This window comes from Lactuca saligna, chromosome 9, assembly GCF_052625555.1.
Source record: "Lactuca saligna cultivar CGN05327 chromosome 9, ASM5262555v1, whole genome shotgun sequence".
In the NCBI taxonomy this organism is placed as follows: domain Eukaryota; kingdom Viridiplantae; phylum Streptophyta; class Magnoliopsida; order Asterales; family Asteraceae; genus Lactuca; species Lactuca saligna.
In genome coordinates this window covers 32242523-32313817 of record NC_136425.1, presented here as the reverse complement: position 1 = coordinate 32313817, position 71295 = coordinate 32242523, and the positions used below count along the sequence as shown (strand labels likewise).

Here is a 71295-nt window from a genome sequence, read left to right as displayed (position 1 = left end):
CATAATGTTATAAGTTAAAAAAATATTTAGATAAAAATAACTTATAATGGTAACAAACCACTAATAAATCATTTTTTTATAAGTTAACTAGGTGTAAGACCCGTGTACTACACGAGTTTATTAAAAATAAAATTTTAATATCAATATTTAAACATTAAATTTAATATCAATATCAATTTTAGAGCTCTCATTAATTATGTCATTTATTACATTATAAATATATCATTTTTTTTTCAAGGAAACATTTATTTCTCTCAATTGTAACCGAAATAAGTTATGATATGTGAACAAATCAGAAAATTCCATGTGGAAATAAATAAATTCTAAAAATCTATTAAAATACCATGTGTCCAAATTAGTGAGGACATGACATGTGGCAGAAAATGGTTTTATTTATTAGTATAGATTCTTTATAACTGATTAACTTATAAGTTAATAAGTAATAAGTTTTTTTTTGCCAAACACCTCCCAAATTATCATCATTCCCTCTAATCTTTATTGACTGAAATACTTTGAATGCCATATTTCGTCTTGTATGGTGAGATTCTCATCTCCTTGAACATAAACCAATTCCTTTCCTTCTATAAAAGCCACTTAGAAGTGTAAATTAAATAACACCTTAACAAACTGTGTGTTTTTCTTTGTTGTGGAGAATCCAACATCTCGATGAGATCAAAAGTACAAGTGGGAGAGAAGGGAAAAAAAAAAACCAAGACACCAACCAATTCCAAACAATTTTCACATACTAATGTGTAAAAACTACATGTTCAACCATGTCTTCCTTACCACCACAAAAACAACAAAAGTATGTATCAACTTTTTATTCCTCGCCACCACAAAACCCTCTTTTTATATATGTAAAAAAGCATGTAGTATACTTTTTATTCTTGATATCTCTATTTTGATTGTTGAATCATTTTCTTGTTCTAAAATAACATATAAAAATATCAAATGTATTTCTATGTGTCCATATACATAATAAAAGTTTTTTTTTTTTTTTTTTTTGTACTAACCCATCTTAAGTATGTTTATAAAAATATCAAATGTATTTCTATGTGTCCAATCAACTGGCTTGATTGGTGTACTAACCCATCTCGGATATGCTTGTAATTTTCTTCTAGCCACTCGCTAGCTTAAATTCTCTAATAAAACATTCTTTTGCTGTTAATTTTTTTTTTTTTTTTGAAGTTCATAAAAAAATCCATCATCTTATATCCACCATTTCTCAATAGTTATTACTATCCCTATGCATGATATAATATTGTTTTCTATTGTAAATATTTTAGTATTTTATATACCCGACTTATGTTAGAAATACACACCAAATTCATGTCAAACCAAGCATCCTATATGTATTTGGAGCAAAGGGCCACATTGTCAAATAGGAGAAGAAAGTAAGTTTACACTTGGAACTAAAGCATATATCACATTCATAAAAGTTATGATACTATGGCTTCATAGTTCATACACTTTTAGATGGTACACTATTTATTATATATGTAAGATGGTATATTTGAAAATCTTGCATCTAAAACGGAGATAAGAAAAAGTCATGTTATAAATTAAGTTTTGACTGTGTGTTTTTACTTTATACATAATTATTGGTTTTCCATATTGAACATAGGTTTGTTATAAGTAAGTAATAGCCCTGAATTCATTAAAATAGTTTTTATTTTTGTTAATCTTCCACAAAAATTATGATTTTGGGGAGTTAGTGTGTGAATAACTGATAATAGGAGGACTTATTTTGGAAATAAGATATAATTTAGAGGCATAAAACCTCATTTGGTTGAAGTTTTCAAGCTTTTAGCTGGCCGGGGTTTGGACTTTTGTATTATGTCCTCTTCATAATATGTTATTGTTTTTCTCGTTAACATGTTGTTCATTTATGTAAATTTCATACAAAATAGTAAATTTGTTAAATCAGTTATTAATAAGGAATATGATATCATCAATTTATAAGATTATAAAGTATTTTGAATTTATCTTTTTTTTGTTAACTCTAACGCTAATAACATATAGAAAAGTAGTAATACGTGTTTTTATATTTGGAGTCCAGCCTAGAAATGGTGGGTGCCGCATATGAACACTTTGGCATGTGCCATCGTATGTCGTTGTGTCTTTTTTAGTTGCATTACCGGCTATCAATCTCACTATTTATTCATATTGATACCTAAACTATTCATGTATAATGAGATTAATTAAACATTTATATAATCCCGTTAAGGTTTTTTCAAAAATTAAGCTAAGTTATGGACATTCTGAAAATAGTTTCGAATTATACAGGTTTCCTCCATAAAATTGGATTATCCAGCTGCGAAATGACCTTTTTTTTTCTTTCTAAAAATCTATTTTCTCTGACCCAATCTCATTCTCCCACATAGCAGAAGAACAAAAATGTATTATCTTTCTTGTTCAATTCATTTAAGTTATAAAAAACTAGAAGAACAAAAAGAAAAAAGTGATTTCGATAACTTGATGTGGTGATTCAACAAACAAGAAAAAGAACACCGATGGCCAACAAAGTTAATAGCAAACAGTTTAAAGCCCGTTTATATATGGTCACACTTCAATGTCTCATTATCTTTACTTTTAAAAACACCAAAAATTAATTACTTTGATTAAATAATAAAAATACCATAATGTTGAAACATTAATAAGAAAACAGTGGAAACGTCGGTGATATGTAACTAGTAATCTAAACATTATTTTATTAAACAATAAACATATCACAATGTCGGAATTTTATATAAAATTCATTGAATTATTGCATTATATAAAAATTTAAAAATACATGCATTTCGGATTTTCGGATATCCGAATTTTACAAAATTGTTATCCAAATCTGAATACAAAAAATTGGATATCCGTTTTTTTTTTTTTTGGATATTTTCAAATCGGATTTTAGATTTTTGGATTTGGATATTTAAACATCCTAAGCTCCACAACTCAATGACTTTCACGTTATTTACTTATTTCAAGATGATCTACAACATATTTCAACATTACTCAATAATACCGAAGCCACCACATAATTTTTCCTGCTCAATGTGTCGGGATATATCTAATCTAATTAGTTATAATTTAAATGATTTCACGGAAATTGTTATATCTTTAAATTTTATAAAAAATACATTAAGTCAATGCTTGAAATTGTGATCACTACTATTTTCTCCTAAACAGTGACATTGTAAAATCTATCATAAAAATAACCAAATAATATTAGTTTTGAAATCACTCGCTTATTCTTTCTGTAAACTTGTTTTCTAAATATGGAAAGTGATCATCAACTATAAATAACGATCTTGAATTGGCTTATTGCAAGATCCCAATCTCTCGCACGATATTTTTGCATCTAAAGGAAAACAAAGAATAAGAACATAACCAAAAGCCTCCATATTTTTTCTAAGTCTTTCAAGCCAGGTTATATTTCCAATCATTATTCTTGAAAAAAAGAACCCCATCAAATCTATTTCCTATAACACCTACAACTGCAATTTCATCTTCAATTTTGGCCCTAACATGATCTCGATCTGTGGATTCTTTTAGGTTTCATCATCTACTACAATATCTCAGTTGAATTGATTATGGCTGAACAAACTTCATCTGAATCCAAAGATGATATTGGAGAAGTAAGACGAAACTGTTCATATTTATACATAACTTTTTTGCAATGAAACTTGCATGCTTTAATGAGCTATTTTTGCAGATTGCCCCCTTTGATCCCACAAAGAAAAAGAAGAAGAAAAAGGTTGTAATCCAAGATATTGCAGAGGATGATCGCTTATCTGAGAAGATAGATAACCTATCTCGTTAGTCTATTTCTATTACTTACCATCAAACGAACTTTCATTTTTCATGTTTAACACATGGTATTTGGTTTCTTGCAGTTGCTGATGGATTAGAAAATGCATTTGTGGGTTTGAAAAAGAAGAAGAAAAAACCAGTAAGTATAAACCATTTAAAAAAAAAAAAAGTTGCCCCGAAATTATTGATTCTTGTTTTCTTAGGTGGGAAGCGATTTGGCAAACGATGGAAGTGCCCTTACAGGTGCACAATTTCTCTTAAACATTTTTTTTAATGTTTGGATAAATGATGTTTAAAAATATAGAAAAACGTAAAGATAAAAACAAATGGAAGCAAATTTGTAAAAAATTAAAGCTCACTTTCTTAACATTCTCTATTAGTTTGTTCTTTCTGTATTAAATGAAATAGAAACATCACCCTTGAATGTTGTACATAGGGCATGGTGGTGAGGATGAAGAAGATGCAAACAACTCGCGACAAAAATATCCATGGGAAGGAACCGACCGAGATTATTTATATGAGGAGGTGTGTGTAACGGTACATTAACATTTATTTATTTATTTATTTATCTGTTTATTTATTTATTTATTTTGTCACGATTTGTTATTAAAATACACTAATATATTTGTTAAACTATATATATATACAGCTTTTAAGTAGGGTTTTTCATATTTTGCGAGAGAACAACCCTGAACTCGCTGGAGATAGACGAAGGACAGTGATAAGACCCCCACAAGTTCTTCGAGAAGGCACAAAAAAGACCGTTTTTGTTAACTTTATGGATTTATGCCGAACGTATGCATGTCTTCTTTTTAGTATATTTTCCTTACATTTACTATTATAGAACACCCTACAGTATAAGAGAGGATTGGAAAAACTTTGAAAGACTATTTTTTAGGCATGGCAATGGAGCAAGTTTTGACCCTGGTCCGATCCAAACCCTTAAGAATTATATGGGTTTCGAGCATAGTTTTTGATTCGTTTACCCGTTAACGACCCATACCCGTTAACCCTTTTATTAAAAGGGTTGGGTATCGATCATCACTGATCCGCTCCGATTATAACCCACCCCGTATAATTTTTGAATTATTGGTTTATATTTTATATTGCTTAAAGTTTAATTTTAATTTCAATCAAAAGTCCAAAGGAAAAATGCTAAAGTCCAAACTGTTTATACATAAGAACCAAGCAGTCAACTTCTAGACTTCCAGTCTTCTACTAAGAATTATGATCTCATTTCATTTATATTTCATCAAGCAATCATCATATTTCATTCATAAATCAATAAATTCATTCACCAACTGAAAGATAGTTTGTCATTGCTATTCTTTATCACTACAAGTGACAGTAAAAAATAAATCAAAAGTTACTACACTAGTAATTTTTAATTCCAATCGAAAGTCCTCGAGTACGTAATGTGTTTTCTAAATCAACATTTGTTTTATTTAAGAAATATTATTTTATGAATTAAGTAAAATGTGTTTGACAATTCAAAAGGCCTATGGATTATGGGGCGGGTTTGGATACCCGTTGATTCAGTGGATAAGGATATGGATTTTATTATTCAAAACTCTGCAGGTTACGGAGCGGGTTTGGATCGGATTTTGAAATTTGTTAAAAGGGTTTGGATCAAGGTCGATTCGCTCCAAACCCGCCCATTGCCAAGTCTACTATTTTTCAATAATTACTGTGACAAGTACATTCTCACCTAACTTCACCTTTTGTTTGGTGGTACAGTTGTTATCAGTTCCAATCTCAGTCCAATGCATGCCAAAACTCAATGTTATATTTTATGTTCAGTTCAATTTTGTACAGTCATATGTAACAAACAGGGTCTTACTATTCATTTTATTTATTTTCTAGAATGCATAGACAGCCGGATCATGTGATGACTTTCCTTCTAGCTGAAATGGGAACAAGTGGTTCCCTTGATGGTCAACAAAGATTGGTAGTCAAGGGTCGATTTGCTCCCAAGAATTTCGAAGGAATCCTTCGAAGATACATAAGTAACTCTTGCTCTTTGTTGTTATAAATTCTTTCCATTCCAAACATATTATCAGTGTCATTATAAATTTATAAAAAATGTTATAATGGTTGTGATTGCAGACGAATATGTGATATGCAATGGTTGCAGAAGTCCAGATACAATTCTTTCAAAAGAGAATCGTCTCTTCTTCCTTAGATGTGAACAGGTAATTAATTAAATAAGTAAATAACAACTAAAAAACATTAGAAAAACACATTTTGTAATTTTATTTGTTAATTGATAATTATAATGTTTGAATTTGGTTTACAGTGTGGTTCTGGGAGGTCGGTGGCCCCCATCAAGACTGGTTTTGTTGCACGAGTCGGCCGTAGGAAAGCTGGCTCTTAGTTCAAGTAAACAACTCCACAATAAAAATGTAACAAATAAAGGATTTATAAAATGTCCTATTATCTTTTTTGAAGTATTATTTCATTTCATTAATTTGACAATGGATCTTTGGGAGTGATTTGACTTATACATGTATCATAAAATAGTGAAAGAAGCCTACAGATTCGTTCATCTTGCTTCTTGCTATGAATTATACTCATGAAAGCTTTACACAAGCAAAGAAATTTACCAGAAAATCAATGTGTAAGAGAAGAATCTCTCTCTCTTTTTGAGTTTTCTACTTTGATAAACTGAGCTTGGAAAGCACAGAAGCAGCTTGATCACCACCCAATAAGAAATAGGGATGCCTGAGTGCATGAGAAGCTGATAAACGACCTCTACGCAATGACCCTCTTTCAGAGATAAGCTTCGTAACCAAATCCCACCCTCTTCCAGAATCAAGATCGAGAACACTTATATCAGGTCTAGTTCGTGTCTTTTCCCTCCACAATTTCAAATCATAATTCACAACTTTCAATTCAAGGTTAAAGTTCTTCAATCCTACACTAGACCTCAAACTTGGTATCGCCATTTGCATCAACACAATCCCCGCAGAGTACATATCAAACAAATCCGGACTGTTTAGCTGCAACACAACGAACCCTAAATTTCATTCATAAAAGCTTCAGAAAGATAAAATGTTTGAATTGATAATCACAGACCTGCCATAGAATTGGGAAAAGAAGAGCTGCTACTGGTTCTGGAGGTGGCGATGGTGTTTCTTCTGGTAAAATGTAGAGCTCTGGTGGGCAGTAATCTGGATGTAGAAGACCTCGATTGGGTACATAGTTTTTCCCGATTCTTAAATCTGTTGCTGCGCCAAAATCTATAAGTTTGATTTGTCCCTTTTTGGTTACGACTAAATTTGTTGGTTTTACATCGCGATGAACAATCCCAGTGTCTTGTATTTTCTTCAATGATGAAATTATCTGTTTGATTATTAATGCATTTCGTTCTATGGATTCAAGTCCTTGTAAAACGCGACCAAACATGAGCGATTCCAGATTTAGAGGGAAAATTCGATCTTTCATCTAATCAACAAGGTCTCGATCTCCCTGTGTCGTTAATTTGACTCCAATGAACTTAATATTGATAAACCCAATTATCTAATTCGACAATTTGGAGTAGACTATTTTGTTCGGATTTTTGGATTGGTTTTTTAACAAAACTGAATTATTATATTGGATTTCGGATTGGTTTTGGTTTATAAAATAAGAACCAAATAGTATAAAAAAACCGAATAAACATTTATTATTTATCTATTTGTAATATATATCCATAGTTATTTATTAATTTGGTAATTTATTTTTTCAAATAGGTTCAAAACGTTTCACCCGATAAAAAAAACATTAATATGCATTTTCTTTAAAAAGTTTTCTATCTATAAAATATTTAACTATAATATATCTTCTTAGTAGTTGTTTATAAATTTCAAAACACAAGTAAATAATTTGTTTTTGGTTCTTGTGTAAAGTTGGGTAATATTATAATTATATATCGTTTTAAAATATTTCGTTTTTTGAAAACTGAATTATAAAAAACCGATCCAATTGAATTGTAATTGGATCGGATCGGATCGGATTTGAATTTGGATTGGACTATTCGGATCCATATTTTGAAAACCCAAATCAATTTGGATTCACTTGATTGGATCGGAACCCAAATCAATTTGGATTCACTTGATTGGATCGGATCAAACTGATTCATCCAAATGAACACCCCTAGTCGTATGAATTGAACTACTTGAATTCGTAAACGGGATTTTAGATTTTACTCTATTGGCTTGTATGTGTTCGTGAATCCTTCTTCTCCTGCAGGAATTGCAAGGGCAATTAGTTGTTGCAATCTGGTTTATCATTAATCGGATGCTAATTTCAAAATTAGGAACTTCTAGTAGGTTTTTGAAGTGTTCACAAGACAAGTTTCAAACGCGAAGATAATGTGTATGGAAATGAAGTTTCCAAATTTCTAGTTTCTCGTTTGTTCGTTAAACCGATTAGTAGGTTTAATCTGGTTGGCGAAATTTTTTTATCTTCATCAGATTGTGTGATTGTTGTTTGTTCTTATGATTTCCTATTAATTGATGTAAATTTCTCTAACTATATAGTAAGGGGATATGTAAAATTCCGATCTTATATGTGAAACCAAGCATAAGCGGAATCATTTCTTACTTAAATCTAAGTTTGATTCAGTGTTCTCTTTGGTACTGAATTAAGTTCTAGTCTCAAAGGCAGAATTGCCTAGAAGATTTAAGCAATGGTGGAATTATAACACCTGTCCTTTTCTATTAAAGTGTTGAAAGATACTTATCCAATAATGTCTTTTATAAATCATTTGAGAATCCTCGGGGTCAAGATTATAGCCATGGTGATCTTGAAATGGGAACACAAAATAACTCGAATTCTACAGAGTTAGGGTTGGATGATTTTTTCAAGAAGGTGTGTTATATACTTATATCCTTTTATTTCTACATGTCTAATTTCCTTGTGTAAATCATAAAACTTATTGTATACTTCTTTTTTCTAGGTTCAATCCATCGAAAACAATATGAAAAGTTGAATAAATTACTCAAAAAACTACAAGATGCTCATGAGGAATCCAAGGTTGTAACCAAGGTTACTGCTGTGAAAGGTCGTTCCTATTTCGATATGAATCAGGAGTTCATAGCCATTTGCTAATGTAAACAAGATATCAATATTTTCAATTATTGATATAAATTTTAATTAAATGTTTGTTATTTTACAACAATCAAGCAACGTATGGAGAAAGATGTGGATGAACTTGGAAAGATTGACACGTTTATTAAATCAAAAATTGAGGAACTTGACAAAGAGGTTAGTTTAATTTTTACAAACAACTTTTTGTTATTATTTATTTGATAATTCTTACTTTTTGTTAATATATAATTCAATAATTCATCCTTTTTATTATTTACTAGAACTTGGCCAACAGACAAACGCCTGGATGTGGAAAAGGAACTGGAGTTGACCGGTCAAGAACAACAACTACTCTGTAAGTTCTTAGTTCTTACTGTCCACCCTAATTTTAATAAATAAAAAAAATTACATATTGAGGTTTACAATGATATTTGTTTGCAGTTCTTTGAAGAAAAAGTTTAAAGACAATATGTCTGAATTTCAGGTATTGCATCCATTTTCCATGGATTTCATTCTTTTATATCATTATATGGTTAATGGTTTTACTCAAATGATTTAATGTTTTTACATTTTAGGCTCTAAGGGAAAGTATTCATCAAGAACATCGTGAGGTGGTTAAGAGGCGTGTGTATATAGGTTCTACATTTAACTTAAACATCGTATACTTGGAAACTTAATGCGTTTTAAGTTAATTTATCCAACTTTTTTTTTTTGTGACTATTTTCAGTAACAAGAACCAGGGTAGATGAAGAGGTGACACTTTTTTTATATATAATTTTCAAGCCAATATTTTTTATAACTTTTATAGTCACGTGTTCATTTTATCCCTTACTTTCTACAAACAATCGATCAACTTATAGAGACAGGAGATAGTGAAGAGATTTTTTTTAGAAAGCAGTTCGGGAACAAGGGCGAGGACAGGTTAGAAATATTTATTATAATTATAATTATAAAAAACATAAATGATAAATTTTTTGTGTATTTGATGGATTATGTTTTATTTGTATTTTGTAGGTACTTGACACCCTTGCAGAGATCCAAGAACGCCATGATGCAGTAAGAGAAGTAGAAAAGAAGCTTCTTGACTAGCAACATGTGACATCCTCATTTTTCGTGGCAAGAAAAGACTGATTTCTTTTATGCTTTTATAATAAAGTCAGAGTAATCTTTCAAAAGAAAAGTGTTCCGGAATTTGTTCCCAGGAAAACATGATAAATATACTTTCAAATCATTTTCGAGGAAATGTATTTTATTCATTTCAAAACTTTGGGATGTCAACGTCAATACATAAACATAAGCATAAACAGAACATACATTCATTACACTAGTGATCTACATTTTGTAGTCTCTCGGTGTAGTGCAACTTTATATTGACACCTATGATACAAATAAACTAAGTGGGTCAGGTTGGGAAACCTAGTGAGTACACAGGGTTTTCAACCCACAATAATAAAGCTATTATGTTCCATCATCAAACAATTAACCCAATTACCCATCCCCATTATCTTCTTTATTTCTTAAGGATCTACCCTAAGAATCATCTATCCCTCATCCCTAAGGATTTTTCTTAGGAATAGGCACGCAGTCCGTCGTCGTCAGGGTTTCTACAACAGACACTAAATCCATAGTTGCCAGGGTTCATCCAACGGGAGCTAAGTCCACAACTCTCATTTATCGACAATATTATTTGTGGGAGTCCACCTGCAATACATGCCAATGGGTTTTTAGATCTAGTACATCGACTGAACATATCGTTCACAACACCTACAGGTAGTGAGCCTGCTAGTGTTCCACGGGCCGTCTAGAATAGTCCATGGTTGTCATTCATACTCTGATAGATGACGAGGCCATCATTCGAGTAAAGGTTTCTCTCATTTTTCACCCCTCACCCTCATCTCATTGTCTATATCACTTTTTCATATCATCCTCCAACTCATTTTTCATCACGCATAAACTTATTTCATCTACCCATGTCCTACCCAACATATTCGTACATATAAAGTACATATATCGTTCAGATCTGAAGAAAAGGTTTAGATCTATAAAGAAAATTCATATACGTTTCAGATCTGAAGAAAAAGTTTATATCTGTAAAGAAAATACATATACGGTTCAGATCCGAAGAAAAAGGTCTAGATCTGAAAAACAAAGTTTAAATCTTTCATCCAGTATAACTTTCAAAGCCTAAAATACTTATACAGTCTAGATCTGAAGAAAAAGTTCAAATCTGAAAAGAAAGAAGTTTAGATCTTTCATCCAGTACAGATCTCAAGTACTATATATATATATATATATATATATATATATATATATATATATATAGTTTAGATCTAAAAAGTTTAGATTTGAAGGGAAAAGTTTCAGATCCAAGAGAAAAAGTTCAGATCTGAAATGAAAGAAGTATAGATCTTCATCCAGCATACATCTCAGGTAAACAGGTAATATATATATATATATATATATATATATATATATATATATATATACACACACACACACACACACATAGCACGTAATTTATATAAAATACTTCATATCTATGTGTAATATGAAAGTGACCATGCGCTCACCTGATAAGAAGGTGATTTTGACAGCACTTTGCTTCTTAAAATGATCTTCTTTGATGAAACCGGGAAGTTTGCTTTAAAACTGGGCTCTGCGCGGGCAGAGTTTCAAACCGAAGAACTCTTTTTCTCGGAGACTTCGGGCTCTTCGGGGCTTTCTTCTAGTGCGAGGAGGGTACCCTATGCTTTGAAGGGTGGGATGGTCTAGAAAGAGAGTAGAGAGAGAATGTGTTGGCAAAAAGTGTGAAAATGAAGGTTGTTTTCGGTCTTTATTTACAACCGGAGGTCATGGGATACGCGGGGCGTTCCTGCGAGGTACGTTGGGCGTTCCTCGGTACACAGGGTGTACCCTCGTACACAGCGTGTAGGTGTGAGGTTCGTATAATACGTGTCGTTCATCGAATGGGGTAATGTGGCCAAACTAAGGCCTAGTCTTTGCATACACTGCACTTTCCTTCCTTCTACTGGGGCGTAGCCTTGCATCCAACTTCGCAATTTACACCTCCAACTTCTAAAATTCATAAATTTCGCATACGAGCTTCGTTTTCAACGTTCCTTATATCCACGCGTAGGTAAAGACGTACTCTACAACTTTCGTTAAGACTTCCTCGGCTAATTTTGACTTTATTTTTAATGTTATATTTTTAACAAGCCGGGACATGAAAGTCCGTTAAAAAAATTCATAACTTCTCTATCCGACGTCCGTTTTCGTCTGTCTTTTTACCGTTGAACTACTATTAACAAGACCTTCGATTCTCGTTTAGGTTGTGTCGGCCAAAAATTGATTGATTTAACATTCGAACTCCGGGTCGTGTACTGTTGATCCGAAACTTAGAAAAATCATTACTTCCTCATACGAAGTCAGTTTTGGGTGTTGTTTTTATGCACGCTCTCGGTTGAATGAACACTACGAATTTTGTTTAGATCGCTAAGGCTATAAAGTCTTATATATTTTAAGATTAACAGTGTGTTTGGAATTTCATGTTAAAAAACCAAGGTTCTAAATATCGTAAGGCATGACTTGGCGGCAATATCAAAGTTAAGTCATGATGTTTTTCAAAGCGTGACTATTTTATATACACAATAAGAGATAAATCATATAGTTATTAAATTTTATCAAATATAAAAAGTTTTTAGAAGTATTATATTAATATTTAATATAAAAAACTTAACATCAACTCAATTATTTTAGGCCCGACAAAAAAAACAAAGAAAAAATCGAAAAAAATTTGCGCCTTGATACGTTATTTGGGCGTCACGCTTAACAAACCGTCTTGGACGTTTTGGTAATGGCCACACTGCCCTTTGCGTCATGGCACATCTTGAGGCACGCCATAGCGCACTTTTTAGACCCATGTGAAAAAACAAAAAGGACTTTTAGGCATAATGACTTATGGTGTTGAGAACATGAGTTTTTTTTTAAAAAAAAAAAGTGTTTTGGATTAAGTTTTATGGTGGAAAAAGTCAATACGTCAATAACTTGTTTTTTAAAAAGTGTTTGTATTAACTTATACATGTTTTAAGGGTATTTAACTTTTACAACCCAAAAAATTATAAAGAATTTTGAAAACTTATAAATCCGAACTTAATGAAATGTCATTTTTTTAAACACCCTCTTAATTATAATCTATTTTTTTTATTGAAACAACCATCACAATTTGTTTGATTTTTAATATATGATAATATATAAATACAATTTTTAAGTATAGCGTTATTTAATAAAATATAAAAACCGATTAAAATGTTATTATGAGATATATCTGTCACTTTTTGATGATGAAACTAAACCAAATTTTGATACGAAATATAAATCCACATACAAAGTATTTGGTTGAAAACAATGCATTAGTGTAACACCCAGAGTCAGAAAGACCAAGAAAAGAAAGAAAAGGCTCTAAGTCAAGACTCAACTCGTCGAGTCCAGGGAGGAACTCGACGAGTCGGAGCGGGATCCGGGGCATAGAGTAAGTGACTGACTCGGCTAGTGGACTCGGCGAGTTTCGTCTGGACGAGAAAAACCCTAATCCTGGGGGTTGTGCCCTATTTAAAGAACATTACATCCCTTCCCCAGCCTCTTTTCTTCCCTTTTAAGATCCAGAGACCCTAAATCGTGAGTGAGAGTCCTTGGGAGCAATTTGGAGCTTAGATAAGGGAGTTTTGTGAAGAGATATTGAAGATCAAGAAGCTTGGAGCAAGGGGTTTGTAGAGAGTTGGATTATTCTTTAGTGGGAGGTCATCCTTGAGGTAATAAGTTGTTGCTTTGGCTTTATTGCAATTAGATCTATTCTTGAATGAGATTTTGGGGCTATTTTGGTAAGATTAGATCTATTTCGGGTTTGGTACTTAGATCTGAGGTTGCTACTTCAGATCTAGGGTTGTGATGGTCCAGAATGTCTTAAAACTGAAGTCAATGGGTCATTGGTGAAGCCCCTTTGTCTTAAACCCTAACCCTAGAGTGTTTTGGGCCTATATCTCCTTGGTTTCATGTAAAGTTTGCAACTTTATGTGGGGGTTAGACTGTAGAAGAGTGGATCTATGGATTGGAGCCTCTGCATGGCTCGAAGAGCCACTGTATGGATTGAGAACTAGAGAGATTCGGCGAGTCACATGGGTGTACTCGACGAGTTGTATGAATATGTGCATGGACTCGGCGAGTTGTAAGAACAACTCCACGAGTCTATTGAAGATTGCCTAGGACTCGACGAGTCTGTTCTTGGACTCGACGAGTTAGATCGCAGAACCCCCCAACCTCTTCTAGTTAAGATGCAGATCAGTGAGTTGAGTGGTGACTCAGTGAGTTGGATAGGATGGGACTCAGAGACCGTTGAACTCGACGAGTCTTGGGGTGACTCGGCGAGCTGGGTCGTATTTTGAGAGCTTATGAGTTTAAGGACTCTGAGAGTCTATGGGTTGACTCGGCGAGTCGAGTCAACTGGAAGGTTGACTTTGACCAAAGTTGATTTAGTTTGATTTTTAAACTTCAGTTTGGAACTAAGTGCTATGTTGATACTAGTAGCTAGTGGAGCTAGTGGAGCAGCGATTCAGAGAGTTGTCGGTCAGCAGCCAAAGGATTATCAGCAAAGTTCAGCAGTGCGAGGTGAGTCTCCTCACTGTTTATATGGGTTTACGGCCACAATGTCGGCCCATGTAGTTATGTATGATAGGAAGACCCGGGGTTAGCCCTAGGCATTATGCATGAAAGACTAGGAGGCGGCTCCTGGCACACAGTATGTTATAATGTATGATAGGAAGACCTGGAGGTTAGCCCTAGGTAATATGTAAGAAAGACCAGGAGGTGGCTCCTGGCGCACTGTATGCTATTATGTATGGAAGACCAGGAGGTGGCTCCTAACACACTATATGCGGAGTAGCCTAGTAGAGTAGTATGTATAGTTGTCTTCGTGATACTTGCATGGAAGACCAGGGTGTAGCCCTTGGCACTTGTCTGTAAGACCCAGGGAGTGGCCCCATGCTTGACCAGGAAGACCATGTGTGGCCCGTGGAATAACCGCAAGACTATGTTTGGCACATAGCACCTTAGCAAAACTATGTTTGGCACATAGCACCTTAGCAAGACTATGTTTGGCACATAACACCTTACTTGATTATGGATATGTTGGTTATGTATGGTTCTTGGCTATGTGTGGCATGTATAGATTAGTTGGTTTGTATGGTATGTGGTCTTTGGGGAACTCACTAACCTTCGTGCTTACAGTTTTCAGTTTTGGTTTCAGGTACTTTGTTTTCAAGGAAAGGAGCCGGCTCGATCGCAGCGCATCACACTATGTTTTCCGCACATGAGATCTTTGGGATTACACTCTGATATGGTTTTATGATAATATGTTTTGATTACTGACACTTTGGTTTGTCATGAGATATTATAATGAATGTTTTTATACTGATGGTTTTATGTAATAACTTATTTAAAAATGAAAATTTTAGCCTCGAATTTTGGGATGTAACAATTAGCTAATTCATAAATAGATAAAGAGTATGCAAAACGGTCTTGTTCGCATGACATATAAGCTCTATTTTTACGATAACTCAGCAATAAATATACTTAATTTATATAGAATATAGATTACAATATGCTACGTTGATACCAATATACTCGAACACTATGCCTATATCGTGTTTATATTTATCATACCATGTCTAACAGTGTAAGAACGTGTTTGATTCGTGAGGATTTTGACCTCTAATATGTTTGATTTAGAGTCATTATGCATAGCAAATTCCCAAAATTGTTGTTTATGTACGAAAGATCTTAATCATTCTTCTCTTCATTTGGTTTTTAGAAACTGCACCATGATCTACCTGTGCAACTTCTCGAATATGACATTTGGTTTCAGCAATACGGAAATGAATTCACCTTTTATGACTACAATCAACCATTAGAGCTCCCATCAACAATGAAACATTCATTCTGCATCATCATTGCAGATCCTCGTTACCTAGTAATATTTTACTTATATCAGATTACTACATACAATTTAGTCATTTACGCATCTCAATTTCTTGGTGATGTTTGATGTGAATTGTGATGAATAGAGCAAGGAGTGCTTGGAAAAGGTTTCTAAAACGATTGGATTTCTTAACCAACCTGGAGAATCATTCTTGCTTTTACTCACAGGTCCAGACTATATCTTGATTATTTGATTGCTTCTTGTTGATGTTGATGACAAGATGACTGTTATTTGTGTACACGTGCAGTGCAACATGAAAGAGCAGGTGAACTCTTAGGGTTACGACCATGTGGCTTTAGGCCACAACATTCCAGCAAGCTTGGGAATGAATTCTGACTCTTCACAAACTATGATCCTGGGTTGAGATTAGGAGGATGGGAGCATGAGCAGTAGTAACATTTCAATTTTACATGTTTCATTAGGATGTTAAATATCTTGTTTGTGATCAAAAAATAAAGTTTTGCATAAATACTTTATGTTGTCTTACAAGATATTAGTAACATTTTGCTGTGATACACATGTTTTCTCAGTTTTGTATGAGTGTTGTATGATCATTGTAGTTATTGGCTCAAAAGGAGTATGTTTTGTGTATTTAGGTTATGAAACATTCAGACTTTCAGATACATTAATGTGTGTTTATCTTTGAGATTTAGGGAGTGAATCGACGAGTCGTGAGTCCAACTCGACGAGTAGTTTCAGATTGGCCACATGGAATTAATGAGTGGACTCGACGAGTCAGAGAGATGACTCGCCGAGCAGGTGTTGGGCAGAGAAACCCTAATTTCCTGGGGTTGGGGCCTATATAAGGGAACTTATAGCCTCATTTGCGGCTCACCTTCACCGAGAGTAAACCATAACATCCTTTTGAGCTAGAGAGTGTGAAAGGAACTGATTTTGGGGTCTTTTGGTACATTTCTTTTGAAGAGGAGGGAAGGATTCATCAAGGAACAAGAAAGGGGCCAGCGGATCAGTGTTATTTCGTCCAAGAGCTTTTGGAGAAGGTAAAAAGTTCTCACCTTTCTCCTTGTGGTGATTAGATCTCATGTTTTGATTATTAGGGCTTTCTATCACCTTTTTGTTGAGATATGAGTACATGGAGTTCCTTTCTAGGCCTAGACTTCATATCTGGACCTTGTGAGGTCCTGAGGGTCCAAAGGCTCAAGCTTTATTTAGTCACTTAAAGAGTTATTGTGTTGGTTCCCTTGTTGGAGCATGTATTGGCATTATGAGTCTTATATGCCATGTTTGAACGTAAAACTTGCAGATTTACATAACAAACGACCCTTAGGATGGTAGATCTAGTGTTTGGAGTGATAGATCTGCCTTAAATCGTCCGAATGAGGAATCTCATCGAAGGGACTCGGCGAGTCCATGGCCTGACTCGACGAGTTGGTGAGGGTTTGTCCCGATGGGTTTGATTGTGCGATAACCTGACGAGTTGCAGGGCTAACTCGACGAGTTAAGCTGGACTTTCTTGAGACTTCTGAGGAAACGAGGGGACTCGATGAGTCGGGTCAAACATGTATTGTTGACTCGAGTTTGACTTTAGGGTTTGGTCAACATGAATAATGGAGACCATGAAGGGGTAAAATGGTCTTCTACCTAATTCAAGAGTTAGGGAGAGAAAGAATAGCCTTTAGTTATTAGATTCGTGAAAAAGAGTATTAATTAGAGATATTCATCCTTGTGATAAGCGGAGGCTAGTTCGAGATTCGGGTGCGAGGTTATTTGCTTGCTGCTCGCAAGTTGAGTTTTCTCACTATACTTTACCTTGAGTGGTATTTATGTGTGACCAGAGAGTCTTATGTGCTTACTTGAGTTATGCATTTTGTCTGTGTGATATATATGCTATGTTATGTGTTACTGAGACCGGACCGGAGGGTCCAACGAGTTGTGAGACCGGAGGGTCCTCACTGAGACCAGACTAGAGGGTCCCACCGAGATACATAGACCGAAGGGTCTTACAGAGTTATAGCCTCGAGTGGCTAATGTGTTGTATGTGGTACTTTGGGGAACTCACTAAACTTCGTGCTTATCATGTTATGTGTTTTTGGTTTTTCTCAGGATCACAGGAATGCACCGGCTTGATTGTACACACCAGTGAAAGAGTTATGTTTTGAAGATCCTGGATTTTATTTAAACAATTATGGAGTTGAGAATTGTCAATTAAATAAATGAGATTTTGTAAAAAGTGTTGTGAGAATTATGTGATTATAAATGAAAATTTTGTTTTGAAAATTTACGGTGTTAGAGTTTATTTCACAATGATATTGAGTTTTTTTAGTACCATAAGCCTATTTAAAAGGATAAATTTCAGTTAGACAAGTTGATGCGACTAGAGAGCATAAATGAATTCATAGATTCCAGTTGATTACAAGCTTAGACACCAACATTCGTCACCGACAAATATGAAACTGGAAACAAGATCTAAAAATTAATCTAAGACTTAAAGAAGGTACTGAGAATCTCTATAGTTGTGAACAATGCAGCTTTTGTCGCTCAAAAGTTCGAATTTCCCATCACTAAGAAATAAAAAAGGATAGAATTTCTAGAGAGAAACTTACAAATAAAAGATCGTTCATGGTGAGTCGAAGCTAAATCTTCTTCTTAAGACGAGGGATTTTTTGCTGTATCTTTAACCTTTTGGGGGATTTAAATTGGGTTCAGGTTTTAGGTTTGGGTTTATTCAAAGAAGAGAGAAAAGCAACAATGAGAGAGAAAGTGTGTGTGTCGAAACAACAGGATGGAGAGAGGGAGAGAAATTCGATGACAGATCGTGAAGAAAGACTTTTGTTATCGGATTATGCTCGTTTTTATCTTATTTTTTATCTTATTTTATTGACTTTGAAATCCAAAGTCATACCTTAAAAAAATGGGTTATGTGTGGCCCGGAAATGTTGATGTGTTTCGGTCATACGGGTACGACATGCTGATATGATTCAATAAACACTAGCCTGAGTGTCCGACATACCGAGCTTTTGTGTTTTGCTCAACATGTTTTTGTTGTTTATCTTTTCTCAACTAAGACAAGTAAAGCTTAACATGGGGGTGAGGTGAAGCTTAACAAATTCGACGAAGCTAGATCTTCTTCTCAAGACGAGAGATTTTTTGCTATATCTTTAACCTTTTTTGGGGATTCAATTGGGTTTAGGTTTTATTCAAAGAAGAGAGAAAAGCAACAACGAGAGAGAAAGTGTGTGTGTCGAAACAGCAGGATAGATTTTAAATCCCAAGTGATACCTTCAAAAAATGGGTTATGTGTGGGCCGGACATGCTGATGTGTTTCAATCATACGGGTACGACATGCTGATATGGCTCGACAAACATTAGTCTAAGTGCCCGACATACCGAGCTTTTGTGTTTTGCTCAACATGTTTTTACCGTTTATCTTTCCTCAGTAAAGACGAGTAATGGTTTTTTCCGTTTATAATTTTCACAAATGAGAGTACAAATATTAACATTGACAAAATGATCTTGATTCTTTTGGGTTAAATTACAAATAAAACATATTTAACTACTTTATCAAGATATTAATATATTTTTAAATCAAAAAATAAGTATTTAATTGTTCCGATTCAACAAGTTTTATCATTTTATATAACACTAGATTATGACCCACGTTAAACGCGGTGAACGCATAAATAAAATATAAATGTATATAGATATTGCAGAAAAATAATAAAAAAAATCAGGGTTATTGGTATTATTGAAATATGTAGAAAATACATTGAAATCGGTAAATATATATAGTCGTTGAAGGACCTCTTTGTGAACAATTTTTTTGTTTGATTGGTTGAACGACATTTCTCGTCACAAAGTATCTTTAAACTTTTTTACTTGTGATACGGAAAACAACTACATATAGCTGAGCATGCGCGAAAACAGATCTACGCAAGTATAATCCAACATTTGACAATGTACTTTCAAAATACATTGTTATTTCATGGTTATATTGCAAAATAGAATTGTTTATTTCAAAAAATAGAAACGTATTTATGTTTATTCGAAATGAACTACATAAACCCCCCACAAAATTAAATATAAAGAAACTCTAACAAATAAATATAATAACAGTTATGTTTGCTCGATTTAGATTTTGCTCATGGCTTATTGAAAATGTCAAAAATACATAATTGGCACACAAATTACTTGTTATTATGAGACGAATTCAACAATAAACACATGATGATGTTGTTTTCTATAATTTTTTTTATGATAATGATAAAATAATGGAAAAATGAATACTTACTTCAAGACATTTGCAGACGTTTGTGTAAGGTGTATGGTCTTAACTGTTGAGTATTCATATCTTTTACATATAACTATTAAATGGTTATTTAAAGATGAATTAAAATTTCATTCCAATTTCTTGCCGATTTAGAAGTATGTTTCGACTATTTTTATATCAGATAAAAAACATATAGGTTTTCTTAGTATTACTGCAATCCTACTTTCATATAAAATTACTTTTTTCGCATCAAACCAAACTCAGTGTTTTTCAGCATTATTATCATCCTATATAATACATTCTTGATGGTTTTGAAAAATTCACTTCAATTTCTCATTTCTTTTTAAAAGTTTATTGTTATTTCGTGTTGCTTTTAGAAATAAGTTTTACACTATTTTTTTGTATCAGACCAAATTTGAAGGTTATTTTTGTATTATTACCAACGTATATGTTCCAGTTCATTTTTATTATTTGAATAAAGTTTTTGTAGTTCAAAACCGATACAAATATAAGAATACTGACTATATATTAACTAATTATCTATAATGTATAATAAAAAATGAAGACAATATAATCATAATTTATTGATGTTAGTTAAAATGTAATTTATTTGGCGATGAGGTTAGTTTTTGGTTATTTATTTGGAAAGTATAATATGTATTCTGCATTACAAATGCCTATCTTTCGAATTTAGCATTTGCTACTTTAGAATTTTATTTTGGTTTGGTATAGGCATGATCATCACATATTTAATACTTTTGCTCTTCTTGCACCTTTACTACCTGTTGACTTGCATTCATTGAATCAAGATTTAACATTTTTTTTAATATATATATATATATATATATATATATATATATAGAGAGAGAGAGAGAGAGAGATAGAGAGAGAGAGAGACAAGAAACTATTAAACTCAATGGATACGCTAAAAGGGATATGAGACTTGCCTTTTGTGACATAAATAATACAAAATTGGACCGTTTTCTTCAAAATAATTTTAGAACCGATGAAAATCTGGTTGCCAAAATATCTAATATCATTATTTAAGTCATAACCTGTTGTATGCCGACAAAATTGAAAATTTCAGCCAAAACTCTGTTATATGCCATCAAAGTTGAAAAAAGATCCTTTAAAGTTAGATGAGAGTATTAATATAAAAATCGTCTTTCACTTTTTGTTGGATGTATTTTTTGATGACAGAAACAATTATCAGTCCAAACATAATCTGTAAAAACCATCATAGCCAAATCATAGATTGCTTAATCAACAAATTAAAATACCACAGTCGTAGATGGTAATCTAGTTAGAACATCTTTTTCTAAAAGACCAAGAAATGGATAATTTATTAGAATCTTATAACGCTGATAAAAGTCATAACAAAGGGTAATAGATTGAATCGATAATTTACAATAAATATAAAAAATGAAACCCTATCAGAGATAGAAAAACTTGAGGACGAGACAAAAAAAAATACGTAACACTACAAAGTTGCAAACATCAAAAACACATGATGCTAAAAATATAGAAAAAAAATAAAAGCAAAATTTATACCTGTTGTGAGATGAGCATAGAGAACGTGTGTAAAATTATTTGAAACATTTTGTCAAACACCTAAGGTGCCTGTTCTAATAACCCATCCTTTGAATGTAATATGATAAAAAAATCCAATTTTACAGGAAAGTATAGGAAATTAACTAAAGTAACATGTATTTAGATTATGCAAATTATTTTGAACAATTTTCGTTCAAAAATATACTTATTGTTGTTTCGTACTTACATACAAAGTTTAATAAAAAATGTTAATTGTAATTATGCAATTTAATTCTACCATATAAATACAACCACATAGAAAATTTAAGAATCAAATAAAAACTTTGTCTATAATACCGTAAATCTGATATTCAAGAAAATAAGATCATTTCTAATTTAGATTCTAACTTCTTTGCTTACTTTTGATACGGTTTATGTACTAATATTTATAGAAACCGGTAGACAATGATGTTGATATTAAGTGTGGTATATTGTTGTTACCGATAAAAAAAAACTAAGTTGTAGTTTACATTAAAAGTTCTTTTTTCATGGTAAGTATGTTGCTATAATTTGTAAAAAAAATCACATAACTATTTCAATTTATAGTGGTTGTTGAGGATCAAGTCCAAGTTAATAGGTTAAACATTTAATATGAAAAGTTGTACATTGTTGTTTTGTTTGACTTAATCTAGATTAAATGATGTAATATGTTAAGCCAAAAAAACCTTATGTAATGTTTTATGGGATTTCAAAAATAGAAACATAATTTTGTTAGTCATAGAAAACAATCTTTGAAAGAATATATTTACTGTACAGAAACATATACAAATTAAAATAGTTATAGTTTAACCCTTTATAGATTAAATTGTTTATAAAATTCATCCCATTAATAATGAATAAAAGATAAATTAAAAGACATTTACAACACGAAAAAATCACGACATGTTACTTTTAAAAATGGTATAACAATGTACTTTAAACATACATTACTAAAAATAGTATAATATAAAGTTATAATTGACAATAAATTCAGAAACCATAGCCAAATTGAGATAATCAAACAAACATAAATAGTAGCAACAACCAATTTGATCCATTTTTAAATTAAACTACCAATTTACCCTTCTGATGAACACAGTCCATACTAAATTAATGATTTAGCCTTCAGATAAAAAATGAAAGTATCATGCTAAAAGAATCATTTTAGTATATATGTCATCTCAATATCTATTGTTGAGTTGCCTTTCCATCCCAATGCTCTTCTAGTTTCCTAAGTTGAATTACCCTTTTGCCCTTACGTTTCCTTACTCAAAGGTTTCCTGCATCTAATTTGCTATCAAATTAAAATAAATCACATAAATTTAGGAGTTTATTGATACCTTCAATAGGTAAATTCGCATCTTCCTTCTTTATTCTATCACAAATAAAATTACCTTTCTGCACCTAAACCTTCAATCATACTTAACATTTAAAAAAAATCATCCAACAATATCAATAACCTCTAGTTATGATTTCAATTTAAAGTTAAAAATGTTGTAATTCAACCATCATATTAGGATATTAATTTACATTCAAACACTAAAAAAATATCTTTATTAATTAAACGAAAGAAGGTACTGACCTTCGAATGCACAACAACGAAGGTTTGAAGCAGGGAATAATGATGGATGTTATAAACAATAAGAATGATGTTGTAGGAGAAGGTTTGAAGTAAAGCAACAATTGAAAATAAGTTTGAGCCGCAGATTCAATGATGAATCGTATATGTATGTCATAATTTGAATCTGATTTTTGGTATCAATGGTTTCCTAATAAAAATGGATTTTATATTAATGTTTACTAATATAAACAAATTTATATTAATGGTTGCTATTTAATGTCTTAATTGAAATGTTTTTTGTAATATGTTTTTAATGTTGACCATTTTAAAACCTTTATAACCAGAAATTCAAGATTTAAAATATGGGAAACTTTTATTAGAATTAAATACATTCCATTTCAATGGATTTAAGTTAATTTTGTCTGACAATTAGAAAAATTTTATTGGAATTAAATGCATTTCATTTGGAGAAGATGATATCATCAATTTAATCTAAGGGTGGAAAACATAGGAGTGAAAGACAATCAATGAACCAGATTGTTTTAATATATATTAAAGATAACAAAATTATTGATATGTTTATTTAATGAGTTTTTTAAAAAAGAAAAAACTAAACGGGTTTGAATTTTGAAGCCAAAAACTATAAATAAATGAGTTAAATTATGAACAATATTAATTAGGGTAAATGATGACATAGATCGTCTAAAGATGGAGATGCTTGCTTCAGTTTGTAGAGATTTGTGTGAAGCCAAAACAAAGGTGTGATAATTGGAGATGCAAGGAAGAGACAATACACAAATTCTAAGAATACATGAGCAAAAAGGAACCAATTTATGGTGCTACATTCTATTATGAACACACAAAACATCAATTGAAGCATAACCATTGACATGAGGACGAAGAGGATTAGAAAATTATGGTTTAAGAGAAAAAAAAATAGAGGAGAAAGATAGGGGTGACTATTCATGTTTTTGACAAGATTTATGGAGAAACTGATACCTAATATATAAATAGAATGATATGCTTCAATTGATAACATAATTGTTGATTTTAAAGATTCTATAATTAGATGTAATTGTGCTCGAATTGTGAAATATATTTTAAAAGTACGATAGATTTTATAATTAAATGTAATTGTGATTGAAATGTAATTGCTAAATATAAAGATTGTATAGTTAAATGTTTGAATTTTATTTGGAGAAGATGATGCCATCAATTTGATCTAAGGTTGGAAATCATATGATTGAAATACAATCAAGGGGACCATGATTATTTAATTGGTAAATTAAGAATTCTTTTTTAATAATATTAATTTTTTTTTCAGTATTTTATATTATATTACATAAAGTGGCAAAAAAAAAAAAAAAAAAAAAACTAAGAGATACACTAAAGGAAGTTTTTGAACTAATTACTTACGTTTTTTATTTTTAGTATTTTATCTGATAAAGGTACGTATTTTAAAATTGGCTATAACTTGGAGGATTGTTTTTGCAATTTTACACAATCTGCCACCGTATGCTCTGCTATTACATCAACCACGTTCTGATGAACACACATTCGTCTCTCTTACTTCAAGAATCAATTGATGTTTCTTCAATCTATGGCTTGAGCGCTACTGCATTGACTTCAACATCTCTTCGCAACTTCAAATCCACATCTTTTTCAGGTAATCATTTTCCTAATGACTTGTTCTTCACTGCTAATTGAACTCTAAATTTTTTCCCCTTTATTTCAGCTAACTTTTCCCCCCTTTTGGTTAAACTTCATAGATCTGATTGTTTCATGCACTTTTTTTTAACTTTATTTCTTTGGTTGAGTCAAATCTGTTTCAAAAAGAGTCGAAACTTGAAACCCTAGTATCTGTTCGAAGTTAGATCCTTTTTATGTGTTTGGATTTGCTTGATACCGTTATGTTTATGTGTTTCCTGTTTAAAAATTGCTCAATTGTGTGTCGTATTTCTGCTGATTTGATTGTTATGTTTATGTGTTTCCTGTCTAAAAATTGCTCAATCTGTTTCAAAAGGAGTCGAAACTTGAAACCCTAGTATCTGTTCGAAGGTGATTGATTTATGCGAAAAATCCCTCGTCTTGAGAAGAAGATCTAGCTGCGACTCACCATGAACGATCTTTTATCTGTAAGTTTCTCTTCAGAAATTCTATCCTTTTTTATTTCTTGGTGATGGGAAATTCGATTTTTCGAGCGACAAAAGCTGCATTGTTCAAAGCTATCGAGATTCTCAGTACCTTCTTCAAGTCTTAGATCAATTTTTAGATCTTGTTTCCAGTTTCATATTTATCGGTGACGAATGTTGGTGTTTAAGCTTGTAATCAACTGGAATCTATGAATTCATCTGTAATCAAATTGTCTGATTGAAAATTTGAACCTATACCTCTGATTCTAAACAAAAAGGACAAAAAAAAAGGTATTTTTCAAATTTGTATCAGCTACTTTTAGGTAATATTAGGCATATGAACTACAAATGGATCTTTGAGCTTATTTTCTTCGTTTTCTTTCACCTGCGATCCTTTGACTTTGGATGTCAAACCTTTATTACCTAATCTTCATTTTGTATATATCAATTTATACTTATAACACCTGTCATTTTCTATTAAAGTGTTGAAACATAATGTCTTTTAGGAATCATTTGAGAATCCTCGGGGTCAAGATTATGGCCATGGTGATCTTGAAATGGGAACACAAAATAACTCGAATTCTGCAGAGTTAGGGTTGGATGATTTTTTCAAGAAGGTGTGTTATATACTTATATCCTCTTATTTCTACATGTCTAATTTCCTTGTGTAAATCATAAAACTTATCATATACTTGTTTTTTCTAGGTTCAATCCATCGAAAAACAATATGAAAAGCTGAATAAATTACTCAAAAAACTACAAGATGCTCATGAGGAATCCAAGGCTGTAACCAAGGCTGCTGCTATGAAAGGTTGTTCCTATTTCTATATGAATCATGAGTTCATAGCCATTTGCTAATGTAAACAAGATATCAATCTTTTCAATTATTGATATAAATTTCAATTAAATGCTTGTTATTTTACAGCAATCAAGCAACGTATGGAGAAAGATGTGGATGAAGTTGGAAAGATTGGCAGGTTTATTAAATCAAAAATCGAGGAACTTGACAAAGAGGTTACTTTTTGTTATTATTTATTTGATAATTCTTACTTTTTGTTAATATATAATTCAATAATTCATCCTTTTTGTTATTTACTAGAACTTAGCCAACAGACAAAAGCCTGGATGTGGAAAAGGAACTGGAGTTGACCGGTCAAGAACAGCAACTACACTGTAAGTTCTTAATTCTTACTCTCCACCCTACTTTTAATAAATAAAAAAAAGATTACATATTTATGCTTACAATGATCTTTATTTGCAGTTCTTTGAAGAAAAAGTTTAAAGACAAAATGTCTGAATTTCAGGTATTGCATCCATTCATTCTTTTATATCATTATATGGTTAATAGTTTTACTCAAATGACTTAATGTTTTTACATTTTAGGCTCTAAGGGAAAATATTCATCAAGAACATCGTGAGGTGGTTGAGAGGCGTGTGTATACAGGTTCTACATTTAAACTAAAACATCATATACTTGGAAACTTAATTAATGTGTTTTAAGTTAATTATCCAACTTATTATTATTATTATTTTTTTATGACTATTTTCAGTAACGGGAACCAGGGCAGATGAAGAGGTGACACTTTTTTTTTATATATATAATTTTCAAGCCAATATTTTTTTTTTTATAACTTTTATAGGCACATGTTCATTTTATCCCTTACTTTCTTCAGACAATCGATCAACTCATTGAGACAGGAGACAGTGAACAAATTTTTCAGAAAGCAATTCGCGAACAAGGGCGAGGACAGGTTACAAATAATAATTATAATTATAAAAACATAAATGATAATTTTTTTTTTTTTTTTTTTTTTTTTGTGTATTTGATGGATTATGTTTTATTTGTATTTTGTAGGTACTTGACACCCTTGCAGAGATCCAAGAACGCCATGATGCAGTAAGAGAATTAGAAAAAAAGCTTCTTGACTTGCAACAGGTGAAGATTTATATTTTATATATAAATATACATACAGCTAATTTGTTAAATCAAATATGAGGCAATTGTTAATCAAACATGTTGTTGAAGTGTTCCATGATTTTACAATCATTGTACAGCTGTCTACGAAGCACAAATGACCTCACTACCCCCGAACAACTGACATGCTTAAAATTATGATTATAACAATAAAAACTTACATAAACAAATGTTGACTTTGATGCACAGATATTTATGGATATGGCTGTATTGGTGGATGCTCAAGGGGAAATGCTAGACAATATAGAGACACAGGTAATTGACCATTTTGCCCTTACAACAAACATATGATAGATAATAATAGTACACATGAAAAGTCAGACACCGTTGATTATTGTTGTTCAACTTCAACTTGAATGCTATAGAACTTTGGGGAGGAGGTGAAAAGACTATTTTGACCTTTAGTGTTTTGTTTGTAATATTTGATGGTAAATAGGTGTCGAGTGCAGTAGACCATGTGCAAGATGGGAACAAAGCCCTTTACAAAGCAAAGAGTCTACAAAAGAATTCAAGGAAGTGGATGTGCATTGCTATTTTGATTTTACTCGTTATTATTGCAGTAGTTGTTGTTGGTGTGCTCAAGCCATGGAAAAGTGGCAATGGTGCTTAGTTACTTACATACCACCCATTAAGAGTTTGAGTGTGAGGTTTTATTATTATTATTATTATATTATTATTTTTACCCTATTCTTGTGTAAATTGAGAGCGTTTTTTATTTTTATTGTTCAAGTTATTGACTTGATGTTGTCTCGGAATGTGTTTGGCTGTACTTGGAATTCACAGTTTTTTTAATTCATATTCTATTTGTTCATTTATATATTTTGTTTGTTTCATCAAAGTTGTTTATATGGTGAGAAGAAATGGAAAATATGATTATGTATCCATTTGAATAGAATTACGAATATAAATTACTAATTTCGTCCCAAAAGAATTGTCCACTGATTAAAAAAAACATACAGATTAAGAAAATATTAATTACCATTAAATTTATTAAATGAAAAGACAATCTTATTTTTTTTGTTGTATTTAATTTCATGGTAATTTAACTAATAATGAAGGGTATTATGGTAAGTGATGTATTTATTATTAGTAGGGTATTATGGTAAGTGATGTATTTACTTTGAACCGGAAGACAAGTATATTGATAACGTTTTAAATACGTTTTGTGTGTATTTATTAAGGGAAAATATGAAAATATAATCACTTTTTTGTGTTTTCTTGCAAGATTTGCATCTTTTATTCTTCAAATGAATTTATCTGAACATTTTTCAATTTATATTTCTTGTTTTTTATGTATTTTTTTTTACGTGTCATTCATGTTAGATTGTCTATAAATAATATTAATTAGAAGTTAATTCAATAATTCCCTGCTCGTCAAGGTTAGGATATCTGGCTTTTACCTAGGGACCCGGGTTTGATTCCCGGCAATGGAACTTTTTTTTCTTGCTTCGTTTTTTGGAAACAAAAGTGGGTCAATCAATTCGGATCCGAATCTAGATCCAAAGATATCCACTCGCTCAATCTCTGATGAAGTTGTTCAGCAACACTTGGAATCTTTAATCCTTGTTTTTGGCAATTTGATTCGAATTCATTCAACTAAGCTTCACTTTCATCACGAAGACGATCTTACTCAATTGTTGGGTTCCTCATATCAGGTAAAAAATTATGTTGTTTTGGTAGTTGTAAGTTCTTAATCCGACTCTTCTTTTCGATTTTTAGTTGTTACTATCTTAGTTTTCGATCGTTGGTTTCCTTGCATTCTGCAGCTCTGTTTACGGTTTTGCTGAGTTTAGGTTATGTTGGCGTGTGTTCTACGACTCCATTTACTTTCGTAGTCCTTTTTCTCGTTTCACTTCTTCTTCTAGTAACCTAGGGCACATCAAATTCTCGCCTGTATCTATTAGATCATGTCCTGAAGAATTTCTTGATATATACATTTTTATTTGAATAAACTAAATATGTAAAACAATACTATTAGTTTCTGTTTGTTTATACTTATTAAAGCCTGTGTATCTACTCAACATGCAGGCAGGCATAGACATTCTATCATGGGTTCATCACAGATAAAGAAGAAGTGTAAAAAAGACACCCAACAAACACAAATCGAAAGTGAAGACGAATCTTTTGAGATTAAGGTACTGTTCTTTGCTCGAGCTGGAGATCTAACTGGAATGACTGATATGAAAATGGAAGTGACATCAGGTACTGATGTTGGTGATTGCTTAGATAAACGTATTGCAAAATTTCCTGGCTTGAAAGAGCTTCGTAGATGCATGGTTCTGGCTTTAAATGAGGAATACACGACTGATTGACTGAATCTGCACTTGTTAAATCATCGTGGATGCATGGTTCTGGCTTAAAATGATGATTTATTCTTCAGAAGATGATTTCTTGATTTTAAATGAGGAATATCATGTGGTCACTCGATTTTTATGTATATTTTATGTTTTAATTCCTATCGTTACCGGTTTCACATGATAAATTAAATAACAAACATGTTTATCATGCTTGGTATATGTATAAGGCCAGTAGAGTGGCGTTGAATTTGTTAAGCTCCACCTCATCCCCATGTCATGCCCAACTTAACCAAACCTTTACTCGTCTTTAATATAAAAATACCACAAGTTGATATAATCAATTTATTGTTTAAACATGAAATTCACAACTTAATGCAGTAAATTTACAGTTTAAATACAAAAATCACAACTTACTAGATATCATTATATTTTAACACAAAATCCATATACGATTCACATCTTAATTTAATCGATTTACACCTTAATATTGTTCATTCAAAGTTTAATCACAAAAGTCGTTATAGTTGAAATTTAAGATCCAAAAGATATCCACATCAGATATGGTTGTTTATCGTTTTCGTTTATTGAGGATAACCCATTTGGAATCATAATTATCAAAAAATTTACCCAAACGTATCGACATTGGCAAAAATGGCCCTTCTTTTTATAAGTTGACAAATAAGACCCATATTTGTCAACAGGTGTCATAAGTGGTTCAAAACTAGGTGAATTGTCGAAAATGGCCATTGTTTATCCAAAATTTCATTTTGGTCCTTTAAGATGTTCAATAATTCTTCAATTTTATTCCATTTTCCAAGATGGTCCTTATATATATATGTGATCGGAAATGGTTCCCAAAATATTATTATTTCCATATTTTACCCACTTTCAAAACATTGTTTTCAACAACTTGTTTAAGCACATTTTTGAAGCAATCCTTAAACATAACAATTTATGATCAATAATCCATAAAATACTAGTTTTTGTGTTCTAACATATAATTGGTGATATATAGTTCAAAACCTTGAGACTTGCTAAAAATCTCGAGTTCTTGAATCATTAGATGGAGTTCATAACTTTAAGCATATAAATCATAGCATACATGCATAAACAAGCAAATATACTAAGATTTCACAAGACCCTTGACTTGTATCCTCTCCCAAAAACCATGAAAAACATCAAAGATAGGGGTATGAAGCTCACCTTAAGTTGGTTTTGTGTAGGGATGTCAAAAAACTCTGTGGGGAACCCGTCTCGTTTAGGGGAAATTTTTTAAAAAATCGGGGGCGGGGACGGGGGCGGCGACAAAGTTAACCTTCGTTTTAATTTCGGGGGCGGGGGCGGGGGCGGGGGCGGGGGTAGGCAATCCCGTCCCGAGACCCCCATGAGGACCCGGTTAATAAATTACACTAATATTTACATATATTGATTATATAAATATAATAAAATATAACATGATTTTGAGCTTCCAAAATTCATCAAAAAAACATGTTTTTAAATTGTTAGTATATATTATTTTTAACATGTAAAATTCTACTATAAATAATTATTTGTTACCTAAAAAATACTTTCTTTTAGCGTAAATAACAACTTGTTTTAGCCAAAAAAAGGCAGCCGAAAATCAATCGGGGGCGGGGGCGGGGATAGGAAGGCTGAACATTTCAGGGCGGGGGCTGAAACGGGGGAACATGGAAATTTTGGGGGCAGGGGCGGGGGATGCACTCCCCATCCAGTTTCCCCCCGTTGACATCCCTAATTTTGTGGGGTTTTTGAAGTGTAGAGAAGAGATCTTGGTCCTAAGTAGGGATGAGATTTAGAACCGGAAACCCGGAACCGGAACCGGAACCGTTAGAACCGGAATATATAAAACCGGTTCCGGTTTCGGGTTTAAAAATTGGCTTTATCCGGGTTCCGGGTAATCCGGGTTTGGGTCCATCGGGTCCGGGTAAAACGGATCTAAAAACCGGAACCGGTGTTTGGAACCAGAACCACTTTTAGGGCCGGAACCGGTTTTTGTGAAACGTTTAAAAGATGCATATCTCATTCGTTTCAACTCCGATTGACATGTGGTTTTTTCCAACATGTAGTTTAGAGTTTGTACATGTTTTTAGACTATAAATTTGCCATTTTTAGTTTAATATTCATTGACTTACAGTCCCCCAAAGTCGATATATCAAAGCTGGAAGTTTTTTGTTTTTTTGTATTCGGTGAAAGTTTTAAAACATGCATATCTAATTCGTTTGAAGTCGGATTGATATGTGGTTTTTTGCAACTTGTATTTTAGAGTTTGTACATGATTTTAGACTATAATTTTGTTAATTTTAGTTTCTTATTCACTGAGTTACAGTCCCCCAAAGTCGGGATATCAATATGAAAATTTTCAAAGTTTAATCCGCTAAGTAGTAAGTAATTACCAAAAAATTCCGGTTTTTCCGGTTCTAAACCCACTTTATCCGGTTCCAACCTACCCACTTTATTGTTTCCGGGTTTTCCAGTTCTAGACCCACTTTACCCGGAACTGGTTCCTATATACCGGTCCGGTTTCCGGTTCTACAAAATCCCATTAACCGGTTCCGGGTTTTCCGGATCCGGGTCCATCCGGTCCGGGTTTGGACCCACTTTCATCCCTAGTCCTAAGCACTAGAATGCCCTTATTGAACTCCTTGAAGCCTAGATTATCCTAAGGAGTTTAAAATAGGACCTTGTGTGTAAATGAAATAATTTTAACAAAATAATATGTAGGAATACTAGAATAATTCGAAATAGCTCACCAAATTTCCAAGAACCACCTTGATGATAAATTTTTTTGGAAGGACCCACTTATTCTTAAGAGGAGTTTGGTTTAGTTGTTAAATGGAGTGAGGAGGGGATTTGTGAGGAAATATAAAATCTATAGAGAGTGAAATGAGGTGAGAATGTGGATTAGCAAAAGGAGTTCTTCCTTCAAATAAAGGAAATGAAGTTGATTTGAAGTGTGCTTGGAGGACTGCTAGTTAATCATGTTTGCTTGTTGGATAATTTGTGAGCATCCGTGAATGCATGGGGAATGGGAGATTACATCAAATCATAAAGTCAAACCCTCTTTCTCTCTCTCTCTCTCTTATTACTTTATGATTTAAAATAATACTTTTATGAATATTAATTGTTATTTTATGAAAATACGTTTTTAATATTCAAATTTGACATCAAATAAGGGTTTAATGGGTCTAAGTTATGAAAAATACGAGTTTAGTGGGATTCCCGACGTCAAAATACCTCAAAACGGTGAAATGGTCCGAAGTGGTCGAAAATCTGAAGCCAAATGGTGAATTCCGGAGTCAAACAGTGAATTTCGGAGTCAAACTAATTGTTTCGAAGCTCTTCTCAAGTTTCAGAGTGGAGTTTCGGGGTCAATTCTCAAGTTCCGGAGTCAAGACATGAGTTCCGAACTCGATTTTGCGAAGTTAGCTCATCCGGAGTCATTTCCTTCCGAGGCTACGAGGGGTTCCAGTTCGTAGTGCGAGATCTTTCGGAATGATGCGAGACCTTCCGAAGTCAGCAGTTCCGGATCAGCAGGTTGTCCGAAGTGAGATTTTCCGGGTGAAAGGATTCTGGAGCCAAATCCGAAGGTTCCGAAGTACAATAGTTCTAGAGCGAGATTGCTCGGCTCTTGAGGAGGTCCGAAGTGCAAAGCTGTCCGGTGTGGTTAGGAGGTTCCGAACTGGACGTGCTCCTTAAAGTTTTCTCCTTTCATTTTGAGTTGGTTTTAACTAAGGAAACTACCTTGGGGGATTCGGGAGAGATTTGAGGTACATAGAGAGATTTGGGAGAGATTCGGGATACATATATGTTTTGCATTATAACAATACACGCCTCATTAGGAAGAATAATGTAAACTTTAACGTTTCAACACAAGTCTCATGAGAAAAAAATTTCCTAGCTAAAAATGCTGGTTGTGACAATATGATACATGCATACATTACGTGCTGCAACCTTTTCACTTCATATGACATTGCCCCGATTGCTAGTACTTGCCAATGTCTCTTAATTACACCAAATGTTCGCTCCACATCCTTCCTAGCTGACTCTTGCGCCTCTTTAAACATTTTCCTTTTCTGGTCGTTAGAACATGTAAACGATTTCACAAAAATAGACAAGGAATGATATATACCATCAGTAAGATAGTATCTATGCTTATATGCTACCCCATTTGCTTGAAAAGGTACATCGTGCGACTTTCCAAGGTAGATATCATTGAATATCGACGATTGATCTAGCACATTGATGTCATTGTTTGAACCAGCTGGACCAAAGAATGCATGCCATATCCAAAGATCATGTGATGCGATAGCCTCTAGAACGATCGTCGGCTCTTTGTGGTCGTCTCTCATGTACTGACCACGCCATGCGTTGGGGCATAATGACCAACCCCACTGCAAGCAATCGATACTACCAAGCATTCCAGAGAATCCATGCTTGCCTTCATGCACCGTGTACAATTGGTAGATATCGTTAATAGTTGGTTTGCGCAAATATCGTTGCCCATAAACCAAACAGATCGCTTTGCAAAACTTGTACACACACTCCCGCACGGTACGCTCTGACATCCTAAAATACTCGTCCCATTTGTCTGCGCCCATACTATATGCTAACTGATGAACTGCAGCCGTACATTTTTGAATGGGAGCGAAATCTTTTATCCACCTCACATCCATTTTCCATTGGAAATATGGAAAACGGTCTTCCAAATCGCCAACAATACGTAAGGATAGTTTCTTCCTCATCCGAAACCGATGTCGAAACTTCACAGCGTAGATGGCATCATCTACAAAGTAATCTTCTATAAGACGATCGTGTCCGACTTCGTGATTTCTACGCAACTGTGGATTTCTTGGTTTAGATCGTGCACGTGATGTTTCGCTTAGTCGGTTTTGATAGTATCAATCGTTTTCGTTATAACGAAATCGATAAACTTAGCCTCCTCTAGAGCAGCCAAATCGGATGAGGAAGATGATGGCATTTTGATTAATAATTTTTGGAGAGAGTATAATGTATGGGTTAAAAAATAGTTGGATGGTGTGGTATTTATAGTTTAAAAAAAGGAAAAAAACAAATATATATATATATATATATATATATATATATATATATATATATATATATATATATATATATATATATATATAGAATTAATCAATGGACATGATTTGATAGTGTATGAAACTACAATGAGATAGCATGTACCATATAATCACACAAATTTTAGCAAAAGAGTATTTTGGATAATTAACTACAATTATAAAAGGAAATTTTTAGATTTTTAGGGATAATTAATTCTCCTAATTTAAAAAATCTGATTTTTTTTAATTAATTCAATTTTAATTCTAAATTAATTTATAAACATAACCGATTTTATTCTATCAGAATATTTTTTTTTGTTAGAATGATACTCTTTAAGAATTTTATTCAGTTAGAATATTATTGAAGAATAACAAAAATCTTGAATCCGAGGTTGAAAAATAACAACATTCTAATATATTCTTATACATCCGAACTTAAATACAAATTCATACATATTCTTACAGACTAAAAGTCTTATACATTTCAATATAATTATAGATATTCTAAAACACTATCAACAAAAATGAATAAAATTGTTAAAAAATAACAACATTATTAAAATGTGAGTCTGATTAAACTTTATTTATTCTTCAAGTTATTCCTATTATGTCTTCAACACATTATTTCAGCCATTCCTATAACAAATACAACAAAAATTAACAATGGTTAAAAACATGTTAATTGCAATTAACTATCACTTTATGTATTTTGGTAGAATACATAGAATATGAGAGAATACATAGAATACATTCTGATAAAATACACATAATTATTTTGTAGCATTCTTTTGAAACCCCATCAGTATATGCACAATATGATATGAATTAGTGATGTAAACAGATCTATGTTATGAGAACAATGAAATTTGAAACCCTAGATTTACCTGAACTCGCTGGCGAAAATCTTAGCATTCTTTTGTAGATTATTCTACTAGAATATAACATTCTTTGTTGAATATACTAACATAATAATATAGTTGTTGCATAATATTCTTAAGGAATGAATCACGTATTGGAAAGATTATAAATGTTTGATGATATATCAACAAATATAATTTAAGCTGTAATCAAGATACCGAAAAAAAAAACAATTATGTGTCATATCATGAAGTTTAATCCTTAATAAAAAAAATTCACAAATAACAACCAAAACCATCCAACATAAAATATTCTTAAAGAATAATTAAACTAAAAACATAATTACAATGTAAAATTCTAACAGAATGTGTATATGATATAGAATGTATGTATTCTTGCACACTTTTCCACATATTGCTTATTTAATCGGACGATTATAAATGATTTTGAGAATAGTTTTTTCATTCATACAATGTTTATGTTTTTAACTGTCTCATATTTGTGAAAATCTCTTACTGTGAATCAAATCATGATCGTAAATTGATTAAAAAACAAATTCTAATAGCAAAGATTGATGCTACTCATGTAATTAACAAATAAGGAGTTAACATCCACAATAATAATAATAATAAAATAAAAACATATCAAAAGGTTTAATGAAGAAAATAAAAGAAATACTTACTTTTTCACCTTTTAAATCAAACTTATTTAACGGGAATACACTATAATTACATCAATAAGAAAGAGAACATATAAAAGAAAAAAAAATAACTTGAATGACAGTAATAAACATTGCTAATTAACCTCTCATCGCATTGTATAACCCTTAAGGTCTTGCTATATTTCACCCACTTCAATTTTAATTTATATAATCAAATGTTCGACAATTAAAATTGATAAAAGAGATTGTATGCAACACATATTGAAAACATATATATGACACATATAACTTACACCTATAAAAACAAACTATCAAAACAAAAATTGAATTCATCAATTCCAAATTAGTGGGGCCATATAATAATTTACAATTGTCAATTGAATTTGATTTACAAAGTTTACACAATCGAAGAAAAAAATAATTTATCAAACAAGAATTGCTAAAGTAATTTTGCATAGGAAATTGAGCAAAAATACATCATACGTAATCAAATAAAAATCCAAACTTTAAATACACAAATCAATAACCTTCAAATACTAAACTAAAAACAAAAGATAATTGAGAAAGTCACCTGAGTCGGCTTCCGTGATAATAGACGGCATCAATGAAAATGGAAGATGGCATCGGTGATAGTTGAGAGGTGGACTGGAGGTGGGCGACGGTATTGGGCAAACTAATTAGCAGCGGGATAGAGAGGAGGAAGATCGTCTACTGATCGAATAAAGAAAAAAAGAAGAGGGGTTAGGGTTATTGAGATGAAAAAGACGTGTAAGATGATTTTAAAACTGACTTACCTATTTTTAGGAGATATTAAATGTTTTAAAATGTCTATTATAATTAAATAGTGTTAGATTACTATCATACCCTTTTATTATTTATTAACTATTAAATTATTCTTAAATTTTGATTGGTCCTTAAATGCACACAATACTTATTGGAAACATTTGAACCTAACTCTATCTCTCTCTCTCTCTCTATCTCTCTCTCTCTCTCTCTATATATATATATATATATATATATATATATATATATATATATATATATATATATATATATATATATATATATATATATATAGCCGTTTGAATAAAAAAAAAACAACGGACCAATGAGGCGAGGAGTGAGAACGCGATTCTGTCCAGCCTTACCATAAAGCAAACTTTTATTTTTCATGTTTAACAGATGGTATTTGGTTTCTTATAGTTGCTGATGGAATAGAAAATGCATTTGTGGGTATGAAAAAGAACGAAGAAAAAACCATTAAGTTTTGAACTCATATTTTTTTATGTTAGCCACTTAGTATACATTTGTATACGTGATTTACATATCAAATTATGTCTTTAAAAGGGACAATATAACCCAAATGCAAAAAAAAAAAAAAAAATGTTGCCCCTAAATTGTTGATTCCTGTTTTCTTAGGTGGGAAGCGATTTGACAAACGATGGAAATGCGCTTACAGGTGCACAATTTCTCTCAAGCATTTTTTTATGTTGTATAAATGATGTTGAAAAATATAGAAAAATGTAAAGATAAAAACAAATGGAAGCAAATTCGTAAAAAGTTAAGGCTCACTTAACATTCTCTATTAATTCGTTCTTTTTGTATTAAATGAAAAAGAAACGCACATACACCTTACTAGATTAAATAATGTCTCCATAAAATTAAACAGAAACAACACCCTTGTATGTTGTACATAGGGCATGGTGGTGAGGACGAAGAAGATGCAAACAACTCGCGACAAAAATATCCATGGGAAGGAACCGACCGGGATTATTTATATGAGGAGGTGTGTGCTTGATGTTACGTTAACATTTATTTATTTATTTTGTCACGTTTGTTATTGAAATACAATAATATATTCGTTAAACTGTGTATATATGTAGCTTTTAAGTAGAATTTTTCATATTTTACGAGAGAACAACCCTGAACTCACTGGAGATAGACGAAGTACAGTGATAAGACGCCCACAAGTTCTTCGAGGAGGCACAAAAAAGACAATATTTGTTAAATTTATGGATTTATTTCGAACGTATGCATGTCTTCATTTTAGTATTTTTCTTTACATTTACTATTTTAGTATACAATATAGGACTGGACAAACTTTGTAAGACTATTCTTGGATAATTACTGTGACAAGGACAACTCACCAAATTTCACATTTTGTTTGGCGGGACAGTTGTTATCAGTTCAATCTCAATCCAATACATGCTAAATTCAATGCTACATTTTCTGTCAGTTCGATTCTATCCAATCATGTGTAACAAATAAGGTCCTACGGTTCATTTTATTTATTTCCCAGAATGTATAGACAGTCGGATCACGTGATGACTTTCCTTGCGGCTAAAATGGGAACAAGTGGTTCCGTTGATGGTCAACAAAGATTGGTAGTCAAGGGTCGATTTGCTCCTAAGAATTTTGAAGGAATCCTTCGAAGATGCATAAGTAACTCTTGCTCTTTGTTATAAATTCTTTCCATTCCAAACATATTATCAATGTCATTATAAATATTATTATAAACGTTATAATGATTGTGATTGCGGACGAATATGTGATATGCAATGGCTGCAGAAGCCCGCATACAATTCTTTCAAATGAGAATCGTCTCTTCTTCTTAAGATGTGAACAGGTAACTAATTAAATAAGTAAATAACAACTAAAAAAACATTAGAAAAACACATTTTTTATTTTATTTGTTAATTGATAATTATATTGTTTGAATTTGGTTTACAATGTGGTTCCGGGAGGTCAGTCGCCCCCATCAAGACTGGTTTAGTTGCACGAGTTGGTCGTAGGAAAGCTGACTCTTAGTTCAAGTAAACATCACGACAATAAAAATGTAACAAATAACGGATTTATAAAATCTCTAATATATATATATATATATTATTTCATTTCATTAATTTGATAAGGGATTTTTTTGGAGTGTTTTGACTTTTGAGTTATATATGGTTGTATCATAAAATAGTGAAAGAAGCCTATATATTCGTTCATCTTGCTTCTTGCTATGAACTATACTCATGAAAGCTTTACACAAGCAAAGAAATTTACCAGAAAATCAAAGTGTAAGAGAAAGAATATCTATCTCTTTTTGGATTGAAAACCAAGGAACCAATTTGAGTTTTCTACTTCGATAAACTGAGCTTGGAAAGCACAGAAGCAGCTTGATCACCACCCAACAAGAAATAGGGATGCCTGAGTGCATCAGAAGCTGATAAACGACCTCTACGCAATGACCCTCTTTCAGAGATAAGCTTCGTAACCAAATCCCACCCTCTTCCAGAATCAAGATCGAGAACACTTATATCAGGTCTAGTTCGTGTCTTTTCCCTCCACAATTTCAAATCATAATTCACAACTTTCAATTCAAGGTTAAAGTTCTTCAATCCTGCACTAGACCTCAAACTTGGTATCGCCATTTGCATCAATACAATCCCCGCAGAGTACATATCAAACAAATCCGGACTGTTTAGCTGCAACACAACGAACCCTAAATTTCATTCATAAAAGCTTCAGAAAGATAAAATGTTTGAATTGTTAATCACAGACCTGCCATAGAATTGGGGAAAGAAGAGCTGCGACTGGTTCTGGAGGTGGCGATGGTGTTTCTTCTGGTAAAACGTAGAGTTCTGGTGGGCAATAATCTGGATCTAGAAGACCTCGATTGGGTACATAGTTTTTCCCGATTCTTAAATCTGTTGCTGCGCCAAAATCTATAAGTTTGATTTGTCCCTTTTTAGTTACGACTAAATTCGCTGGTTTTACATCGCGATGAACAATCCCAGTGTCGTGTATTTTCTTCAGTGATGAAATTATCTGCCTCATAATCTGTTTGATGATCAATGCGTTTCGTTCTATGGATTCAAGTCCTTGTAAGACGCGACCAAACATGAGCGATTCCAGATTTAGAGGGAAAATTCGATCTTTCATGTAATCGGCAAGGTCTCGATCTCCCTGTTTCATTAATTTAATTCCAATGAACTTAAATCGTCGCAGCATGAATTGAAGCTATCTGAATGCGGAATTGGGATTTACCTCAAATTTCCATACGAGCCATTTCTCTCCTTTTGTGAACTGTGAAGAAGTTTTGTCTGAAACAAAGCTCCCGAGAAACTCTGCGCATGTCTCCGGAGCTGCTCTTGATAATCTGTAGTTAAACCATTCTTCAAATTCGCCACATTCTATAGCACCTGCGACTCCGATTTTTACCTGATGAATTACACAGAATCGAATTTGAATAAAAAATTGTAGGAAAGAAATGATGAATTCCTTCGATAAAACCGTCGGAATTGTCACCTGTTTTAGGATGACTTTTTCTTTAAACCTTTCATCCTTTTCGAGCTGCCTCCTCTTACTCCCACTGCTCCTGACCCTTTCTTCTACGGTGAAATTTTTAGGAACCACGACGCCGGAATAAACAACGCCAAACGACCCTTCTCCCAATTTATCTCCGATCAAGAAATCGGAACGCTTCAAGTTCCTTCTGCCAGACAAACTATCAAACACCTTCTGTGCAGGAGCTAGAAGATATGTATCGATGGCGCCAAACAGAACACCAGGCCTAGCAGTTAAGTAAATCCAAACCAAGCCAGCGAAAACCAAAACACCCCATTTTTCATTCTCAGGTAGATCCTCGGTAGCCCTCTGAAATTCAGCATACCCGGATTTGAAGATCGGGAACTGGTCTAAATGAAGTGTGGTTTCTAATAAATCATCGGAGATTTCATTGAAAGATGCGTTGAGTTTTAATGGGTTTCTCCTGAAATGAGTTGTGAAGGGGAGAATGGTGTTGGGAAATGTGGGTTTGGAAGGGGAGAAGCAAATGAAGTTGGAATAGAGTTTAAGGTTTGTTGAAGAAAGCATGGTAGCAGAAGCCATGGTTGGATTGTTTTCTTGAAAGGTTTATTGGGTGATTTTGTAATTCGTAGCGTCAGCAAAAGGATGAACTTTTGCCGCGTGGCTAACTGATGATTTATCCTTTTAGCCAGGAGATGTGTGGAGACCGAGTAAACACCACTGCTTGCACTTGTCTCGGGTCATTTTTTTCAAATGGGTAAATTACATGGTTGGTCCCTGTGGTTTGGGTAAACTTGCACGCTTAGTCCCTAAGCAAGATTTTGAACTTAAACCATCCCTATATTTGATTTTGTTTCGGATTCAGTCCCTGACCGACTTAAATTGACTATATTACCCTTATATTTTTATTTTTTTAACTGACTAATAGTTTTTTTTTTTATTATTTATAAATTAAGAGAAAAAGAAACGTGGCTTACAACCTAAACAAGAATCAGTTTTATCTCTCTCATGCCTCATGTCCTTTAAATCGACCATAATAAATTCCAGTGACTACCCGGTTTAAATCCGCAACCACCACCACCACCAAAATCCAGTTCTAGAACCCCTAACTATTGCAATTTGAGATCTCATTGTCCACCAGATGAAGAGGGCACTACCAGCCGTTCTTTTCTTTCTCTCTACAAATCGTTTTCTAACGATAAACGCAGGGGTCGATTCATAGGAGATGGATGTTTATTTTTGTTTATGGATTCGTCTGGGATTGTATCTTCTATTTAGGGATCTTATCTGATGCCTTGGGAGAAGCATTTTACTCGATTCACGAGAGAAGCACTTTACTCGATTTAGAGAAGGTTTTTTTTTAGACGGGATGTTGTATGAAGCGTACAAAATTGTATCTTGGATTCAGGTGCCATAGCTAGGGTTTCTAAGGGTTTTAATGGTGATGCTCCCAGTTTCAACAGATACAAGATTTAGAAATCTTTGTATCGCATCTCATCCCTCCCTGCCATCTCTATTGTCTGTGTAACCTCCGATAATTATGCTTCATCTTTTTCTACACCAACAAATCTTGCACCCGATGTCCGACCTAACCCCCACTTCTTCCTCCTTTGTCTTCTCCCTACCATTGCACCCCATAAAACTCTTCTAGTCGATTAGGGTTCAAATTAGCTGAAAATCCTAAAGAATCGACTATGTTTGTGCTCTTGTTAGACGGAATCGAGTCCAAGTCCTCTCAATTAGACTTCAAATCAAAATAAATTGAAGTTGTTGCATCAGATGTTTATTTTTGCTGCTTCAGATAGTTTTTTTATTGAATGGCTTTGGTCTCGGATTTCTAGGTTAGCGTATTTTTTTGGATCTGAACATCGATGTTGTTTTTTCTGGTGAAAAGGTAGTGGTGGTGCTCGTCGGAGGTTAGTGATGGGGGTGCTGGCCTGAGGTAGCTTTCCGATTACCAAATACAATGAGGGGGAGAGGATGGTGGGGGTGAGTGGTTTGGGTATTTCAGTTAATGGGATCCAAAGTTCCAAACTTTTTCTAACACATCTAATCAATATTTTTTTAATTAATTAATCATATGAAAAAGGTAAAAAAAAATCAAAAGGGCAAAATAGTCAATTTAACTCAACAGGGACTAAATACGAAACAAAAACAAATTTGAAGGATTGTCCGAGTTAAAAATCTTACTCAGGAACTAAGCGTGCAAGTTCCCCCAAACGACAGGGACCATCAATGTAATTTACCCTTTTCAAATCAAAAGCATCCACCTCTCTCATGTTAGCTCGGCCCCAAAAAAATTTCATCCTTTTATTGTCATAAAACTCGTTATTTTTGTAAGTTGGAATACAGTTTAAACAAATACTAAGGTAATGTTTGTTTTTTGTCTGCAGATCTGTGTGACCTCTTCTGTTTACGCCACGTAGACATTAGCTTTCGCAGACTGTTTGTTTTTTTGAAGACTGCAAACTTAAAAATGTCTGCGTGTCCTCTTCTTGGCGCAGATGTGGACCATAGTCATCTAACATCTTCAGACATCTTCTAGCCTAATATATATATATATATATATATATATATATATATATATATATATATATATATTAATTTATATGTTTTCTAACTTTATTAATGATAAACAATTTGAAAAAAAAAAACATGATATTTTTGACAAATTTATAAATAAAAATTTATTACAATAATAGTCGTTGAAGTTGTTTATATAAATATGAAAAAAAAAATCATAATATATTCTTATATTTTTTGCCAAATTTTGTAAAATATTAATTAATACACTATCGTCAGTTTCTTGAGAAAATATTTATGGTACGTTTTTAATTAATTTAATTGAAAAATCGAAAGTTTATTTCTATTCATTTATGTATCAAATTCTTTGATCACTAATTATAATATTTAGTTATAACTTTGCAACCAAAATTATTGGTTTTTATCAAATATGTATGTTAATTAATACCATTTTTATTTTTATTTTTTATACAATAATACATAAAAGTTGATCTAGATTCGTTAATTATTTATAACAAAGTCATAAAAATATTTAAAAAAATCACTTTGGAGTTTAAAAAAATCACTTTATTTATATTTCAGTTTATTTTAGTAGCCCGCAGATGTTAAAAATAACAATCAGTCTTTTTTTTTCAGACTGCAGACGTTTGGTCTACCTCTTCTGCTGTAGAGGTCTACAGATGTGGTCCGCAGACTACAAACATTTTGCCTCAGAAAAAACAAACAACACATAAGTAGAATATTGTTCAAAGAAAACAATATAAAATGATCTCATTTTGTATACGGTTTAGTTATTATTATTTTTTTTAATGTAAAATAAGCCATTTAACTTATTGTGTTTTGAGAAATTTGCTAATTACTTGGTTAAAAATAGTCAAAAATGAACAAATTACACAAAATAGTCATTTAAATTGTAGGTGATTATAGGCCAACTATGAAATTAGAACTTTATCTACGATGTACAAGTCATTAATGAACAAATTGTGTATAAAAGATTTGCACATTCACAGATGAACTTCTATTTTGACCTAATCAATTTACGATCTTACTTAGCTTAGTATCAATTCTTTAAATTAAATAAAATAAAAATAATAAAAAAAAAACAAAAAAAAACCCCTCATTTTTGCATCTCTCAAGTTCGAAAAACACTCTCAAGGTCCCAAAACAAAATTTCTAAAAAAGTAACTAATAAGCTAATCATTTTTTGCTTCTTTTTATATAAAATATATCTATTTGTATGATTTCATAGTAAACAAAGTACGAATTCTTAATCAACCTAGCCAAATTCATAGTCAAACTTATGTTTAAAAAAAATGTAAAATCGTAGATGGAACAAAAACCATCTGTGAATTCATAGTCAACCTAGCCAAATTCACGTAGCATCTCCTAAATCGACATTGTAAGAGATTTCATTTACTTCTTGTACAAATCGAGCTTTTAAACCACAATAGCATCTTCAAAAAGGGTGAGTACATCATTCTTACTGACTTTTAAGTAAGTTTGAACCACTAGACTGACCTTTATATGTCATTGTGAAGATATACTTTGAATAGAATTAAGCATTACACATTATAATAAAAAGTTTCACCTAAAAGGATGAGTGTTATTTTCGCTGATTTGTAAGTGAGTTTGAACAATTAAACCGACATTTATTTATGTGTTGTATAAATCGAGCTTCCAAATCAAGATTTTAAACCACAAAATATCTCCTGAATCGGTCAATTGATTGACCTTACAACAAAATTGTAAATGTAATGACATAATTAAAAAAGAAAAAACTCTGTGTCAAAATAAATTTTTGTTGTAATATAATATATTTCTTACAATTTGAAACTCGGTGTTAAAACTGAAAATTTGAAACTTAATTATTTTATTGCAATTTGGGAAAAGTGGTTACCAAAAGAACCGGTCGTTTGACTGATATTGCAACAAAATTGTAAATAAAATGGTAAAATGGCAAACTCCAATAAGTCATTTTACATTTTACATATTTTGGTGCCCATGAGTTTATCTTGTTAAATCTTTGAATCTGTTTTTATTCCCACCAAATCCATGTTAGATTCACTATTGTGAGTTCAATAGGAAAATTGAATGAGATGACAAGTTTAGTTGTTATTCAATGAATAAAACTCTACCATAATAAGATGTCACCTTATCATTCAATGAATTTGAAGTTTAGTGGCTATTGAACTCTTCAATGGGAATAAGAAAAGTTTTCTTATCTTAAATAGATACTATAACTTAGCTTTTGAACTTTGTAGAGTTGAATGTAGAAAAAAATTGATTGAGTTGTATGGAATTTAAAAAAATGATATGGCAATCCATTGAATGCATTGTGGATGCCCTTGATCTCAATCCTTCCTTAATTATGTCATACTTAAATTGATCTTATACATTTGAAACTTGACAAACATGAATGGTAAAAAGTGAAATTTTTGTATCATAATTGAAAACTATGGTATCTCACAATTTGTACGTATAAAAAATTATTAAATTGGCTAACGAATATTATTTTTCTGTTGTTTGAAAATTTTCATGATGTTTCACAGATCTATATATAGTCAGCCACCATCTTTATATCAGCTTAATTTCATGATAAACCCAATTCTAACGAACATCAGTGTAGTGAATTACTGAACTCTGACTCTCAAGAAACGAGACTGCAGGTTTCACATATGTAAACCGCTGAAAGAGGGTGGTGGAGCCATTAGGACTGGATGCCGGAGACTCTGTTAGCGGCATGTCCGTCCAGCATTTGTCAAAGTTAGCCACACAATGGTCGCCGGAAACTTCAGGCCGGAAACTTGGCTGAATTTCTCGATTCTCCAGTTTCTTCCAGTTGATGGGCTTGAACCATTTATGCCGTTTTACTTCATCGCTTCCCACCGCACCACTGCCAAGTCTCTTGCTTGGATCCTTTTGTAACAACTACACAAACACACATATCAAATTTCGTCGATGTAAAAGTCAAACCATTTCACCTTGTAATAATGTCGATCGAAGAATCAGATGTTAGAAAAAGTGTGATTAATTACAGCTTTCAGAAGCGAATGTGCTTCGCTTGATAAATACGCAGGTAGCTTCATTTTCTCCTTCACTATCTTTTGTTGAATCTTTTCCCGATTCCCTCCACGAAAAGGTGGCTTTAATTGTAAGAAAAAAGAACAAGATTCATTTTACTCAAAGGTGTTTGACCGGCCCCTTATATCAAGTTGACGAATGGAATTTACCAAAACACCCTTAGATATAATATATACCTGGCCTGTGAGCATCTCATACAACAGGATTCCAACACTCCACCAATCTGCAGCCTTATCATGACCCTTCCCAAGAATAATTTCAGGTGACATGTATTCTACAGTCCCACATAACGAATTCGATCTTGCATTCGTGTCAAATTCTTTTGCTAGCCCAAAATCCGTAAGCAAAGCCTGAATATTTCACACACATATGCATGCATGGGCTGATGATTTTATAAAGAATACGGTTAATTACGATGTAGATTACAAGAAAAGACGTACATGGCCATCAGCATCGAGAAGAATATTTTCAGGCTTAAGATCTCTATGCATTATGCCATTTGCATGAAGGTGACAAACAGCCGAAACGATCTCTGCAGCATAAATACGTGCCAAATCCTCTCTGGAAAACAGACAAGTTACCAATTAACTGTTTAACTAATTGTTGGATTATATATTGACTGATGAATAATTCAGTGGAAGATGGAGAAGGAACCTAAATAGGCCATGGCGATGTAGCTGGAAGAAAAGGTGACCTCCATTTACAAAATCCAACACAAGGTAAAGTCTATATTTAGTCTGGAAAGAGTATCGAAGGTGAACGACAAAGGGGTGATTAATCTTTGTTAGTATATCGCGTTCAGCTTTCATATATTCAGCATGATTCTTCTCCAAAATCTTATCTTTACGCACAACCTTCATCGCATATATCTCACAAGTGTCTCTCTTTCTGACCTGATAAACTTTTCCAAACGCCCCTTTCCCAACGACCTTCATCACCTCAAAATCTTCAAGCCCAACACTCTGGACTTTATGATGATCAACCGATGCTTCAGCTACTACGATATCATCATATAAATCCTCCTTTTCATGTGAAATAACATCTGGTTTCTCAAAATCTTCATAAGTAGGTTCATTTGAAGCATGAGGTGGTAGAGGACCAAACACATCGGAGAAGTCGAACTCGACATGATCTAAGGGGAAATTGACATCCAGAGGACTTACAGGTGATGGTGAATTGTTCTTGGATGATTTGCAAGGTTCGTTTTTCATTAAAATGGTTAATTGAGAGGAAACCATGGTGGATTTTTTTCAAGTAGACAACGGGATTCTTGAAAAAGTAAGACAGAATGCAAACTGGAATATCGTTCGTGTTTCCCGCTTCACAGGAAACCTTGAATGCCACACTGTTTTTTGAACTCATGAAGATCTTGTTGTCGATTCTGCTTGCATGAATTATGAGACAAGTTAGAAAGAAAACCGCTGAAATTTACGAATGTTGGAAACTCGTTAAATATCATTCTATAAACACAACACAGAGAATCTTGTGGACAAAAGTACTAAAATAACAATCAAACAACTTATGGTAAAAGATCAAAGGTCTAAATATTTGAAGAACTCACAATATATATACAAGAAAACATTCCCACTTTGACGATGTTAATTATTATTATATTAAACCTACTAGGATTTTAAACAAAACAATTACATGATCATCAGTTGTTTATTCCAACAATTTCCCCGTAATAGCTTAAACAATCACAAAATCGAACAAGGGAAAACCAGCATTTTGTAAATCTATGACTGTTTTAAAAAAATAAGATTGAGGGTTTCCTTGTAGTGTATTCAATGTATTAATACAAGAAACTATAGAATTCAAATCGTATAAATTTAAAAAAGAGATTGAAGAAGAAGAAGAAGAAGAATTGGGTACCTTGGGAGGGCTGAGGAGAGAGTTATGGAAGGTGGTTTTTGATTTTGAGGCTTGTTCGTCCTTCGATGAAAAAGAAGATCGATACGAAATATTTGCGTTGCCGCTTTTTATTATCATCCGTATAAAACGCATATATATCTTCAGTTATTCTCGCTAAACACGTTTCCATAATTAAAGATTTAATTTAAATCTTTAACGTAATAATCAGTAAATCGCGTTTCATAGATTTTCTTTTGGGATTCTGATATTCGATTTTATATATATAAGATTAGTTATTTCATTGTTTAAGTTGTGTTTTAAAATATGATTTTTACCCTTTCGATTTCCATCATTACATAGGACGGTTTAGAAGTGAAATAACAAATTAATGTAGACATGTGGTCAATACTTATAGATTTAATAACTATATCAAATGTATACAAATATACATCATATTTATTATATTAATCCGATATTTTTAATATTTATATCAAGTTAAATATTTCATTAATTTTTCATTATAAAAGGAACGTAGGTTCTTCTACATCCTTTTAATTTAAAAGTTGAGCACACTGATTATGACATAATGTACGATATTCATATTCTGAAAACGATTACTACTATATTATAAACAAGATAAGATTTACATTTTAAAATATAGTATTCTTCTATTGGGATTTGGGGGAAGCTTTACGACAAATCAAATATCCTCATGTAGTTTGGTCCTATTCATCTTTCTAATCACCGGATCAAGACGAATGTTATTAGAAAAAAAATTAAATATTAAATATTATTTTATATATTTTTTCATATTTTTCCTTGGATCCATTTTAAATGATGATATGTGTTATATTTAATAAAATTAATAATATATTAATATTTTAATACATTTGTCACTATTTAACAAAGATAGTTAGGTAGAAAATATAAGATAAAATTTAATTTCCTAAAAAGATTAGGAGATTCTATGGTATTATTATTTTATATAAATATAAAGACAAATAAGGTATTTAATTTTACTAAAGTTCCAAAGTACATGCATGTATGGCATGATATGCATCATCAAACATGTGTCATATGGCAGTAACTAATGGAAACACTTGTGATCATATATATGCAGAAACTCGACACCTAAAAAACACTTGTTACATCAATGAGTTTGACGACATAGATTGCTTTGAAAAGTAGTTTGTTGAATTTTTGTTTTTGTTTTTATTTTGAAAGAAGTGTCTCTTAACGAAAATCAATTGTTCTATCATACATAAAAGATTTAGCCAAAAAAAAAAAAAAACATTAACTTTTTTCTAAACTTTTGAGATTTTTTTGGACTTTTTTTTATCAAAAAACCGTAAAATTAAATATTTGGTCTTTGGGTACACTTGCACATGCATCAATACCAATTGTTAAAAGGGAGTTATAACTATACTAGAGTAAAGAAAATCTTAGCCCTTACAAATCCAACAATTAAGTTAAAAAACCAAAAAAAAAAAAAAATCACCGAAACACACGAAGCGAGTGATTTGTACACGTAAAACCACCATCAACAAACAAATTGTCCCCGCTTACATACCTCGCATCATCACTCGCTAAAAACAACACCGCATTCGCCACGTCATCAGGCACCAACTCCACACCCTGCAAATTCGCATTCTTCCCGGAAAAAGCCCGAAACCCCGCCTTGGCATCATCCGTCCGTTCATCCTCATGAAGATGTGCCAACGCGAGGTCCGTCAAAACCGCATACGGCGACACACAATTCACACGAATCCCATGTTTCCCAAGCTCCGCCGCCACACTCTTCGTCAACCCCACAACCGCGTGTTTGGACGCGGTATACGCATGCGGGCCCACCCCTCCTATAACACTTGCAACACTAGCAATGTTAACAATCGAGCCTTTTTTCAACGGGATCATGATCCTAGATGCGTGTTTCATCCCGATAAACGTGCCCTTGGTGTTGACATTGAAGACTTGTTCGAAGGTCGAAATGGGGAATTCACGTATGTCGGGACATGGTGGCCCGCCCATACCGGCGTTGTTGACCATGATGTCGAGTGTGCCAAAATTGGAGATTGTGAAGTCGACTGCACGGGAGATGTTGTCCTCGATTGCCACGTCAGCGTGGATGAAACGGGTGGTGGGACCCAGGGTTTTGCATAAGTGTTCGCCGAGGTGGGAGTTGATGTCGACTATACAAACTTTTGCACCGTGTTTGTGAAAAAGACGCACGATGCTCTCCCCGATACCGGTTGCACCTCCGGTTACTAAAGCGACTTTTCCTAGTAATCTGAAAAAATGATATAGTATTTGATGCAAATAGTCATTCGTCTATACATATTATTTTATTAAACTTAATATTTGTGATCAAGTAAAATATATATGGTTAATGAAATATCAATTTAATGTACAACATAGTATTAGAATTCAGTTGAGAGTTATATGCGGTCTAAGTTGAAGGACAGGAGCAAAGTATGAAAGTGTATATATGAAAGTTTAAATATTAAGGATTAGTATGAACCTTTGAGCAACAAGAGGCGAATCGCTAGAACCAGCAGTTGTCATTTCAATCTCACTGTAATGAATCACAAGAAAAATATTTGATTGCAATTCAAAATGACGTGTAAATCAGAAAAAAAAAAATTGTCAAATTCAAATGAATTGGAGATCAAATATAGAAGAAATAATGGCGCTAAACATAACATGATAAGATCTAAATTCAATTTCGTTTTTGAGAACATCGATTAATGGGGAAGAACAAGTAGAATATGATTCTATCACACTTCATATTAGTTTTGATTGTAGAAAATAAAAAGTACAGTAGCTGTAACAAAGGTGAGATTGAAGGGTATTTTGGTCATTCTTTTAGTTAGGTCGGTCTCATGGAGAGTATTAATAGGAGATCGATGTTAGGGAGTGAGTATCTTTGGATGTATTAAGTTAGAAGTCACGCTTCTAGGAGAATCTTGGCCTCTCGAAAGCCAAGAAAATATTGTAATCATCACTTTTGATTTGGGCATAGAAGTTAGTGTATCAATTCTTGTAATTCTACCACAGTTCTTATAATTGGTATCAGAGTAGCATGATCGACCATGGGAATTCGATCAATCAATAATCGTGTGGAAGAAACTGAAAGTGTGCATGCATCTTTATCGACGAATCAAACTCGATTTAATTCCAAACTGGAATACATCGAAAGCAATCTAAAAGCGAATTCTGAGAGATTTGAGAACAAATTCGAAGCAATTGAAGGAAGCATACACTCTATTATACAACAATTAACAAGAATGTCCAAGAATCCAGAAGATTCCGGAAAAAAAAACACCAAAATTAAGTCAATTGGCGCCATATGAAGAAAATTGATACATGTGGACACCACTGACTTCATCTAGCACCGATTGTCCAAATTTTGGTGTATTCTTGTCAGAATCTTCTGTATTCTCGAACATTCTCGTTAATTGCTGCATAATAGCATGTAAGCTTCCTTCAATTGCTTCAAATTTGTTCTTAAATCTCTCAAAATTGGCTTTTAGACTGCCTTCAATTGATTCCAGTTTGGAATCAAATTGAGTTTGATTCGTCTGCAAAGATGCATTCACATTTTGAATTTCTTCCAGACGATTATTGATTGCTTGAATTCTCATGGTGGATCCAACAGCTCTGATGCCGATTGATAAGAACCACGGTAGAATTACAAGAATTGATACACTAATTTCTATATGACCGGATAAAAAGAGATGATTACAAGACTTTCTTGGTTTTCGAAAAGCCAGCACTCTAACAGAAATACGATTTCTAATTGAATACGTCCAAAGATACCGACTCCTTAACATCGATCTATCAATACTCTCCATGAGACCGATTTAACTAAGGGGCTGTTTAGCAGCCTATGAATGATTCACAGGCTTTCTGAGTGAAAACATGTTGTTTGGTTAGGCCTCTAATGGTTGTGCTGAATTACCATTTTACCCTTTTTGTTTAAAAAATTACCATTTTACCAACTTAAAACTTATTACAAATCAATTGCCATTCTTGCTTTCCACAACACAAATTGACTTCAATACATATTACATCAATTACTCTCAAGACTATATGAAATTCCCAAACCCATTTCAAGTTTTTAGCCAGAAATCATTCTAAACTAAAAAAAATGACAGGTCTTATAGCGATTAACACATAACATTCACTTTTAAGAAGGGATTATTGTGTTGTAGTTTGAAACAGAAATTTTTTACCATAAAAACACAACATATTACAAGAAAATATCAAGTTGATGCCATAAACCAAAACTATTATCCATATTTTACTTTACTGAGTATAAAATGCATTAGTTAATAAAACGAAAACCACCAAAAACAAACAAATCAGAAAATCAGATCATGTCAAGCTGGACTGTTATCAAACCACTGATACACATCATCAGAAAATTTACAGACAACACAACTGGTGCAAAAAGAAAGACAGGTCAATTGCTACAAAGTCTCTTCTACAAGTCCAACCATTTTCCAACAAAACATGAAGTTTGGGTTTATTAAACATGAAAACCGGCAGTTTAATTAAGATAGGTAGGTGCAACAATGCTGTTGTACGAACATCACAATCTGGTGAAGCAGTAAATGAACGGAGATGGATAAGAACGGATGCTAGTTCCTTTGGAAAAATTGACAGATAAAAAACTAATTCCTGGAAGAAAGGAAGCGATTGCTACTAATTCACGGCAATAACTCCAACAATCTTCGAGGAGCACAAAGGCGAATCAAATTGAACTTCGCAAGAAGCGTTATGAGATAGGTAGGTTGCAACTATGATGTCAGACAAACATCAGAATTCGGTGAAAAACCAGTGAATGGATGACAGTGAATGGGAATCAAAAGCTATTGCTTTGTTCGATGTTCAATCACCCCAAAGGAAATCGATTTCAGAGATGGGGAAGAAAAGCTTACCGGCGACGTAGTGGAGGAAGGCGTTGGAGTGGCGGCGTTGGTGGAGGAAAGCGGTGGAGTGACCGAAGGTTGGATTCACTCAAGGAAGTCGACTGTGGAAATCGTATGGGATGCTGTGGGAGTAGAAGGGTATTACAGATCTCCAACGTTAAACATCTCAATACTGACACCTGTATTATTACATAAAGTTTTATTGATACCTTCCTTTATCGCTCCATTAATTAATTAATTAATTTATTATTTTCTTAAATGGCGACCAAAATATATTAACTCATCAAGTCAAGATACAAAACTTGGATCTAAATTTAATCTAATTAAAAGTGCTAATGCAATGTAGTCGGCCCCCATCATAAGTGTTGCTTGTTATTTCTGAATATCAAAGCCCCCATCATAAGTGTTGCTTGTTATTTCTGAATATCAAAGCATTAGGCACCTTCCAAATAATCCAAAGAGTTGTATAAATGATTGTTAGAACCATATCTTCTTGATCTTTCCACCGATGAATGAGTTCCGAGCATGTGGGGCTCACAATTTGACATTCCGTGAGTTCCGATCATGTGGGGCTCTAGAGTACTTTGGGGAGAAGGACCCGATCACAAGCATATGATGGTTAATGAATGTCGTTAACATCTTCTGCACTAGCAGTTGCCTTGATGGGGAAAAGGTTAGACTTGCTTCGTATATTTTGAAAGACAGAGCTCTAGATTGGTAGGAGGAGGTTAGGTGCTCCGTGGGTGATGCAGTGGTTGATTCAATGACATGGGATGATTTTGTGACTAGATTTTGAGCTAAGTTTGCATCGGTGAAGGAGGTGAAGAAGTTGGCGAGGGAGTTCTAAGACCTTCACCAGACTACTGAGAAGGTGGCCAAGATCACCGCTATGTTCCGCACGAGGGTGTCGTTGGTTCTGTAGTATGTGTGGGATGAGGAGATGGAGAAAGCGAGATACCATGAGATGTTGAGGAGTGATATTCGACAGTTCATGAACCGATCCAGTTGCAAGACACTGGAGGATATGATTGCGATAGTCAGAGAGAGAGGTAGATTAAGAAAGCGAGATCACCGCTATGTTCCGCACGGGGGCGTTGTTGGTTCTGCAGTATGTGTGGGATGAGGAGATGAAGAAAGCGAGATACCATGAGATGTTGAGGAGTGATATTCGACAGTTCATGAACCGATCCAGTTGCAAGACACTGGAGGATATGATTGTGATAGTTAGAGAGAGAGATAGATTATCAAGAGATGAAGAGGAAAAGGAAGTCGGATCATGCTTAGGTTTTAGGGGATTCGAGCAAGAGGCCCAAGGTATTTGATTCAAGATCAAGAGGCCAGCAGGGCCAGAGCCATTGTGGGGAGTACGACAAAAAGCACGATGGGCGTGCAAGGTTGGTGGCTCTAGCTGCTTCAAGTGCGGACGGACGAGTCATATTAGCAGGGATTGTACTGCTACTACTTCCACCACTACCCCTATATCCGATCTGATTTTCTCCCAATACAATTAGAAGGGCCATAAGAATGCCAATTGTACGAGTTTAGCAGCAACATGACTAGTAGTAGCACCCACTCCAGCGACTCTTCGAATTACTGATGGCCGCTAGGGCAAGGCGGATGCACCTGTTGCGAGAAGCAATGCTTTTCAGCTGACAGTTGAGGAGGCTCACGCAGCACCTGATGTGGTGACATGTATGTATCTTCTCCATATCTCTTTATGTATATTGATTTGCTTGCTTATATTTGTGTGTTTATTTTAGGATCGTTCCTTGTGAATGGTATCTCTGCATTTATATTGCTTGATTCGGGGGATACCCAATCTTTTGTATCGCTTGCGCTTAGCAAGAGGTTTGTTGGAGCTCCGGGGGAGCTGGATTGTTCTTTAAAGGTTGAGATTGTGGATGATCGATATGTTGGGTATCGAGGGTTCATCGGGGTTGTGTTCTTAAGATGTTCAACAAGTAGTATCCGATTGATTAGGTTCCCATTCCTTTACGCGGGAACAAGGTTATTGTACGGATGGACTAGTTGACCCCTAATGGGTGGTGACTGATTGCAAGCATCGGTTGGTACGCATTCGGACTCCAAGTGGGGGAGAGTTAGTTGTTCAGGGGGAGAGTGCTCATCATGGGTCGATACTATGTTCAACAGCTAGGGCGAGTCGCTATCTTCAACAAGGTTGTTCCGGATATGTTGCTTATGTTATGTAATGGTTGTGCCCTAATTAAAGCAACACAATAGTCATAAGGGTTTAATGGAGATCCAATGTAAAAAGCTACATAATTTGATAATTTCCACCTTATACACATACAATTTTTAAAACTTGAAATTTTCAAAAAGGAAATCTCCAATAAAGTCCTTACATTTTGACCTCATATTCAATTAAGTCTTTATATTGTTTTTTCTTCTGATTAAGTCTCGAATACCGGGGATTATATCAAGTTTCATCATTTTTCCCGGTTATCAGGTTTTCCACTTTCAAAATTTACACTTTTGACACAAAGTTTAAATTTTATTACAAATTTGGTCTAAATTTCAAAAAATTGTTACGAATTCATCATAAATTTAGTTTTTTTACACATGTTTTTTTAAAGTTTTATTTCAAATATGGTATTTTTGCTTTATAAAATCATATTTATATAAAGAAAACTATTTTTTTTCACATAAAACCCCTTCATGTAGCACCTGGTTCTTGGTATGTAAAATTTATCTAAGTATTTTGCATTTTTAGCCTTGGACTCGGCGAGTTGTAGGGCCGAGTCGCCGAGTAGAGACAGGATATGGAACACGTTTAAGTTGGCGATTAGGCGAGTCCATATTCTGGACTCGGCGAGTCCCCGCTGTCTGGTAAAACCCTAATTCCAAGGGTTTGCACCCTATTTAAACCAACCTTATGCGCCCCGAGCTCGCCCCCTTCACCCTCATAGCCCCCCTATATCGTTCTAACATCGTTCCTTGTGAGATTGAAGTGCTTGGTGTGATCTCTTGAAGACTTTCAGAGATAAAGGAGAGTAGATCAAGAAGAGGGGAAGGAGACCAGTCATCTTGGTGTTATTTCAGAGATTTCCTTGAGGTATAACTCAGTTTCCCCCTGTTTTCATGCTTATAGTCCCTTAGAGCTCCATTAAAGTCCTTCTTGAGCCATTTCCAAGCTTGGGTATGATTTAGGGTCTGTAATAAGCTGATTAACCTTTAGATCTAGGCATGTTTTAGCTCCAGGAGCTCGGATCCATTGCCTTTATGAAGCCGTATTGCATGAAAGCCCTAGATCTACTCTTTTAGTGCATTTTGAGCCCTAAAACCTTCATCAATGTTTATTTACACGTCAAGCTGGAAACTTTACGTGTTAATCAAGCCTTAAGAACCTAGATCTATGTATGGCATGAGCTGGATTCAAGCAAAATCGAGTATGTAGTATTTGCATAAGAAAGACTCGGCGAGTCGTTTATCGGACTCGGCGAGTCGAGTCGCGAGTCCCCGAGTTTTCACCCTTTTTCGTGTTTGCTGGGTGGAGTAGTGAGTCATGGGGTGTGACTCAGTGGGTCGGAAGCTAGACTCACTCATGAAGGAACTCGGCGAGTCAATGCCCTGAATCGGCGAGTTCAAGGCAATCTTCTTGCCTCAAGAACAGACTCGACGAGTTGTTCATTCAACTCGGCGAGTATCATCATAGATTGTTCTTCGGATGAAGATGAACTCGACGAGTTGTTCATACAACTCGGCGAGTAGGATAAAGGACTATTGGACAATCGGTTTAGGAAGAAAACTCGTCGAGTAGAGACGGGATTATGGTGAATCGAATGGATAGGGACTCGACGAGTTGGCAAGCCAACTCGGCGAGTCGGGTCAACTGGAAGTTGACTTTGACTTTGACTCTTGGTTTGGTTAGGGGTAAATACTCATTTTACCCTGAGGTCGGTTAGCAGTATTTGACTGAGTGTTTTATGGGAATTATAGCTGGAGAATTTCTGGGGCAGCAGCAGAAGAAGACAGTTAGTTCCCACGCAGATCAACAACTACTTTGAGGTGAGTTACCTTCCAGTAGCGGTGGGTTTACGACCACAATGCCGACCTACCAAAAGGAGTTGTATGTTAGATGATTGTCTTTGTGATATCATCTAGGTTTGCTAATACCTGATATGTTTATATGCTGACATGATATGTATATGTAATATGTGATAGCAGTAGAGTTCGGTTGTAAAACCGAAGGGTAGATTGGACATCCCAGATATGTCTGATAAAATGTTATGTTATGATATATGTGATAGTAACAGTAGGGGGTGAAATAGTCCCCGAGGATCGGATGTTTGGACCGATGGGTAGTCAGCAACCCAGAATGGCTCGACATGGGTAGTCAGCACCCTAGAACGGCTTGACACGGGTAGGTCGGCACCCCAGAATGGCCGTACCGGGTAGGTCGGGCACCCTAGAATTGCCCGACAGTATGTATGATATGTGATTGTATGGTATGTGGTATGATAGGGGAACTCACTAAGCTTCGAGCTTACAGTTTTCAGTTTTGGTTTCAGGTACCTCTTCTTCGAAGGGGAAGGAGCTGGCGCGGTAGTGGCACATCACATACATGCTTGTATTCCGTACTATGAGATCTTCCTGGGGATTTGTAATCTGACATTATTATGTTTTTTTTATAAACTGGTTTCTAGGCACGCGACATCTTTATGAAACGATATGATCGGTGAATGTTTTATTTCTAATGTTTGCTAAGTATGTGTTTTAAAAATGAAATTTTTGGCTCGTATTTTTGGGACGTTACACTTCATAATTCTATATAAAAACCTTTTATCACAAAATAATTTTGTTAAAAAAGGTTTTTTAATGTGAATTCTTTTTTTTTTTTTTTTTGTATAAATTTGGTCCAAAAGATTTATTGTGCACCTATATAATTCAAAAACAAATAACATAACAAAAATTACTTTTTGTAAATATCTTGGTTTTTTTTACGTGAAAATATGTTTTTTATTTTAGTAATTATCTTGGTTTTGTATTCGAAAATACCTTTTTAGTTTTTAAGCAAAATCTAGTAAACATAATTAACTTCAACATTTTTTCTTATTGTTCAACCAATAATGAAAAAGCTTAATTATTTTCACATAGGATGAAAAAAATTATTTTTGTTTGTGCACATATATAATTCGAAAACTCAAAAAATATTTTTATAAATATCTTGGTTTTTTATGTAAAATTATGTTTTTTTTTTAATTTTTTTTATTTTAGTAAATATATTGGTTTTTTATTTGAAAAATATGTTTTTTAGTTTTTAAGCAAAATCTCGTAAGCCTAACCATTTCAACGTTTTTTATTTTAATATAAACCAATAAATTGTAACATCCATTTTCACTTATAAAATTTAATAAATATGAACATTTGTTTATAAAAATGAATGTGAATATAGTTTTTTTTTTGGCTAAAATGATTAGCATGAAAGTTGTAGTAGTCGTCAAGACGAACACATGTATATAATGAACGTTGAAAATTGAGTTCGTATGAAAAGATTATGATTTTTATAAGTTTTGAGGAAAATAATAACAAATATAATGATGTTAATAAAACAGTATGTGACCACTGCTTCTTTCTTATGTTTTTTCTTAATAGTTTAATATATATTTCACATATGAGAATCATTTTTTAACAAAAATCTTTTAAAAAAAGTTTTTATATAGAGTAAAGAAGGTTTTTTTTTTTTTTTTTTTTGTATAAATATGATTTTTTAAAGGAAATATATATATATATATATATATATATATATATATATATATATTCTAAACTAAATTAAAAAAAAATGTAAAATGTAAAAATATTAAATTTAGAATGAGTTCGTAAGAAAATTTTGAAATTTGGATCAAAATTTTGGATCAAATTTATAATAAAATATAAAATTTGGGCCAAAAGTATAAATTTTGAAAGTGAGTAACGTGTTGCCTAGGTAAAAAGTGTCAAAGTGAATAACATTTCCGGTATTTGAGAGTTAGTTGAATACAATTCCCGGTATTTAGGTTTTAATTAGAAAAAAATAATAAAGACTTAATTGAATATGAGATCAAAATGTAAAATTTATATCATCCATATTCTAATAAAAGAATAATTTTATTTTCTTTTTGACATGTGTCATCCTATTAGGTCTCCTGATTAATGAATATTGTATTATCTTTTTGTCATATGTCACCTTATTATGTCTCCTAATTAATGTATGCCACTTGTCAACTCTATTTCAAATTTCAAAATTTAAAATTTCCACGTTAATTACATTAAATTAATAACATTAGAAAAAAAAACTAAAATAAAAATAATACAAATGATATAATTTCACATATTTATTTAAATCAATGATTAAAATTTGTATAACTAAAAAAACTCTTAATTAATAATTTATTTAAAATAATTAATTAATAATTTTGAGTTTTTACTATAAAATTTTAATTAATTTTGTAACCATGATTCCTACGGGTTATAAACTAGTTTGTGATAAATATGTTCTATGAACAATATAAATGAACTCAATAGTTATATGTGTTAAAAGATAAAAATAACCAAATATTCGTGAGAGAAAACCAAATTAAAGTCATTAACTTCATGGTTGTTAAGATCCCGATCTTGATCTTAAGATCTTATGATTTTAAGATCCTACAAGCTAAAAACGATCCAAAGCTCAGTAGGATCTATCTGAGGCAAGATCTATAGTGAGATCTTAATATCTCGACTAAGATCTTAATATCTTAATACGATTTGATCCCACATCTTGAGTTGTATTATATAGTTGAGACTTAAAAATTCGTCTATTCAACTTGAATTCGAGTATTGTAGGTTTCAAGAAGCCTTATAGAGTTTCATCGATAGGTCACACTCATGATATTCTTTTTATAATGTTAAGCCTTTAGTTGTATATTACCATAATTATGTTATTTTCTTTTGCAATTAATATGTTTTCTTCCTAATCTTTAGGCTTTCAAACAACAAAAATTATGGTTAATGTTCAAAAAGTTAAAGTTAACTTCATATTGACGTCTTACTCAACATAAAATTATAATCTATATTGTACACTCAATACCATACAAACAAATTTGCATATGAGTTCATTTTAATATGATCTTAAGATCTCGATCTGATCTTATGATCACAATTTTGCAAAACGTAAAACGATAATGAGTAAGATCAGACATTGACAACCTCAATTAACCTTATCACACTCTCATCATCCACCAATTTGTATTGTCATTATCCAAAAATAAAAAGTAATGTTTAAAATGCAGAATAAATCACAATCGACAAGCCCTAACCATGTCATAGTTGTCTTTTTTATTTCTTTTCAGGTTTCAACTCGTCTTATCCAAAGAAACAAGGAAAGATCACCAACAAAAATACCAACTTTGGAGTCATCAACATGTGTGATTGCACTTCGTGTTCTCTCTCTCCTTACTATCGCATCAGCTTCCCTCCATCTTCAGTTCATACAATCTCCCTTTTGGGTTCATTTGCTTGTGACAGAAAAAAGCCCACGAAATTTTCTTTAAAGATCAGCCAAAGTTCAAATCCTTCAAGCTCAAGATCATCAGAACATCGGCTTATCGATGAATTGAAGTTTAAAAAGAGTGAAGCAACAAAACCCGGGTTCCAATTGAGTGAAATTGACGAAGAAGACAGCGATTCTTTTCCATTTGATACGAATTTGAGAGAGAATGAAGGACAACAAGAAGATTTGGTCCAAATTGGAGAGACAGAAGATGCTGTCGATGTGAAATCGAAGAAATTAGAGGTTGATAACAACAATCAAGTGAAGGTTATAAGGAAAGGGAAACAGTTGATGAAAAGGTCAAGTGTAATTGCAAAACAAGTGATAAGCATCCAATCTGCTCTTAGTTTGGGGTTCATTTCACAGCTTTGGGTGGATACTAATACTGTGAGTCAAACCCCTTTTCGACTTTCAACTATATGCTATTTTTCGTAACTGTTATCACTACTGGGTTTTTTGCGAAGCTATTTCATACACTATCTTCTAGAATATAACCAAAACAGTTTGCTTATTATCCTGAAAGCCATGTCTAGGGTTTCTATACAAGAAGCCTTTCACTTAAAACCCTATAGATACATAGCAACTAGCATTCTGAACCACTTGAGCAGTTCCATTGTAGTCAATGCCAACCTTTAATGTCCATGTACATCAAACTAACATTTCACGATGCTTTTGTTCATGTATTTATATTGTTTTTTTAATCTATATTTTTGGGACATAAAGTAAAATATTATTTCTGTCATAGTGGATGGTAGTGATCGTAGAAGTGAGGCCAAATCTACTCTCTGGAGAACAAGAAAGATTTTTTTTGGAGGATACAAGGCAGGTAAGCAGTTTTTCATTCTGTCTAATCTTAACCCATTTAACTTTTTAAAAACAATTGTTACGCTTATCTTAAATCATTGTTATTGTTCTTTGAGGGGCAAAAATGTCCAATCATGCGAACAAAAATTATAAGAAAATTCAATTGTTTGAATAAATCATGTGAACAGGTTGGTGATGTTGTGCTAGTCGAGGATGAGACTGTGATGGACAATGAGTTTCAAATGGTTGGGCTGGAAACACTGGTATACTTTCCACTTATCATTTTTACTAAAATCAGTTATTAATTCTTTAAAACTAAAATTAATAATTAATTATTTGGAATAGGAAGACATCTTTACGATTCTACCCTGATAAGTTGATTTTCCTTAGGTAGGATATAATGTTGTGACACCAAATGGACGAGATATTGGAAAGGTAAGCCTTTTATCCCAAGGATCATCATCAATTCTTTATTTTATTTTTTAACAATATGAATAATTCTTTATAATACCAATACTTTAATTCCATGTATTTAGGTGCGAGGGTATACTTTTAATATTAATTCGGGGGCAATAGAATCGCTTGAGCTCGATTCATTTGGAATATCCATCATCCCATCAAGTTTGGTAAGTAGGTGGTGGTGGTTCTCTATCATGTAGTTGAAATTACCTATTTGCCCTTTTTTCACTTTTGATGGGAAAATAAGAGTGCGATTTATAACAGGTGAGCACCTATGCGTTGCTGGTCGAAGATGTACTTGAAGTTGTATCCGATACAGTTGTAGTGCATGAAGCTGCAGCCTCACGCATACAACGGCTTACTAAGGTAAATGTAATACAACCTCTTCTGTTCTGTCATGTCATGTCATGTTCTGTCATGTTATGTTATGATGTGTTTAGTTTAACATGTTCTGTCATGTTATGTTCTGTCCTTTCCTGTTTAACAAAACGGGGTCTTACAGTTAGTTGGATTTGAATCATTTTATAGCAAATCATGGTGTTTTTCCATAATTTGGGATTTTTAACATGAAAATCTTGATGAATTTAGGGGTTTTGGGGTGGTGAGAGAGTGGGGTACTCAATGGAAGATCTTGATGATTACTCGGATTTTGAAGGGCAATCTGAATACCGAAAGGACAGGAGAAGAAGGTCTAGTGGTAAAACCAAGAAACCCCAGAAAAGACCCGTTGTTGATGATGAAGAACACTGGGATCTTCCTATGGATTATCTATGAGTTATGGGGAAAAGCTTTCCTTTTGTATTTGTTTATACTATAATCGATAAAATATAAACAAAGGAAAAAGTAAAATATCATATCATGTATGAGTCATCATTGTTTTGATTATCTTATCAATTCTTGGTTTCAAAAGGAAACAAAGCTTATGTTATTTAAATATATATGATTACAGGGTGTATTTGGTAATGTTAGCATCTGGCCCCCATTGTCGTGGATCGATTTTTGGCTTTTATGCATGATGTAAATGGATTAAGGAAGTTGGCTATTAGATCTTCCAATGGCTGGCTCTTTTTAGTTGTTTGTTTTTGTTGATTACAATGTGTTTTTTAATGGAAAAATATTCTTTTAAAGTCAAACTAATTAAATTAATAAAGATAATACTATCTATATACATTAATGATTAAATTAAACCATGAATTTCCAAAAATAGAAATAGTTTTGATAAATTGGCATCGATAATTTTTTAGTTGTTTGTTTTTGTTGATTACAATGTGTTTTTTAATGGAAAAATATTCTTTTAAAGTCAAACTAATTAAATTAATAAAGATAATACTATCTATATACATTAATGATTAAATTAAACCATGAATTTCCAAAAATAGAAATAGTTTTGATAAATTGGCATCGATAATTTATTTCTAAATGAGAAATTAAATATCTTCCTATTTTTATTCCTACAAATTTTCCTACCAAATTAAATGATTACATGTGTCATTTTATTATATTTAGATATTATTAAATGAGTATTAAATGTGATACATGTTATCATCGGTAGGAAGATTTTTAGGAACAAAAAATAGTAATATATTTAATTTCTCTTTCTAAATATGTAATATTTTTTATGATGGTCTAATCATTATTCTAATAAAAGAATAGTTTTAATCTTCTTTTGATATGTGTCATAATATTAGACCTCCTAATTAATACATATTTTATTCTTTTTTTTGCCATATCTCACCTTATTAAACCTATTAATTAATGCATATTACTTGTCAATCTATTAATTATCTATTTTAAATTTTAAAACTTTCATTTTAATTACAATAAATTAATAACAATGGAATAAAAATTAAAATAAAATTAATACAAATTATAAGGTGATATAACTCCACAAATTCATTTAATTAACGATTATAATTGATTAGAAATTTTTTGTTCTAACTATTAAAGTTTAATTAATTTTGTAGCCGTGGTTTCACGGGTTATAAACTAGTTTAATAATATATTAGTACCCCAGAACCATATAAACGTCACATATAAGCTTTGAATAACACTTGTAGAATCCACATATAATGTTTTTACAAAGAATATATACAAATTTTACATATAGATATCCCTTGGGTATTAAATCAACTTTATTTAATATAGATAAAATTATACTTCACATATAAGCTTTGAATAACACTTGTAGAATCCACATATAATGTTTTTACAAAGAATATATACAAATTTTACATATATAGATATCCCTTGGGTATTAAATCAACTTTATTTAATATAGATAAAATTATGTGATTGGTCATGCAGTTTCTCAAAACAGGACAACTATTAAAAGGCCCATGTGTTTGGTTCCATTGTTTCAAAACTTGCTCCTGAGGTCCTTTTGGCCAACAATGTCCACTTTTAGACTTAGTCGACCCTCATGCAATGAGGTTCAATTTTGTCATTCCATCTTTCTGATGATAAATTAGGTGATTTAAACCCTTCTTCCTCACCCACACACTCTCAAAAGATCTCAAGTTCTTCCACCAACGCCTTCTTCTCTTTTTCCTAAAATTCTCTCAAATTTCTAAAAAACATGGTTCTGTGTTTTTGTGGAAGATGTGTGATTGTTCTCATGGAAAAGCTTCTAAAACAATTTTGGGTTTGTTATAACTTCAATTCTAGAAACAAGAAGTACCCAAGGGCAACTTGCTTCTTTCTATTTTCCTTTTTCCCTTAGCATTTACTTTTTTTTTTCCTATTGGTGGTCTACTCCCATCGCTTTGTGGAGCTAACCCTTGCACTTAATTCACACTCTCACATTATAATTTTTAGCTATATATAGGTTTCTTGTTGTTTCAACAACATGATTGTCTACTAACATTTGCAATACCACCTTATCATTGAACAATCTTAAATGGTTTTTCATGCAAGTGACCTAAATAACAGTTTTTTAGAAACCTTTAATCATCCTCATTCTTTTCTCTGTTTCTTCTCCTTTAGTTTCAAACACATCAGGATCTAATACCTTAGCATGGTCTTCCTCAATCTCTTATTGCATCTCACCATCACCAATTTTGTTCATTTCATTTACTTCCTCAACAAAACTGCAAAAATTACTCATGTCCACATTAATATCTTTCACAACTACTTAATCAACAAGAAGTACATCATGGACTTCATTTTAATTGTCACTCTCATCATTAGTACCATGCCAACTCTCATTACCACCATATTTAACATCAACATCATCCATGTCTTCATATGTATTAGCAACTAAATCGATGTTTGGGTAATGGTTATTTATTTCAAGCTGGACGCCAACATTGTTGTCTACATGAAAATAATGCCCTTCCAGCGCAGCCTCATACGTTGTTGCTTCCCATGATCGGTTTACCTGCTGTTGACCTTGATCTCTGCCTTCCACTACTCCATCGGTGATCCTTTAGTCTAGTACTGAGGCTACAATCCTTCTACCCAAGGTTAGTTTTGTGATCTTTGTTTTGTCTTTTAGTTCATAAGTTTTTCTGTTTCTGGGCCCATGTAAACTCCCATTGGGTTCTTGAGCTCCTTACCAGTTTTGTATCAATTAGTTTACGCTGTTAGAAACATATACCAATAATTTAGTTTCAAAGTAATTGTTGATGGTCAAAAAGCAACTTTGGCGACACATCTTTCTTGACATTTGTAAAGGTGAAAAGGTTAGTGGATGGAAAATCCAAACCCACTATCGATGAAGACTAGGATTGGGAGTCTATAGAATGCGTTTTAATTCATGGTTTTATTCTATCATGGATCCGAATTTATTGTGGATAATTTCCAGCGATAACTGTACAACAAAGGACATATGGGACAAGCTAGATGATTTTTTTGAATAAAAAATGTCCAAGATGCTTTAACTTCAATATCAATTTCGAAATACCAAGAAAGGTGCCTCATCTATTACAAAGTTCTGTCATGCTCTTAAAATGTAACACCCTAAACCAGGTTTTACTTGAAAACCTCAAAAAAGTTACATTTTTATATAAATAGCCCCTTGAGTATGTTGGGCATACTTATGAGTACGCTTAGCGTACTCTGTATGGTTGGTCGCGGAGGAGCTAGACGTACACTGGGCGTACATGCCGCGAGTGCAAACCCTAAATTTCTGACTTGTTGCATATTTAAACGTCCTTAACCCACTTGAACCTTACCCTCATCAGCTCTCTTCACCTTCAAACGTTCCTGGAAGCCCTAATATCATTTGTGAGTGATTTTTGAGCCTTAAGAGTGCATTGTGGTCCTTTTTAGTGTTCATCCCAAGAAGAAGAAGAAGAAGTGGTCAAGCAAGCTTGGGACGAGTTGGTGCTTCAAGAATCTACATCTTGGTCATCTTGCAAAGCTTCTAGAGGTAAAAAGCTTGCACCTTTCCACTTAAATCTCTAGATCTATCTAGGGTTTTCTAGTTTTGTCCATTTGGTTGATTTTAGACCTCCATTTGTGAGTTAAGCAACTCCAGAAGATGGGAATGACAGATCTGAGGTCCCTTGGTCCTTTAGTGTCATAAAAATGGAGGCTTGATGGGATTTTTGGCCTCATGCTTGGGTTAAAGACCTTGGAAATGTCTTAAAGAGTTAAAGGAGATGTTGGGGTGCATATGAGGCACGCAAAGGCATAAAGTTGCCAACTTTATGCATTAGGACGTCTTAACAAACTTAGATTTGGCTTTTGGACATAAAGGAACTGAGTATTAAGCACTTAATGGAGAAAGTGCTTAAGCTGGTAGTACACTGTGCGTAACCCAGTGTACGTTGCGCATAGTCCCAAGACCCCAGTACGCTGCACGTACCAGGCTGGTACGCCAAGCGTACGCATCACAGTTGGGTCCGAATCTGTTTTGGGCCTTTGAATTATTAGGCCTCATTTGGTTATTGGACATGGTTGTATTATGGGAATTATGAGTCATTTCATCTGTTATGTGCCATGGACATATTAATTGGGCCTTATTGGGCCAAGAGGCCCATTAATAATTTTGGACATGGACTTTGGGCCTATCAACAAGGAAAGGATAATTGGGCCTCATGGAAGGGTTGGAGTTTTGGGTTTCCTTTGATTAATTAAGGTCCTAACATTGATTAATATTATTATTCAGCACGTGAGGTTACAGACTGTTAGGAGAGCAACTTTCGTATTCAGCAGACAGAGGTGAGTTTCCTCACCATACCAATAGGTCTAAGGCACCAAGGCTGACCCATTTCATAATATGCAGTGTCCTAGTTTTAATAGCATTATTTGGTATGGTAGTTGGTATGAGCTAGGAAGTATGCTTGTACTATACGTGGCAAGTTGGTATCGAAGACCATAGGAGAGCCCGTGACACTTGGATGTAAGACCATGTGGAGAGCCCATGGCTTTCATATCGAAGACCATGGGAGAGCCCATGGCACATGGATATAAGACCATGTGGAGAGCCCATGGCTTCCTATCAAAGACCATAGGAGAGCCAATGACACTTAGGTGTAAGACCATGTGGGGAGCCCATGGTATCCTGGAGTAAGACCTTGGGGACTAGCCCACGACATCCCTATTTGTTGTATGCATGGCTTATGTGATTTGTATAACTGTTTAGCTAGTACGTTATGTTATATGTGATTGTGTGTGGTTATGCTCTGGGGAACTCACTAAGCTTTCAACCGTTTGTGGATTTTTTTCAGGTACATCTGAGCCCAAGGGCAAGGGCAAGGCGTGATGGCGTGGCGTGCACTCTATCTATCTTTCACTGATATGTTGTGGGGATACTCTGATGATTTAAATAAAGTTGTAATGAATGTTGATTTGAAAACAATTATGTTGGGATTTCATGGTTTATGCAAATGTGTTTTATTAATTAAAAATGAAAAAAAAAATCTTTGTAAAATTTGGGTCGTTACATAAAAACATAGTCGCTGCTCTTGTCGATGTTGACTCCACCATCAATGAGATTGAACTAGTGATGTAAATTTTGAGACAATTACCACCTTCTTATCATAGCATCATGGATGTGATCAACAATACAAAACCGTTCCCATATTTTTTGGAATCCAAGAATATGCTCATTCTCCATGAGTCTTATGTAGAAAAATCTGACTCCACCACCAACTTGGGCAATTCCACACAATCATTATGTCGCCGCTCAACCCGAAAACATAAAAATAAATGGAATAAAGGTCAAAATAATAATCAGGGTAGGGGGGTGTAATTATGGCTTTTCTACTACTACTAACACTTTTTCAGGTACACCATCAAGTGTACAAACTCAATTTGCAGGAATTTTGGGCTCAAATCCTATTGTGCAAAATTCACCTTTGCAATTCATTTGAAAGTAATTTGGCTCATGGTCCCACCCATGTGTAACACCACATTTATCAAGGAAATTTCATTCCTCCATTTGCTTCATCGCTTTACAGTGGACTACCATCTCCACCTTCTGGCAGCCCAACTTCTTCATTCGAATCATTTGCTTCATCGACTCATTCAACATTTTTTGGGCAACCCTCCTTGGCATATCATATCACCCCCTAACCCCATTTATCCAAAAAAGAAACATCAAAATACTTTTGGGGGCCCAGTTCACTCTTCGCAACAATCTCTACAACTCATAAATTTAAGTTCAGTGTGCCAAGTATTGTCCGTTCAACTTCCTCCTAATAACAACGACTACATGGATACTGCTGTCAGTTTATATATGTCATCCAACAAAGGTAAAATGCTTTCCTTAACACCTTGTTTATCTAAATCCATCATGGTTGATAATGGTGCAATTATTCTTGTTAGTCATATTGGTCACATGAAATATTCTCACTTACAAAACAATTTTGTTTTGAATGATGTCCTTGTGTCTCTGCACATGATTAAAAATATTGTTTCCATTCGTAAATTTACTAGAGATAATTTTGTTTCTATCATGTTTTACCACTTTGCTTTTTCTATTAAGCATCTTAATCTAGATACCTTTCTTCAATGATGCGACATTACCGATGACTTGTATCAGATCAAGTTTACCGTTCTGTCATCTTCAACCATGTCTCTTGCTGTTGTATCTCTTCTAACTAGGAATCATCGTCTCGGTTATCCGGGATCCTCTATTCTTACTTTTTGCATTCTCGCTAGTTTATTTCTAGTAGTACTAATAAGCTTCCCATTTGTTGTGCTTATCAAATTGGGAAGCATTATCGTCTTGCTTTTATAAACTCTACTTCAAAGACTTCTCGTGTGTTTGAATTAATTTATTCAAATTTATAGACATCTCTTATCGTTAGTATTAGTGTTTTCAAATATTATATTCCTTTTTAGATTACTTTTATGATTTTATTGGGTTTCCCTTTAAGTAGCATATCTGAAGTTTTTATTTTTATTTTTAGTAACTTTCATGCATATGTTAAAAATCAACTCCAAACCGACATTAAATCTTTTAAATGTGACAACGGTCGAGAGTTTATCAATCAACAATTTCTAAATCTCTTTCAAAATAATGACATTCATATTCGTTTCTCTCGCCCTTCCACATCTCAATAAAATGGAAAAGCTGAGAGATCCATTCGTATGACTAACAACATAATCCATAATTTTCTCTTTCAAGCCTCTCTCCCTCTCAAATTTTGGATATAATCTATTCTAATAGTTTTTCATACCCTCAATCTTCTTCCAACCACCACCCCATTATACAAAGCTCCATTTGATATATTGTTTGGTTTCTTACCTTATTATAATCATCTTTGTGTGTTTGGATGCCTATGCTACCCAAACACTGCCTCTACCATACACAAGGTGGCTCCTCGCTTATCTACTTGTTTTTATCTTGGGCATTCTCTTAATGACAAAGGATATCGTTGTGTTGATCTTATCACGCAACATGTATTTTTATCTGATTATGATCACCTCACATATGATGATGATACTCCTTTAATCCATTTTTCTCTCATCTCTGACACCCTTAGTCAACCCTGACTCCTTAGTTACCCATACGCTTGAACATCCCCCGTCTTCTTGCTCTCTTCCTACTACTCCTCTCGCCTCCTCTTATCACGGTCACCCCATGATCACTCTTTATCATATTGGGTCCCTTAAACCTTGTCACATTCTAAACGTTTCAGCTACCTATGTCTCTCATATTCCTAGGTCTACTTCTTAAGTAGCGTGTGAACAAAATTAAAAGTATTCCATGGACTCAGAAATGCAATCTCTCAAATCCAACCATACTTTGGATATTATCCCCCCTCCTCATGCTAAAATTTTTGGTTGCCGGTAGCTTTATCGCCACAAGTTTGACTCCAAGGGCAACCTTGATCGCTACAAAGGTCGCCTTGTTGCACAAGGTTTCTCTCAACAACTCACTCTTGACTTCGACAACTATAGTGATATAAAGAACATGGTTTGGCATGTTGAATTAAAGATTGCACAATGAACATGGTGATTTGGGTGTTCAAGAGATCTATTGAATATGTGTGGTGTTACAAAAGGGACATAGATCTACATCTATATAAATAACACACACTTACACACTCACTTTTACATATTTCAAGCACACCTCTACAAGTGGACTAAACCCACCTTATATAGAGGTGTTTACATGTCTCTCTCTCACTCTCACTAACTCATGGGTCAAAAGGCTAATGCACCACATGCAAGTGGGTTTTACAAAAGTCAACACATTACAAAGTCAAACATGAATAACTTTGCACCCTAACATTCTCCCCCTCAAAGTTAGGAAATGGGTGACCCACTTCAAATCTTCCAAAATCGAGCAACTATGTGATCCGAGCCTCAATGATGAAACATGTCAAAACAAACTTCAATCTTCAATTCTTCCATGATTCTTTAATTTGGGCTCTAGGATGTGAGACCATACAAACCGAACATCAACGAATGATTAAGAGCATCTCAAACTCCATCTAATCACCCAAAAGTTGAGCATAAAAACATACCCCAAAAATCTTCAATAAAACCAAACCCATTTCAAAAATAAATCACTTCCGAACTTTCAATTGCATCATTTTGTAATCTTAAAAAAATCAAGGTCACTTCAGTCTCCAAATCTGTGTAGTATGAAAAATTCAATTTCGAATTTCCATATAAATTTCTGCCTCTTTTTATAATCGAAATTTGATTATAAAACCTTCAAGGAAAGAGAACATGCTCTATTTAGAATTTTTCGTGTAAAAACTCCCCCTTAACATGTGGCAGAAACTTTGTGCTTTAATCCGAAAAACCCAAAAAATCTTGAATTTTTAGCTTTGTTCACGGATCTCCTTTGACAAAAATTCTCAAAAATGGCTAGAAATTGTCAATTTCAAAATTCTGCAGTGACCTAGTGTGCCCAAAACAGCCAAAAATGCAAAAATCTCCCCCTTTTCCGAAGCTGGGGAGAAAGCGTCAATTTGCGTAAAATGTAGGGGCCTAACATACATTTTCTTCAAATTCTTAGCAAAAACAGTCATTCTTCGAAATTGGTTACGAACCACTAAATTTTCGAAACTCCAGGGACTAATTTCGATAATTCTGTCCTTCGTTTCCCACAATGTCGAATACTTCAGCTATTTGT

General features: G+C 33.5%; 8 protein-coding genes and 1 pseudogene across 8 annotated transcripts; 5 read left to right on the top strand and 4 right to left on the bottom strand.

Moving 5' to 3' along the window:
- Window positions 1-3436: 3436 nt before the first annotated feature.
- LOC145015417 (eukaryotic translation initiation factor 2 subunit beta-like) lies at window positions 3437-6546 on the top strand. Its single transcript, XM_078973889.1, has 9 exons — window positions 3437-3632; window positions 3710-3812; window positions 3891-3946; window positions 4011-4050; window positions 4244-4332; window positions 4457-4602; window positions 5671-5813; window positions 5914-5999; window positions 6104-6546. The coding sequence occupies exons 1-9, from the start codon at window positions 3588-3590 to the stop codon at window positions 6179-6181; spliced, it is 786 nt and encodes a 261-aa protein (XP_078830015.1). The 5' UTR covers window positions 3437-3587; the 3' UTR covers window positions 6182-6546.
- LOC145016184 (serine/threonine-protein kinase STN8, chloroplastic-like) lies at window positions 6343-7251 on the bottom strand. Its single transcript, XM_078974579.1, has 2 exons — window positions 6883-7251; window positions 6343-6806 (listed from the first exon to the last, which is right to left on the bottom strand). Exons 1-2 carry the CDS (start codon window positions 7249-7251, stop codon window positions 6459-6461), a joined length of 717 nt encoding a protein of 238 aa, XP_078830705.1. The 3' UTR covers window positions 6343-6458.
- Window positions 7252-8563: 1312 nt separating this feature from the next.
- Window positions 8564-9966, top strand: LOC145017509 (putative syntaxin-131; annotated as a pseudogene).
- A 14835-nt stretch (window positions 9967-24801) lies between these two features.
- LOC145015269 (syntaxin-132-like) lies at window positions 24802-28187 on the top strand. The gene is made up of 13 exons (XM_078973722.1): window positions 24802-24931; window positions 25289-25400; window positions 25904-26014; window positions 26103-26208; window positions 26323-26411; window positions 26497-26570; window positions 26659-26701; window positions 26781-26841; window positions 26948-26973; window positions 27071-27148; window positions 27253-27333; window positions 27562-27627; window positions 27809-28187. The coding sequence occupies exons 2-13, from the start codon at window positions 25383-25385 to the stop codon at window positions 27980-27982; spliced, it is 927 nt and encodes a 308-aa protein (XP_078829848.1). The 5' UTR covers window positions 24802-24931; window positions 25289-25382; the 3' UTR covers window positions 27983-28187.
- A 9541-nt stretch (window positions 28188-37728) lies between these two features.
- Window positions 37729-39095, top strand: LOC145016183 (eukaryotic translation initiation factor 2 subunit beta-like). Its single transcript, XM_078974578.1, has 7 exons — window positions 37729-37746; window positions 37805-37840; window positions 37957-38073; window positions 38171-38316; window positions 38587-38729; window positions 38828-38909; window positions 39014-39095. The coding sequence occupies exons 1-7, from the start codon at window positions 37729-37731 to the stop codon at window positions 39093-39095; spliced, it is 624 nt and encodes a 207-aa protein (XP_078830704.1).
- A 154-nt stretch (window positions 39096-39249) lies between these two features.
- Window positions 39250-41244, bottom strand: LOC145018695 (serine/threonine-protein kinase STN8, chloroplastic-like). Its single transcript, XM_078976557.1, has 4 exons — window positions 40581-41244; window positions 40320-40493; window positions 39834-40238; window positions 39250-39757 (listed from the first exon to the last, which is right to left on the bottom strand). The coding sequence occupies exons 1-4, from the start codon at window positions 41160-41162 to the stop codon at window positions 39410-39412; spliced, it is 1509 nt and encodes a 502-aa protein (XP_078832683.1). The 5' UTR covers window positions 41163-41244; the 3' UTR covers window positions 39250-39409.
- Window positions 41245-45597: 4353 nt separating this feature from the next.
- On the bottom strand, window positions 45598-48151 carry LOC145018696 (serine/threonine-protein kinase AtPK2/AtPK19-like). The gene is made up of 6 exons (XM_078976558.1): window positions 48057-48151; window positions 46839-47565; window positions 46625-46745; window positions 46361-46534; window positions 46139-46246; window positions 45598-46031 (listed from the first exon to the last, which is right to left on the bottom strand). Exons 2-6 carry the CDS (start codon window positions 47420-47422, stop codon window positions 45711-45713), a joined length of 1308 nt encoding a protein of 435 aa, XP_078832684.1. The 5' UTR covers window positions 47423-47565; window positions 48057-48151; the 3' UTR covers window positions 45598-45710.
- A 1233-nt stretch (window positions 48152-49384) lies between these two features.
- LOC145017864 (xanthoxin dehydrogenase-like) lies at window positions 49385-53135 on the bottom strand. The gene is made up of 3 exons (XM_078975818.1): window positions 52976-53135; window positions 50554-50607; window positions 49385-50322 (listed from the first exon to the last, which is right to left on the bottom strand). The coding sequence occupies exons 2-3, from the start codon at window positions 50595-50597 to the stop codon at window positions 49530-49532; spliced, it is 837 nt and encodes a 278-aa protein (XP_078831944.1). The 5' UTR covers window positions 50598-50607; window positions 52976-53135; the 3' UTR covers window positions 49385-49529.
- Window positions 53136-60269: 7134 nt separating this feature from the next.
- LOC145018342 (uncharacterized) lies at window positions 60270-62720 on the top strand. Its single transcript, XM_078976235.1, has 7 exons — window positions 60270-60881; window positions 61240-61320; window positions 61487-61561; window positions 61689-61733; window positions 61835-61924; window positions 62022-62123; window positions 62346-62720. Exons 1-7 carry the CDS (start codon window positions 60366-60368, stop codon window positions 62529-62531), a joined length of 1095 nt encoding a protein of 364 aa, XP_078832361.1. The 5' UTR covers window positions 60270-60365; the 3' UTR covers window positions 62532-62720.
- Window positions 62721-71295: the final 8575 nt, after the last annotated feature.

Coding starts and splice junctions, on each gene's coding strand:
- LOC145015417 (XM_078973889.1), top strand. CDS start 3,588: ATGGCTGAACAAACTTCATCTGAATCCAAAGATGATATTGGAGAA. Junction 4,051..4,243: donor CGATGGAAGTGCCCTTACAG/GTGCACAATTTC, acceptor TGTTGTACATAG/GGCATGGTGGTGAGGATGAA. Junction 5,814..5,913: donor AATCCTTCGAAGATACATAA/GTAACTCTTGCT, acceptor TTGTGATTGCAG/ACGAATATGTGATATGCAAT.
- LOC145016184 (XM_078974579.1), bottom strand. CDS start 7,251: ATGAAAGATCGAATTTTCCCTCTAAATCTGGAATCGCTCATGTTTGGT. Junction 6,807..6,882: donor TTTTCCCAATTCTATGGCAG/GTCTGTGATTAT, acceptor GTTGTGTTGCAG/CTAAACAGTCCGGATTTGTT.
- LOC145015269 (XM_078973722.1), top strand. Junction 26,015..26,102: donor TGGATGATTTTTTCAAGAAG/GTGTGTTATATA, acceptor TGTTTTTTCTAG/GTTCAATCCATCGAAAAACA. Junction 26,571..26,658: donor TCAAGAACAGCAACTACACT/GTAAGTTCTTAA, acceptor CTTTATTTGCAG/TTCTTTGAAGAAAAAGTTTA.
- LOC145016183 (XM_078974578.1), top strand. Junction 37,841..37,956: donor AAACAAATGGAAGCAAATTC/GTAAAAAGTTAA, acceptor AAAATTAAACAG/AAACAACACCCTTGTATGTT. Junction 38,074..38,170: donor GGGATTATTTATATGAGGAG/GTGTGTGCTTGA, acceptor GTATATATGTAG/CTTTTAAGTAGAATTTTTCA.
- LOC145018695 (XM_078976557.1), bottom strand. CDS start 41,162: ATGGCTTCTGCTACCATGCTTTCTTCAACAAACCTTAAACTCTATTCC. Junction 40,239..40,319: donor GGCTCGTATGGAAATTTGAG/GTAAATCCCAAT, acceptor TTAATGAAACAG/GGAGATCGAGACCTTGCCGA. Junction 39,758..39,833: donor TTTCCCCAATTCTATGGCAG/GTCTGTGATTAA, acceptor GTTGTGTTGCAG/CTAAACAGTCCGGATTTGTT.
- LOC145018696 (XM_078976558.1), bottom strand. CDS start 47,422: ATGGTTTCCTCTCAATTAACCATTTTAATGAAAAACGAACCTTGCAAA. Junction 46,535..46,624: donor TTCTCGATGCTGATGGCCAT/GTACGTCTTTTC, acceptor TGAAATATTCAG/GCTTTGCTTACGGATTTTGG. Junction 46,247..46,360: donor ATGAGATGCTCACAGGCCAG/GTATATATTATA, acceptor TTACAATTAAAG/CCACCTTTTCGTGGAGGGAA.
- LOC145017864 (XM_078975818.1), bottom strand. CDS start 50,597: ATGACAACTGCTGGTTCTAGCGATTCGCCTCTTGTTGCTCAAAG. Junction 50,323..50,553: donor TCGCCTCTTGTTGCTCAAAG/GTTCATACTAAT, acceptor TCATTTTTTCAG/ATTACTAGGAAAAGTCGCTT.
- LOC145018342 (XM_078976235.1), top strand. CDS start 60,366: ATGTGTGATTGCACTTCGTGTTCTCTCTCTCCTTACTATCGCATCAGC. Junction 61,562..61,688: donor TGGTTGGGCTGGAAACACTG/GTATACTTTCCA, acceptor GATTTTCCTTAG/GTAGGATATAATGTTGTGAC. Junction 62,124..62,345: donor GCATACAACGGCTTACTAAG/GTAAATGTAATA, acceptor TGATGAATTTAG/GGGTTTTGGGGTGGTGAGAG.